This window comes from Enhydra lutris, unplaced genomic scaffold (genome assembly GCF_002288905.1).
Source record: "Enhydra lutris kenyoni isolate GAN:26980312 unplaced genomic scaffold, ASM228890v2 scaffoldscaffold39, whole genome shotgun sequence".
In the NCBI taxonomy this organism is placed as follows: Eukaryota; Metazoa; Chordata; class Mammalia; order Carnivora; family Mustelidae; genus Enhydra; species Enhydra lutris.
In genome coordinates this window covers 12655594-12727217 of record NW_019154123.1, presented here as the reverse complement: position 1 = coordinate 12727217, position 71624 = coordinate 12655594, and the positions used below count along the sequence as shown (strand labels likewise).

The 71624-nt window shown below is 46.1% G+C and overlaps 1 protein-coding gene across 6 annotated transcripts; it reads left to right on the top strand.

Annotated features, from left to right (window-relative positions):
• The first annotated feature begins 28534 nt into the window (after positions 1 to 28534).
• On the top strand, positions 28535 to 71338 carry LOC111154996 (polypeptide N-acetylgalactosaminyltransferase 15). 6 transcript variants are annotated; one of them, XM_022514977.1, is made up of 10 exons: positions 28535 to 29702; positions 42914 to 43080; positions 46951 to 47155; positions 53658 to 53825; positions 56112 to 56229; positions 58252 to 58446; positions 61288 to 61419; positions 61769 to 61873; positions 66926 to 67069; positions 69356 to 71338. In XM_022514977.1, exons 1-10 carry the CDS (start codon positions 29173 to 29175, stop codon positions 69497 to 69499), a joined length of 1908 nt encoding a protein of 635 aa, XP_022370685.1. In that variant the 5' UTR covers positions 28535 to 29172; the 3' UTR covers positions 69500 to 71338. The 6 variants fall into 6 exon arrangements, with proteins under 6 accessions (XP_022370685.1, XP_022370686.1, XP_022370689.1 ...); XM_022514981.1 differs by having other exon boundaries at positions 29639 to 29688; XM_022514979.1 differs by lacking the exons at positions 28535 to 29702; positions 42914 to 43080 and adding an exon at positions 43615 to 43726.
• Positions 71339 to 71624: the final 286 nt, after the last annotated feature.

Sequence of the window (71624 nt, the reverse complement as noted above, 5' to 3'; positions counted from 1 at the left end):
TATATTTGCAATCAATCTTTCCCAAACTGGATTTTAAGTTGTTTGAAGTCAGGCCCATGTATGACATTTAAAAAAAACAAACCAAAACCTTCCAATGTAACTGACTTGATAATCATTCACTGACCCACCTACCAGACTGCATTCCATTTTCAACGGTGCTAACCAATATCCCACGGCGAGGAGAAATCTTGGACAAGTGATTTATTGAAGGAGATCAGAAGAAACTTGTGAAGAAATGAGGGAAGCCTGATAGATGTGTGCATAGATGTGAATTCAGCCGCGGGGTTTAGCCTTAGTCTGATCCCAAAGGTGTATCTGGAGGGAGTGTAAATCACTCCAGGTTTGCCCCTCATGGGGTCAAAGAAGTCAGACTTCTGTGCTCCTTTTCAGGCTACAGGCGGCTCCCCAGGGGGGAAAGGGCCTGCGTCGGTTATTCTGGGAGAAGCTCCTGCTGGCAGCGGGTGAATCTCTGGAGAAGGAGGCAGCTTTGAGCAGCTGGAGTGAGCGGACCTGCTACCTACCGGGGATCTCGGTGGGGTGAGGTTTCTACTCCAGTGCCTGAACTGACCCTCGAGAGGAGAGCAGTCAAGGTTAACTATCAGGAGTATATAGGAGGGGCAAGGGTCAGGCATTTCAGGGCAAACTTACAGAGGGCAGAGAACACAGTAAGTTCAGATAGGACAGAGGTTTGGTAGATGTCTTAGCTCAGGCTGCTAGAACAAAATAACTGTAACCGGAGGGGCTTACAAACAACAGAAATGTATTTCTCACAGTTGTGGAGGCTAGAAGTCAGAGATCAGACCAGTATGGTCAGGTCCTGGTGAGAGCCCTCTTTCGGGGTTGTAGACTGTGGTTTCCTTGTGGTAGTGCCACGCTGTGGAAAGAGGGCAAGAGAGCAATCTGGGGTCCCTTTTATAAGCACACTACTCCTCATTACATCCGAAGGTCCCACCTCCGAAGACGGTTGCAAGGGGGTTAGGATTTTAACATATGAATTAGACTCGGGCACAAACATTCAGTCCACTGCACTCTAAATGGTACAGATAGAACACTGGGTTTAAAAGAGGGGGGGCGGGGCACCTGGGGGGCTCAGTGGGTTATAGCCTCTGCCTTTAGCTCAGGTCATGATCTCAGGGTCCTGGATAGAGCCCCACATCAGGTTCTCTGCTCAGCGGGGAGCCTGCTTCCCCCTCTCTCTGTCTCTGCCTTCCTCTCTGCCCACTTGTGATCTCTGTCAAATAAATAAATAAAATCTTAAAAAAATAAAAAATAAAAAATAATAAAAGAGGAGGGGCATCACCAGCTAAAGTCAGTAGGCGAGGACCCCTTCTCCATCTCTGGTATTTGACGTCTACCCTTCTCCCATCTCAGAGGAGACTAGAGATGCCGTCCTTGGAGAAACTGAGCCAGAGGATGGATGGAAGAGGTAATACACAGAAGGGTGACCCGTGGAAGTTATATGACGTTGAGTGGCTCCAATTCACAAGGCTGTCTCTTTCTCCCCCCAACTCTTCTTAGGCCCAACTCTTTGCAGAGGCATTTGATTGGTTCACCTGCCGTCAACACTGGAGAAGCCCAAATGCAGTCATTCAGACTCTGCCATTGTTTACATAGTCTGTCACTTTCATCGGAGGCAACTAGTTGGTCCTGGCTCTGAATCCATCTTCTTCTAGCCAAGCTGGTTGCTCAGGACTGGCATTCACAAATTCATAAATTGGTGTTTTGTTCTGTTTTTCTCCTTTCTTTCTTTTCTTTTCTTTTTTCTTTTTCTTTCTTTCTTTCTTTCTTTCTTTTTTTTTTTTTACTTATTTATTTCTCAGAGAGTGAGAGCACAAGCCGGGGTAGCAGCAGGCAGAGGGAGAAACAGGTTCCTTGCTGAGCAGAGAGCCCGATGTGGGACTCGATCCAAGGACCCTGGGATCATGACCTGAGCCAAAGGTGGACGTTTAATGGACTGAGCCACCCAGGCGCCCCTCTCCTTCCTTGAGAAGTTATTTCTTTTTGAAAAGATGGACACTGTTGTAATGTTCCCCCTCTGAAACCTCGGTCTTCCACATGTTCTCAAAAATAATAGCTAAGTGTTTTACAATAACACTTGTTCACTCCTTAAGTCTCCTACTTTGCCAGTTTGAATAAACCCACCTTCAAACAAACTTTATGGTGTTGAGTGTAGTCTGACACACACCTTTCCACCCATGAGAGAGGATATTTGTTTTGGTATGTGGGTACAGCTAAATCTTGTATAAACACATTAATGAAATTACGGGATCTGAGAATCTACCCTGAACCCAACTCTTCAGGTGTCAAAAGATTACAAAAGGCTTTTGTTGAGACAGCGTGTTATGTGCACCCAAATGTGGATGGATGATTGATAAATGGAAAACTACAAAATGGCAGCCAGCTCCACAGATGTCTTGCATGAGCAATATATCCTTCCTCACTTTTTTAATAACCAAAATAATTTTTTTTTAGATCCTCAGGAACTGTTCTGATTTTTCATTTCCATCTTGTTGGCATTCCCATGTATTTTTCAGGCCTTTGTATACATGATTCGTTCCATAAACATATGTAAGGGCACCTGTTGCATGAGCAGCCACAGTCACGTGTTGGAAATACCATAATGGATAAGGCCCTTAGAGTCCCGGCTCTCATGTAGCTTGCAATTTAGGAAGAAAAACAGACATTTAGGAAATCATTTAAAAAATATTTCTATATCACAATTGGGATAGTTCTAAGAAATAAAAATATAGCAGTGTTCTGATGACCTGTTGCTGCATGACAAACCATCCCGAAGCCTAGTCTTAAAATAATGGCAATAGATAGCATTATGTTGATGAGCACTCAAAGGGGAGAGCACACCCCTACTGGGACCTAAGCCACAACTACCAGATGGGACACATACATGTGGCCTCTCCATGTGGCCTGGCTTTCCTGCAAGGTGGTGGCTGGGTTTCTAGGCTGTGTGTCCTGATAGATAGCAGGATAGAAGTTCCACCATATCACACCCTACTTATCCAGGCAGTTACAAAAGTTCACCCATTTTCAAGGGGAGGGAATGTAGACTCTCTCTCTCTCTTTTTTAAGATTTTATTTAATTGTCAGAGAGAGAGAGCACAGCAGGGGGGGCAGCAGACTCCCTGCTGAGTAAGGAGCTCGATGCGGGACTTGATCCCAGGACCCAGGGATCATGAGCTGAGCCAACAACATACACTTAACTGACTGAGCCATCCAGGTGCCCCTTAATAGAAGATTTTTTAAGATGAGGGAAATAATGTTTACATACACATGGAAATAATCTAGGAAGAGTCCTACAAAAAGTCCTTATTACAGGACACAATGAAGAATTTCTAAACTGACAGTCTCAAGTAGGCTTAAGCAGATAGGATCTAGTGAATATTGGGAACATAAACTTTATTTATTTTTTAAATAAGTGTTACTTTAAAAAATTTTTTTATTTATTTGTTTGTCAATGAGAGAAAACACAAGCAGGGGGAGCAATAGGCAGAGGGAGAAGCAGGCTTCCCACTGAGCAAGGAGCCTGATGCGGGACTTGGTCCCAGGACCCTGGGATCATGACCTGAGCTGAAGGCAGACCCTTAACCGACTGAGCCACTCAGGCATCCCAGATGTTGCTTCTTGATGGTGAGAGTGTCAATGAGTCTGCAGACATATTTTAGAACCACTACACCTAGAGTGACCATATAACTCACTGTCCAAAGCAAGACATTTTGAGAGTAAAACTGGGTGCTTTTCAAGTATGAATAAAATTGGCCTTGGTAAACCAAGCCAGGTCACCTCTACTACTATGCTCACCGAGCTCTTTTAAATTCTGTTGCCTCTCTGACATACATTGTGTCATTTTATGAGACTGAAGCATACTCTTTACTCATTGAAATTTATACCTTAAAATTTATTTTTTGGTCATTTCTTTCTTCTAAATCATAATTATTAATTACCTTGAGGTTGCTTGTTCATGATGACTCTGGAACTTGATAGTTGCGAATCTTGTCCCGCTCCTTCTCTCCTGCTAATTGGGACAGCTTCTGGCACTGTGGATCTAAGTGCTTAGAATGCCTTTTCTCTCAGATGAGGGAAACCCAAGCAATGGAAGAATTTGCTTCAAGAAATGCTTTTTTAGAAACCTCATTTTTTGGCTAGGTGGTAAAAAAAACAGTGATGACTCATCAGTTGAAATCAAATCCTTCATCCCAAAAAAGTGTTTTTATAAGAAGTGGGTGTTTTTTTTTTTCTTTCCCCAAAGGCAGTCTGCATAATATTTGGTGCTTCTCTTTTCTGAGTAATATATTCCATCTCAGTGGAAATTGACAGTTTCAGACTTGAGCCAATAACGTTTTATTTTCAGAGCTGTGCATGATGCCCCCTTATCCAGGGATCTGTTTTTGCCTTCATCCCTGAGAGGAGTTCGGCCATGGACCATTCCACACTGACACAGTCCCTCTTTCCTCCCTTCCTTTGGCCAATTATAAATCTGGTTTTTTTTTTTTTTTGTTTTTTTTTTTTGCAGACCCTGGAGCAGAATAAAGAACATTTGGAAACAACCCCCTGGTGCAAATAAGCATAGCAAGTTAAGCGTCCCTCGAGATTGAACCACAGTCAACCACTGTCCATCTCTGTCTTGAAATCCCAGGTCTCCACACAGGAGCGTTTATTCACAAATCTCCACCAGAAAACACTTTTTTTCTGTTTTTCCTTCTTGTGACTATCTTTTTTGTGCCATGACTGAAAGAAAACGATGGGATTCTTTTCTGATCCAGGAAAACAAACACCCCCATCCTGTTCAATATCTCCGGGCTAGAAAACAAAACTGCAACATTGGTATCCAATTCTGGTCCAGACTGAAATACACAGGGAACTGTTACCAGTCCTGAGCTATGGCCAGAGCTTCAGGAATTAAGAGGGTATTTAAGAGAGCTGCAAGGGGGAGCGTCAGGTGTAGGAAACCAAAGAAGAAAGAGTTAAAGGAACGGCCAGGAGTGGGATTGGCAGCATCCAACAGCTGCTCGGATGGCAAGCGGGCCTGGAGTGAGGGTGACCAACTGTCCTGGTTTGCCTGGGCTGATGGGGGTCCTAGGATGTGGGACTCTCTGTATTTTAATCCAGAAAGTCCTGGAAATGCGGGGAGTGGAGTTCCCTTCCTTAAACAGAGGCTACCCCCACTGCTCTGCTGCCCGGGGGCTGGGTCTGCTCTGGAACCACAAGAAGGGGTTACGATGATCCTGGGCCAGGGCCTGGAAGCGAAAGAAAAGAGCCAGAGGCACAGCCAGGCTTTTAGGCTTCTGGTCTCAGGGTGTTAAGGGATGTTTGGGGTAAGACAGTGGCAGTGGTGTAAAGGGAACAAGACTCTTTTTTTTTTTTTTCCTTAATCAGCAGAAAAGTTTTATTTCTTTTAAGGGAATGATACTCTTAATGGCTCAAAAGCACCACAGCAGAACGCCACCCTGTAAGGAAAGGATCACTCCATTTTGCAAAATGTCATATGCATCTGTTTTGGCTAATTTAATCTAACTTAAACAACAACAACAACAACAACAAAAACCCAGGTTGCACCTGAGCTTTTAAGGTTCCTCCCAGGCAGCTTTCCAAGAATCCCTGGGAGTTAGGGGCAGTCCAGGCCTCTCGCCAGATCTCAGGACTCCACTCCTGCTCCTCTCATCTGCCGGGACCCTCCCTTTCTGTCTGTCCATCCCCAGTGGCAGAGCTTTCGTTATTCCAAGTTCCCTTTCTTGTGCTCAAGGGCCCTGGGGACCCCACGTGCCTTCGAGCCCAGAGAACTTACATCCCTGTGCTAAAATAACTAGAGGGGCGCTTCCTAGCACCAATCACCTGGACTCTCCTCTCTGGTCACTTGTCTCTTCAAGAAAAACAATATCCCAAAGTCAGAAATATATTTTTTTAATTTTTTAAAAGATTTTATTTATGTATTTGACAGAGAGAGAGATCACAAGTACGCAGAGAGTCAGGGAGAGAGAGAGGAGGAAGCAGGTTCCCCGCTGCGCAGAGAACTTGATGCGGGGCTCGATTCCAGGACCCTAAAACCATGACCTGAGCCGAAGGCAGAGGCTTTAACCCACTGAGCAACCCAGGCACCCCTCGAAGTCAGAAATAAAGCAAAATAGAGGCATGACCCTCATGGTCAAGCCTGCCTCAGGGTCACTTGATTTTCTAGTAACTTTGTTTGACTTACTATTTACTCTTGCTCCAACATGCTAGAGTTCTCCAAGATTAGCTATTAATTTGTTGAAAATCACTGAGATACAAATGGTGTTTATCCAATAGTGCTACAAATGGGTTTTCCTGTAGAGATAAAAATGACTTTGTTTGAGAGAAACTGTAACTCTAAAGGTTAGAGTTTTGCAGCATTGAAGAAAAAGAACTAGTATTATATCTAACTTAGTAAACTTATTTCACAATTTTAAAGAAAATGTGAATTTTCTATGTGAATAGATTTATTCATCTATTTGAGAGAGTAAGAGAGAGAGCTTGTGCATGCACCCAAATTGGGGGAGGGGCAGAGGGAGAGAGAGAGAGAGAGTTTCAAGCAGACTCCACACTGAGTGTAGAGCATGACAGGGGGATTGACCCCAGGACCCTGAGATCACGACCCAAGCCAAAACCACAGATGCTCAAGTGACTGAGGCACTCAGGCACCAACACATTCCACATTTTTTCTTTTACTAACATACATGCATCATCTTATAGATCTTGTATACGTGGTTCTCTTACTAATGAGTTAAAACTTTGGCATGTACTCATAAGTATTTGTATGAGAGTTATGTTTTTTAGCATTTTAAAAATTATGCTTGGGGCCGTTCCCCCCACTGCACCTCCATTTTTGGTTCTCTTTGGACCCAAAACAATGCGGTTTTTCAAGTCATGGGTCCTCTTCATCTTTCTGTTCTTCAGTCACTGACAACACCATGGGCCTCCCTCAAGGTTGTGGTAAGTGGCACTTCTGGGTAAAAAAAAATTTTTAAAGGAATTACTCAGTTGCAGAGTTATAGATAATAACAAAATCTGGACTCTACAATATCTGACAATGGAAAATAAGAAAGTATGGTACATCAACATTAAATACCATGCAGCTATAATCATATAATCATTGTCAAACTATTGTAGCAACACAGAAAATGCGGAGGTGAGCATGAGAGAAGACAGTATACGCAATATAAACTGGAAGTTAAGACAAACATGAAATTATCTGTGAGGAAATGCTATTAGGAAGATTTCTGATTTTTTTTCTCCAAATTTTATTTAAGATGTTTTTTGTCCTTTCAATGAAAAAAAAAGAAAAAAGAAAATTTAAAACCCAAGCAAGCAGAACACTAATATTATGGGATCTTATTGATGTCATTGCCACCGACATGGCCATGAAACCATGGTTTGGAGATTTCACTGAATAACTCTCCAGAAATCTCCCCAAACTTGCCCATTCTATCACTCCTTCACTCCTTCTGAATGCTTAGGAGCTCCAAGGTCACTTTCAACTCAATCGTGCTATGTGACCAGAGCAAGGAAAGGCAAAGCCAAAATCTACCCAACTCACCCAAATCCACCATTGGGGAAGAGCTGCTCAATATGCACCCTTTAGACCCCAAATTGGGACCCAGGACCAATATCCCCTTTGCCCACCCTGCCTTCCCACCACTTGAAACATCTATGCCTGGCCAGAGAGCCCTAGCTGGCCTCGCTGTCCTTCTGAGGACAGGCCTTTCCCTCCCGCCCTCTTGGAGAAAACCACAAAAACAAAACAGGAGCCAGCTATGTTCCAAGGGGAATGTTTTCACCCTGCTCCCATTTCATTGAGCTCTTTGGCCCAGGACACAGGCCATGAGGCATTTGTGAGGCCTCCCAGCGGTACCCATGCAACAGGCCCAACTACCAGCCAGCTCTGAGCTCGTCTGCTGTTGCTTTAGCTTCTCTGGCCACTGATGTTTTTAAGCTGCCTCATCTTGTATTTACAAGCAGACTTTACTGACGTTCCTTTCAAAGCTCCCTCCTCCTGAGTCCTTGCCTCAGTCTCTATTCGTTGAGTCAGAGTCATATTTTGTTTGCTATGTTGGTGTAGTCTTAGCTATTTTTCAAGCACAGACTCCCAAGCATAAGCTTCTAATGGGCAGGAACATATTTTACATTTCTTTATAGCCCAGGAGCTACCATAATGACCTACAAAGAATTAATATCTCAGGGCACCTGGGTGGCTCAGTTAATGAAGCGTCCAACTCTTACTTTTGGTTCAGGTCACCATCTCAGGGTTCTGGGATTAAACCCCACATCAGGCTTCACACTCAGTGGAAAGTCTGCTTGAGGATTTTTGCCTTCTGCCCCTCCTCCCACTTTCTCTCTCTCTTTGTCTTTCTCTCTGTCTCTAAAATAAGTAAATAAATCTTAAAAAAATACATCTCTTGGCAAACTGGAAACAATTCAAATATTTATCAATAGGAGAATGGATAAATAATTTATGGCTTATTTGTACAACAAACTACCTCTCAGTATTCCAAATCCTTACACATGCAACAACCTGGATGAATCTCAAAAGCCTTACACTGAGCAAAAGCACACCCAAAAGAGTGTGTACCGTATGATTCCATGTATATGGAGCTCTAGAACAATCAAGGTCTATTATGGACTAAACGTTTGTGTGCCTCCCGAATTCCTGTGTTGAAACCTTAATTCCCAGTGTGACTCTATTTGGAGATGGAGCCTCTAGGAAATAAACTGAGGTTTGAAGAGGCCATAATGGAGAGGCCTTGATCCAATAAGATTTGTGTCTTCCTAAGAAGGGAGACCAGAGGGCTCATATGCATACAAACAAGAGGTCATGTGAGGACACAGTGGGAAGATGGCCATCACAAACCAGGAAGAAGGCTCTTAACAGGAACCCAATTGGCCAGAACCTTGATTCTTGGACCTCTAGGCTCCAGACCATGAGAAAATAAATTTTGTTGTCTAAGCCACAACCTATGATATTTTATTATGGCAACCCCGAGACGAGAGGGAAATCATGGTTGCCTCTGGGGAAGTTGGCATTGAATGGAAAAGGACACAAGAAGACTTTCTAGGATGAAGGAAATGTTCTACTTTTTGATGGGATGGTGGTCACATGGATATTTACAAATGTATATACAAAAAATATTGAGCTGTTCACTTAAGATATGTGTATTTTATTATATATAAATTATAACTCAACAAAGAAATGAAAAAAATGTCTATTGGTAAGAACGATTATTTCTTCACTATAACTAACACCCTCCAACGGAAAAACCTGGGATGAAGGTTTACCAAACACTCACTATGGGCAGATTCTTGCAATAACCACAGATGTATTGATAGGGTGAGGGGAAACAAGCCTGGTCTCCAGAACTCAGAGAGCCTTTTTTAATTCCAAAAGCAATATCTGGAAGTCCTCAAGTTACAGCCCCTGAGGCAAGTTGTACTAAATGCTAACAGCTCATTAAGACAGTTTCTGACACTCCAAAATTCACCTTAACTCCTCCATACTTCTACTGAGGTGGCTGTTGCCTGGGCCCTTTGAGAACTGGGCAGACCCCGGATCTGCTCATCTGCAGGCAAATACCATGAGGAAAAACAAAAGGGAAATGGGAAAGGTGGTGCAGAAAGTCTTGAGGAGATATTAAACTGTGAGACTCAGACCTTAAACACTCTCTCTACTCCAACAAAAGAATCTGCTAACTATTTGCGCCCACATTTGAGCAGTTGACTTTCCTGGAATGTACAGGGCTAATGGAGTTGTTAGAAACTTGGGGCAAAAATGAGAACTTTTCCCCCAGGTTGTTTCGTCTCCTTTCTCTCCAGAACTTTGACAATGCCATTGAGAGGCCGTCAGAGAGCACTGAAGGAACTTTATAAACCAGGGCAAGATCTACATGTTCCTTCCCAGGGAGAAATGTACTGTTTCCTTCCCAGGTTCTTTGCAATTAAAAAAACAAAAGTTGTTTTCATAAAGTCACTGACATTTAGAAAATGTGTGCCACCTATCTTCCCTTCTGTGTCCTTAAGAGACACTGTTAATTGATCACAGCTCTGTTAATCACTGAGCCCGTTTCTAGAAGTGGTGATGTGCTCCAGCCAACAGGTGCTAGCTAAACAGTCAGTTGTTAAATTTCAGGAATCTTACTAGCTGGTTGTTGAACATACTCATTATTAAATATTAAATTATGTAAATGTATACTTGAGTGAGGTATATTAAAAGAAAAGATAATGGATACTCAAAATCTATCACTTCCTAATTATTTTATTACATTTTATTATTATTATCTATGCACCTGAGGTTATTTACATATATGATATCTGGAAGCACTTTATAGTGACATGCCGTAAAACAGTCTCGGGTGTTGGCCAGGCTTGTGAGTTCCTGAGATCAAGTCTCTCCATTTTATTGTCAGTTTTTTTCATGATGGCGTCCCTGGCAAAGGCGGCAGAAGGCATTTGTTGGGGTAGAATGAAGCCTTTGGGCTGGGGAAACCTTTGGGCTACATAATTTGCAGGACCCAGCATAAAATGAAACTGTGGGATACTTTGCTCAAAATTTATTGAAGATTTCAAAATGGTGACAGTAGACTATTAAACCAAACATGGACCCTTCTGATCACAGGCCCTTTGTGAACACCCATGAAACCAACCTTGATAACAGGTCACCATTTGCTTGTGGGATATTGCATTATCTGAGTGTTTGTAACCCAGGGGCTGCCCATCTGATTTTCAAGGACAAGGCTTCCAGGCAAAATGCAGTGAGTCTTGAAAGCCTGTGCCCTGATTTTGGAGGAGAGCCATGATTCTACGGGGTCCAACAGAACAGATCTCAAGGTTTAGGGAAGTTCCACTTCCTCAAGACCTCAAAGGTTCCAGAGCCCCGGGACACTGCTGAAATCTGGAGAGGACACAGAGAAATCCCAGGGAGATAGGGACAGAGGTGAAGGCAAAGAACCCTGCCATTGGCAGCCCCTCTAGAAAGGAGGCCACAGTTGACCAGATAAACATTCACAGAGAACCACAGCTCTGCTCTGCTTCAGACTCTTCCTCATTGGCCAAGTCACCTCTTTCTACTCTTTGATCCTGTCTTGAGAAGAAGCCAAACCACCAGAATGACCAACTCATCTGTTTGAGCAACAAAAGCCCCATGGTCTGGTTAGCCTGGGAGAACTGAGATGGTAGGTCATGCTACAAACTAAGGTCACAGGAGGAGGCCCCATTCTGAAAAGGCTTAATTAAGTCCCTTCTGTGGGCATCCTCCAAGACTAACTGGCTAAGTTCCAACAATTTAATGCAACAGGTCAACTCCTTTACTATCTCTAGGTACATTTTCCCTCATTGTTCACCAGGATCTTTCATCACTCACAATCAGATATAGCAAGGGCTATGGTTGGTGATTGGTATTAGCTTCCCTGGGTTTTTCCCACCTGAAACAACCCCATCCATGCCCTGGGCAACAGTCCTCATCTCTGGCTATACACGAGGATCCTCTGGGGGACTGGGTTTTAATGTTGTTCAAAGCTCTCAGTCATTCTGATGTGTGCCAAGGTTGAGTTCCTCTGCCCTAGGACCTAGAACACTGAGCACTTAAATGCTCCTATGTCCGAAAAACAGTTTTCTAAGGAAAATTTTGCATCTATTCACAATCTCCTCCAGCCCACCTCCCCACAAGTATGGGGTGGATCTCCATACAGGCATAAGTCCTGGTGTAAACAATTTTTTTTTCAAACCAAAAAGAATATAACGCTTATATTACATTTTCTTGATTGTCAAAGCGTTTGGCATTGGTTTTAACTGACCAACATAGGTATTTTCTCTCTAGGTACTTGCCATTTAAAAATTAAAACTCTGAAAAAATAAAATAAAGACTAAAAGCCTGGACCTCAGGTTTCATGGACAATGACCAGGAGAATCTACTGATTGTCCAGTTAGGATGTTCTTAATCTATGAACACTGTGAATCTGAAGACTAATCATATTTTCTTCTTTACGCTGGCTGCTAGGAAGATCAGAGTGGCTCCGTTTTAGCAATTGCATAGACTGTGGTCTAAGCTTCATGTGCTAACTTTACTTCTGGTTTCATCATACTCTCTAAGCTGACTTTCCCTTCCACCCAGAGTCCTTAGCTATTTATTCCATCCTATTAAATTGAATGTACACACAAGCTGCCACAAATCCTTTCAGAAGAAAGGCCTGAAATATAAATAAATAAAATGCAGATGGTAATAGCTATTTTTAGGAAGCAACAGAGCATAAAAAATGTTGGACAGACTCTATAAAGCAGATCATGCTGATTCTCATGATGCAAGGCTTCCAATGTTCAATCCAAAGCTACCTTTGCAAGATTCAGTCCCCCCCCCCACCCCGCCATGACTCATACAGAAAAAGTACTAATGCCTGAATACCCAACACAATAAATGCCTTTGGTCTTTCTCTGACACTCTCTCCTGGTCTCTCCCAGAGTCCCAGTAAGGAGCAGATGATTACCTTCAACAGCACACTTCTCTTCCCCAATCAGGGACACAATCATCTTGATGGTTGTAAGCTTAACTCTGCACTTGTGAGTGATTTCACTGCTGGATTGGAGTGCTACCACAGTCAGTTCTCCTATTTAATTTAATTGATTTACTTACAGAGCTGTGGGATAGAGGTGTCTTTTGAAATCCATATGCAAATATAATTGAAAACGTAAATCAATATTTTGAGCCAAGAACATGGGCATTTTTAATGGGAATGCAGGGTAGTCTTGTGTCTGAAGTTGTGGTTCTTTGTGGCTGATGACTTGGTTGTAAATGGGGTTATATTTGCAGATGCTAGGAATTTGGTTATTCCCAGAACTCTTGTTCTGAAAGCAGGGAGGCTACATGGAATGTTTAAGAGTTATTCACTTTCCTCCAGCTGCATGACTATTCAGGATAAGTGGCTCAAGTAAAATCTCCATTTTATAATGCACATCCAGTTTCCATCATAGAACATGAGTGGTGAAAAATCTCTGGGGAACATTGTATCCAGCCCTTTCCTTCTGTGAATATATAGAAACATTTCCAGTATTACACATAGAAGGAGTTGCAGAATTTGTACTGGGATCCAATGTCCACCATACCTGTGACCAACCCAGAATCAGGTGCGTAAACATCAATTCTAGCCTCTAAGACAATCTCTCAGAAAGTTCCTCCAGACTTACCTCCAACTTACTGAATACATCCAAGGTACATTCATGACAATGTACTTCTTTCGAGAATTGCAAAAGTGCCTGGAGAGTGAGGGTGGTCTATGCCCCAAACTGTCTGGATATATAGCCTTCTGAACATGAGGCCTACTGGAAGGCTCCAGCAGGCCATGAGAATTCTGTTTGGGAACCCAGCCCTGCCTCCTCTCTAAATTCAAGGAAGGCCTACATTTCTGCCTGTTCCAGTCTTGATTCTTAGCAAACCACTGTTGTCAAGAGTTATCTCCAGCCTCTTTCTCTCAGGGATCATCTCATGTTTATAAAGAGATCATACAAGGTTTTCAAGAGTTTCCTTTAGAGACAGCTCCACTCTTGCAAGTTGGGACACCGTGGGAAGAACATCCACGGAGTAAATCCCAGTCCTCCATCTTGGGAACCATTGTCCTCATTGTCCTCCTACACCTGAATGTCTTATGGCACCCCGCCTTCCCCCTTCCAGGTGCTGTACAGTGTAGGGAGGGTTGGATGCCAAAATAACAACATCTGGATCATGACAGATCTTTGCATGTCTGACTATATATGTATTTTCTAGTCTTTCCCTGAGGGCTCAGACTGAGCTACTCATCAATTCATCCCTTCCCTATCCATTTGGATTTTATACTGTAACTGTTCACAGATTAGCTGTTTCCAACACTTCTCATCTCAAATGGCAGATAAGAACGGAAGAGCTCAGGGTCAGCCTAGCTGTGGAGAAGTCACGAGCTGTAGACATGTGACCCATTGTTTTGATGTTCGAGATTATAGTAACGCTGGCAGGAGTTTATTTCACACATCAACCCTGCTGTCTCCAGCTTTGATCTGGCCTATGGAAGGGAGGCAGAAGCTTTAAAACATGATGATAAACAATGAGGTCACAGGCCAGAACAGCCAAGCCCTCTTGGACTTAGCCAAAAAAAAAAAAAAAAAAAAAAGTCCATATTGGCTACAGAAGCCCTGTGGGTCACTATGAGTCAAAGAATCACAAGAAGAAAAATGGCAGAACAGTGACAAGAAATCATGGAGAGCTTCACCAGCCATGACAAATGGTAGTCCTTGGACATCGAATAAACCTCCAGGCAGGAGAGAGAGATGACGTCACTAGACAGACACGGAGGTAACTTGTGACACACGTGTCAGGGCACACTTCTCGGCATCTCTTGCTCCAGCTAGAATGGCTTAGATTGCGCAGGAGATAAAGATACATTTTCCTGGGCTCATACCCAACAGGTGGGGTTTCATACATCTTCCACCATAGAGGTTGCAAACTGGCAGTCTGTGGGCTGAAGTTGGCTTGCCAATGTGTTTTCTTTGGCCTTGACAGTGTATTTCAAAATTTTTGAACCTATTGCCAACTTTTGCAAATTGGGGATTTCACATTTTTAAAAATATAAATCTCCCACTTTTCTTGAAAAATCAGAAGATTTGGCAAGGATAGGCCTATCTTTCCAGCATGGCAAAAATTGGCCATACTAAGGGACAGCTGTTCTTGTCCAGCAGGGATAAGAACTTGCCAGCTCCTGCAACCCCACCTTGCTTATTTCTCTTGCTTTTGTTACCTGCCTGGCTTCTAAAGCCACTGAAGTTTACAGCCCTGGGCATCCTGTCTGTAGCAGATCCCCCTCTCCCACTGTAGTGGGAGTCCAGGCTGGACTTCAATTGCCAGTGAATATACCTCTTTGCCTGAGGACTTTCATTCCTCTGTCTGTTCCCCAGAAGGTCATCAATTGCTCATTCCCAGTAGTCTCCAAAGTCTCCAACTGATTGGAGCTGGTGGATAAATACCCCAGCTTCCTCCCTCCACTTGGGATCACTCTGACACACAGGTTGTACCCTGGCTCCTGGAACTCCCAAAGGTATTAAGCTCTACCTTAAGCTCTACCCACCGTGGTAACTGCCTAGATGACATGCCCTTTAAAGGCTGCCTTACCTTCTTCATTCTCTTCTCTCTCCACTAGCAGTTTTTCTTTTCTTTACTGCCACCTGAATAAATTCAGTGTACAGTTTACTGCATAATAATAAGAACTTGTAGTTGCTGTGTTTTATGCAGTTGTTGTGAATGCAGAATTAGTGAACGCTGAACCATTGCTTCTGGGGTTGGGTTCCTAGTCTTCTGGTCACAATGTTTTCCTCAACCAATCAATACAGAACCTTGTTTTTTTGTGTTTATGTTCAAAGATATGTTATTCAATATACACTGTTGATTCATAAACATTGAACTCGTAGGTAACAACACATTAACTCTTGCCTGAATGGAGCTTATCAAACACACATATTTTCTCCATAGACCACATCACAACCTTCTTGGGCTTAGGAACACTAGCTAGCACTTCAATACTAGGCTTGGGGGCACCAGTGAAAAAAACAAAAATGGGGAAAATGTAACACTAAATAGAATATAAAAAGGATACTTTTCTACAACATAAGAACTGAAATAAGAAGGCAGAGCATTACCTTGTTTGACTTCAGCTGGGAATGGGCCCATCAGGTAACTCAAACTCTTTGCCACTCTGTGTGTGGCCACAAATAAATGTGAAAGTGCCATAGATGTTGATTTTGAGGTTACAAATATTACAGTAAGGAAGCAAATTCACAAATACAGAGTCCATAAATAATAAATATCAACTATACCCCAGAGTCCGCTTCCAGGGGACCCCAAATAAAGAGAGCACCATAGAAATGCTTTCTTCCTCAATTCAGGAACAACTAAAACCCCGGGGAAGAAATATAAAATGATGGTTTTCAGGCAATGGTCATCAGTACAAGATCCCCAAGAGAGGGGGAAAAATGAGGTAAGCCCTATGATTTCCCCAGAGTATTACCCAGAGACCATTTCCAGGCTATACTGCAGGAAAGAGGAACCCAGGTGGAGCCTGAGGGTCACCTTGAGTTGAAGAGATGGAGCTGGGAGACCAAGAAGGTCGAAGTGTTTAGAGTTGGCAAGGCAGAGTACTGGAGAGTGGAGACCTGTGCTCAGAGAGTGCTCCAGAGGTTTGTAAGGATGTGTGAACCCTCATATGAATTCTGATCAGAGCATGTGTGTAAGGAAACACCAAAGCCACCTAAAGGAACAGAGGGAAGAATCCTCAGACCTTACACAGGGTTGCGAATAGTGTTCCCACCAGTTGAGCGGAAAACCTTATCATTCCTGGGACATCAGGTGGAGTACTCGAAGGGTCTTGCCTTGATAGTGTGGAAAAAACTGGCCCTCAGCTAAAGACTGCTGAGAAGACCAAGCTGTTTCCAACTAAGTGAACTACCTTCCAGAGCAAAGCTCAATAATACTTACAGGAATACAAAAACATCCAACTTCCAACATGATAAGATTCACAACATATGGCATCAAAGAAAAAATTACCTGGCATGCAAAGAACCAGTAAAATATGATCTATAGTAAGGAGAAATATTAATAAAAACAGACCAAGAAATGACACAGATGGTAGTATTAGTAGATAGGAACATTGAAACCATTATTGTAACTATATTTCATATGTTTAAAAGTGGAAGACAGATGGAGTATATTAAGTAGAGACATGGAAGATATAAAAAAAAAGATCCAAAAAGAACTGCTGGTGATAAAACCAGAATGTCTAAGATGAAAAATGAAACAACACACTAGATGGGATTAACAGCAAACTAGATGCTACAGAAGGAAAGATTAGTTAACTTGAAGACAGAGCAATAGAATCTAGAAATAGAAAATGAAATTCAAAAAGGAAAAGAGTAAGAGAAGTCAGAGGCATTGTTAGAGTGTGGCTTCTAATTGAAGGTCATTTAGGTCTGTTCCTGGAACATTATGGTATATGGGCTCTTGTGATCCTTGGGAGGAGACACAATGGGGAAGCTGGACTAGGGGCCAAGTTCCCTAAATACACTGTCAAGGGGAAGGGATGGACAAACCTCCTGTCATGCTCAGTTTAAGGTGGCTTCCAACATGCCCCAGCTTTCTTCTTCCAGGCTTTAGAGATTTGCTGGGAAGTTGTCTGTTATACTTTTAAGGGATGTTCTTCCCAGGAAATGGAAAGAATGGCTATGGAGTTTTCTGTCTCTCCAGTTCCTTCCCTCATTTTTGACCTCATATAAACACAGGAACCTTTTGTCTTAAGACCATCTACTCATTAATGAGAAAGGATAAATGACAAGAGCAACAAAATGAAGATGAGAGAAATGTCCTAAATACCACACTAAGGTCTCATAGCTCTTGTTTCTACGAGATGGTAAAACATAAAAATGGCTATGAATTTGACTTTTTCAATGGACATCTCTGAGCCCATTCTCAGATGATATGGATCTACCACAAATAACTGCTGAGGCCCTGCAGAGATAGCTATTCAAATCTCAGCAACATACCTGTTAAATTTCTTTTGATTATGAAATGTCTCGAACACACTGAAAATAATGTAAATGACTCATATTTACATTCTAAGGCTTTAAAAAGTTGACTTGTGGTCATATTAGCCTCAGAACTTTGGTTTTAATTAGTATTTGGAATTACAGATACAGCTACCCCTGCTACCCCATTCTATTCTATTTTTTCTCCATTCCCAGTAGTGTTCATCTCCTAAAAGTGTTTTATTTTTTAATAATTTCTGTGTTTACTACATATGCTTAATGTGTAGTATCATTTTGATTCTTTAAAAATTTCATGTAGATATTACGTTGTCCTGTTATAACTTAATTTCTCACTTGGTGTGGTGTTTTAGAGATTTGTTTGTGTGGACTTCATTATGTGACATTTGGTTATTTCCTATTTTTTGCCATTACCATGTTTCAGTGAATATTGCTGCACATCTGTTTTTGTAGAAATATACAAAAGATTTTTCCAGAAGTGCAAACAGTGGGCTGTCTAATATGGGCATCCTCGATGTTACTGGATATCGGCAAGATGCTCCTCAAAGGTAGTTTACATTTCCTCTGGTGATGTGAACAGTCCCCATCCCCCACATCCCTGACTGAATTGATATCATCAGCCTTAAAAATTTTACCAGTCTTTATCTGGAATTTCTATTCTGTTCATTGATCTCTTTCTCATTCATTTTCCAATGCTACACTATTTTAAGTATTATAACTTTATAAATTTGCATATCCAGGGAAAGGGATCTCCTTCTTTGTTCTTCATAATTATCCATTCTTGGTTCTTTACCCTTCTGTAGGAATTGTAGGATGGCTTGTGAAGATCTATGGAGCTCAATTAGCACTTCAAATGAAATGAGAGTGAATTTATAGATGAATTTGAGGAAGATTCAGATCTTTATGATATTGAGTCTTTTCACCGAGGATCATGTTATTTCTCTCCAGGTTTACTTTTATTCCTTCAGTAAAGATTATAGTTTGTCCCACAAATTTTGTGAAACTTATTACTAGGTACCTTAAAGCTTTTGTGGCTGAGACACCATTTTTCACTTCTCAGGTAGGCAAAGATTAAAAGGGCTACTAACACTCTATACTGGTAATATTATGGGGATATGGGCATTTTTATATTTTATCGTAAGTGTAAATTAATTCAGCCTCTTTGGATACAAATTGTAATAGCTGTGAAGTTTTTAATGCATATTTTATTTGACCCAGAAATTCCCTTCCAAGAGTTCACAAGTATATGCACATACATATGAGAGTTTGTGTGTCTAAGGGTATTTAAGGCAGGATTATCATAAGAGCAAAAAATTGATAATAGATATGTATATCAGTACAAGACTGGTTAAATTAACCACTGAATAGTTTATCCAGTCAATGAAATACTATATGGCCATTAAATAAAATGAAGCAGCTTTATAAATTCTTACATGAGAAAATCCCCCAAGATTTTTAATTTTTTTTTTCCTCTTCCTGCTTGCTTCAGGTTTAGTTCACTCTTTATTTTGCAGTACCCTAAAGTAATAGGATAGGTTTGATTTGAAGTTTTTCTTCTCTTTCCTTATAGGCATATATGGCTGTAAATTTCCCTCTAAATCTGCTTTAGCTACATGCCAAGAGTTTAGGTATGTTGTACCTCCACTTTCATTTATTTCCAAGTATTTTCTTTTTTTTTAAAGATTTTATTTATTTATTGGACAGAGAGAGAGATCACAAGTAGGCAGAGAGGCAGGCAGAGAGAGAGGAGGAAGCAGGCTCCCCACTGAGCAGAGAGCCCGATGCGGGGCTCGATCCCAGCACCCTGGGATCATGACCTGAGCCGAAGGCAGAGGCTTAACCCACTGAGCCACCCAGGCGCCCCGTATTTCCAAGTATTTTCTAAGTTCCCCTATGATTTCCTCTTTGATCCACTGGTTATTAAGGAATGTATTGTTCAATATCCACATATTTATAAGTTTCTCAAATTTCCTTCTGGTATTGATTGTTCTTGGAGAACAAAAAGTATGTTGGAGAACATACTTTGTAAGACTTCAATCCTTAAATTTATTGAGGCTTGTTCTAAGGTTTAACATGTGGTCTATCATGGAGAATGTTCCATATGCACTTTAGAAGAATGTGTATTGTGCTATTGATAAGTGAAGAACAGAGACACCTCTTAAAATTCCTTTCCTCTCTTCTCCTCCTGTGTTCTCTGAGGTTAGTTCAGAGCATCTCTTCCTCCAACTTGACATCTCTCACTCTCTATGCCTAATCCATCAGGCTTTCCTCATTTTTTTCCTTTCTCCTATCTTACATTTTTATTATATATTTATTACATATAATATATATTATATATTGTATTATATAGCCTCTCTCCTGGTGGCTCTCAGTCTTCTGCCTCTTTCTTCTCTTTCTTCTCCACTTGGCCCATCATTTAGATTCTCCCAGACCAAAACAGAACCTGAGAACTTACCAACACAAGAATTCATTCCTTTTACCAAGTCCTCTCTAGTTCGGTGTCTCTCTATCCATTTTCCTAATGCTGCTGTAGAAAAGGTCCAGGAACGGGGTTGATAAGGAAAAAGCTCTCCATATGATCAGAATCCTCCATATGGTTAAAATGAACTGGTGAAGACAAAAAGTTCCCTCTAGACCCAACTTCTGTGGATCAAGACCCAATGGGAAATTGTATAAATAAAACTTTAATCACCCTTGGCAGGATTACCTTCCTCCTTCAAGGTCATCTGCCATAATCTCCTTCTTAGCTCTGTCTCTATCTCATAGAACAGAAAGCCAGGCTTTGAGAGTGCCAGCCCTGAAGCTGGAATCAATCTGGCTTTAATTCATTATTAACACACTATTAAAAAGCCCTTTTGAAGTCACAGCACCAGCAGGAGCCGAGCACACGAGATCCCAAGAGCTTTCTAAGATCTTACAGCCTATGGGCAGGCGGAGAAGTAATTGCACTTTTGGTGTTCACCAACAGGCTTGCAGAAACATCAGGCCTGTACATTTTATTTTGTCATCACACGGACCCAAATATGAGTTAGTACACATCTCCAGGAGTACTCCCAGCATGGTATGTGGTTATCATACCTTGTGGACCTGTCTAACTGGCCACATTTTGTTCATCTTTTTTTTCCCTTTTCTTTTTTTTTAAAGATTTTATTTATTTATTTGATAGACAGAGATTACAAGTAGTCAGAGAGGCAGGCAGGGAGATAGGAGGAAGCAGGCTTCCCGCTGAGCAGAGAGCCTGATTTGGGGCTTGATCCCAGGACCGTGAGACCATGACCTGAGCCGAAGGCAGAGGCTTAACCCACTGAGCCACCCAGGCGCCCCTTGTTCATCTTTTTATTCTGCATGCTGAGCACCTTGCCTGGCACCTGGTGGATGTTCGGTAATGTCTTTAGAATGAATGGAAACAGCGCAATAGTAAATACACCGAGTAGGGCTTCACAGTGCTTTTTCAAAAGAATCATTACAGATACTCCAAACCTCATCTATCAGTCACAGAACTCATCTCTATCTCCAAAACCCACACACGCCCTGTGCAATTAGTCTTCCAGATCCTCTCAAAAGTTTGGCAGCATCTTTAATCCTTGCAACCCCAGCTCAAGTCAGTGTAATTATCCACAAAGTCTATTTCAAATGTATAGTATAAACATATACGCATGCCCACATGGGCACACGCACCGACAAGCTACAAGTTTTCAAGTACAGAGAGCGCTGAGCTCACCCTACTTTTTGCACTAGGACAGAAAGTAGACCTTTGTTCTCAGAATTAGAAGAACAATGAGGGACAGAGGCATGTAGTTCTCCCAGATCGGATTCAACCTTCAAAGACCCCTGAAACTCGGGGGCAGGATGCCTGAGAAGTTTGCTCTCCGTAATCTCCTCTGTGCCCTAGACCTTCCCCATTCTGACAACTGGCGCCCATCCTCATTGCCTTGGGGAAAAGGGGACACTGAAGAGTGCTGCTTACAAAGAAGTCAGATGCTCGGCTTTCCAGGTTCAATAGACTAAATAGGAACCTCAAGCAAGCAACCGATCAATCAATCAACAAAGAACACCTGAAGACTGGTAACAGAGCCTCCCTGTTCTGTACAAGAGCCAAATGTCCCCTGAGCAGTCTGTTGAGAGTAGATTGTGGTGTTGACAGTGACTGATGTCACCCAGAAGGGGCTCATGAGGCTAGTCTGAAGGTGGTCCGAGAATCTCGGTCCCAGCCCCGGTCCCTCCTTCAGAGGGACAAGAGAGTCAGTGGTAGCTGAAAAGATGGAAGAACTAAGTGGAAACTCTCCTGGAGCGTCCCACAGCATGAAGCTGACACGCACACTGCCTGAATTTGTATGGAGTTATTTTTCCGGTACATCTGTTGCTGGGAGCTGGCAGGAGCTGCCTCAAGTCTTGTTTCTGGGCTCAGCAAGATGCTGATTTGGGTCATGGCCATTGCCTGAGTCTAGGCCTCCCCAGGCAGCCAGAATCAGGAGAGCTGCCTCCCCACCACCCTATCTGGATGGATCCATGGGGAATAAGCTTAGTGTCCATGATCTTCCTCCCAATATGACCCCCACCTGCTATTACTGAGCAACAGAGGTAATTTTCTGAGTACTTGTTTTTAGGAACAAAAGCCATTTTTAGGTGAAAAGCTGTTGCCCTTAAAAAATACATAATCATGGGGCGCCTGGGTGGTTCAGTCAATTAAGCATCTGCTTTCAGCTCAGGTCATGGTCTCAGGGTCCTGGGGTCCTGAGACGGAGCCCTGCCTCAGGCTCCCTGCTCCCTCTCCCTCTGCCCCTCTTCCCACTTGTGCTCTCTGTCCCTCTCAAACAAATAAATAAAATTTAAAAAAAAAATACATAACTGTGACTTGAAAACAAAATAACAGGATCTTTTAAAAAAATTTTTTTTAGTGGAATTGGGTGGTCAGAATGAATTCCAAAATATTGTTAGGATTGTTGGGATTAACTGTGTTTTTTTAAGACAGGCTGTCTTTACAATGTCGGGTATGGCCTTTACCCTGCAACATATTCTAGGCATCATACAGAATACGCTGAAGAATGTTTCACTCTTTTGAGGACTTTAGATCTAAAAGAGTACTGATCACATATTTTGCACAGAGCATAGATCAGCAAACATGTCACAGTCCCACTTACACAAAAAGAACAGAAATAACCTTGCAGAATACTAGAGGAAGGTACCTCTTTCAGTGATTACTGTCCTCCACAACCAGAAAACAAAAGGATAGATCAAGTATTTATGCTGGTGGCATCCCTGTCTTACTTTGGATTCCCCTGACCGCAAACTCTGGGGTAAGAAGTTAGGTATCAGGAGTTTACTTGGGAAGAGAACCAAGAAGTACAAGCGAGGGGGTGGTGAGAACGAGACGAAAAAGGGAGAATGTGGATAAAGGGTAGATTGATGAACGGACTGCCACTGTGGACAGCTGGGACCTCAGTACCGCTAGGAATTCTCTAATGAATTATGTAAACCACATCTCAGAATAGTTGCACTGAGCTTATCCGGTATTTTTCACTGAGTCATTTATCCACCAATCTCCTTTCCTTTATGACTAGAGTTGCTCCTGTAGTTAAGTCCCTAGCACTCCTGCCTTGCTCTGCTCAAAGGGGGAGCGAGTTCCCCGGTGGCAGAGACGCAGGCACCGTGGTGCCCTGTCTGTGGGCACAGCCAACGTCTGTCTGCAGCCGCAGGTGAACTCAGAGCGAGGCTGAGGGACCTAGTACAGCGGCTGCTACAGTCCCTTTGGAAATTATAAATATATATATTAAATGTACCTATTTTTAAACGCAGTAGTCCAGGAGAAGAAAAGTTGAAGGGAGAGCAAAGAGACCTTGGATCCCAGTGAATCCCTGGAAAGTTGCCCTATGTCCCTCCTCCAAGCCAATCCCCAAAGCAGAAAGCGTATGTGGAGGTGAACGACCGAAGCCCCAGAGAGAGAGAGGACCAGTGTCCCCATGCTCAGGTACGGTCCAGGGTAGTGACAAGCCCCCAGAGTCCTCTACAACCAGCATGCTGTGTGAGCAGGAGAAAAGTCTTGCATGGGTTTAGGCTGATGAGTGTGAGGTGGTCTCACAGAGCTCCCTGTGCCCCTCCCCCCAGAAGAGTGGCATGGCTGGGCCTCAAGGAGTGTGGCCCCAGGAACCCTTGCATTTGGGGGCCAGAGCCCTTTCAGGGGACCCTGGCATGGGTAAATAATAACAAGGAAGAGGACAGGTGAGGGCCTAAGACTAGCTTATGTGTGAACCCAGATAAGTGTTTTTATTTTGGGGGCAAATGAGCTCATAAACCCACACCAAGGAGAATGTGGCCTCACACATCTGGGGTTTATACACACAGAACTGAGCTCCCTCGCTGCCATCTCATGCCCAGGAAGATGAGGTCCCGGCCTTGAGAGAAGGACAGAAAGAAGCAAATTGAGCTTGGATTTCTTCTTTGTCATGTTAGGGGAGAGGTATTCTTTATATATTTTTCAAATTTTTATTTGAATTGAAATAGGGCTGACATTAGATATTATATTAGTTTTAGGTGTATAGCATAGGGATTTGGCAATTTTCCTTACAAGGGAGCCCTCCTTCCCTGGCAGACATTAGAAGGATCTGGAGGGCTCGTTAAAACACAGATGCCTGAGCCCACCCTCCATCAACTCTAGCTCAGGAAGTCTGAGAAGGGCCTAAGAAGGGCCTCTGTTCTTAACCACTCTTACATCTGAAGATGACCCTAGAAGCATCATAGATGTTGCTCCTCCCTTAAGGCAGCCCTGTGTGAAAACTCTTCTCCGTCATTGCTTATAGCTGTGGTATTTACACACACGGATACACTCCGATCAGTGATCACGTTCTTTCCCAGTAGGGTCCCCGCACAAGGAAAGCCGAGCCGAAGGGTTTCTGTCAGAGAAGCTGGAGTGAGGTTGTCTACCTCAGGCCTGGTCCTGACAGGCGGTCTGAGGGAAGGGAGAAGGGGGCGCTGACATGGCCTCTCTTTCCCTTCTCCCCTTTCTAAGGCCGAACATTGGTACCCATCCCAGGCTGTTACCTTACTGTCAACGATTCAGTCAGTGCACAATGTCTAGTGTACTAATCCCATCTCTGTGACACGTGTTGCAAGACCAGGCATCGTGCTACGTGTGGGAGAGAGAAAGATGGAGCAACCATTAATAGGGGAGGCCAAAAAGTGAACAGGCATCACCATTTAACATAACAAAATCGCACAGACCACATGCCTGTGGTCAAGCACTTGGGGGGAACTGTTTTCTCTTCTCCTCTTGTTTCTGGCTCTCCCTCCCACCTCAAGTTCATAAGGGAACCGAATAGTGACCAGACATTCACCTGTTAATGACGTCATGAATGCCCTGGGCCAGGTGTCTTGTCGCGTAACTGGGAGTTTATTTACTAGCTGATGTCCGCTGTTCCTTCAGTGAAGGCCTCGGTCTCTGGCTTGTTCAGGCACTTTGACCTGCTGCCACACTGCATTGAAGACTTAACTTTTTTTCTAGGCAAATAGCAGACTTTTCTACACTAAAGGGGCTGTGGCCTTAGAACAGGCAGATAAAAGGCTAAAGGAAGTAAGATGCAGACATCCCGATGTCTAACTGGAGTGTCCATTGTCCCCACTCCCAGGATTACTCCTCTTTGTCTGCAGTTGTGTGACATAAAATATCCCTGTTCTATTGAGGTATAAGCTCAAATTTCGGGAAGGTCAGAAAAATCAACAAATCATCCTGAAAAAATAAAAAAACAATTAACCACCCCCCAACCGAACCCTAAGTTATAGCTTTCTTGGTAGATATACATATCGTTACAAAACTATGAAAAAAAATTCATTTAGAGAAACTCACTTAGAGCCTGTGATTCTCAACTATAGCAGTGAAAATTCAGTGTAAGGATCAACAAAATTCAAATCATCCCCTAACACTTACCCAGCATTAGCAAGAACTGGTCGACCATAGTTTTAGAATATGGTTGGCATTTTCAACAATTCAGTGATCAGAAAAAATTCCAGTTGCACAAAGACAGAAGCTAAGAGCCAGGGTTGTAGACTGAGGAGGACTTGCTGACATCTGGGTGCTGAAGGGAGGCTCTAGCTGGGAGGTGTACAAGCAGCTCGCTCCCGTGAGCCAGGAGCTGGGATGGGGCAGAGGGCATGTGTAGATGGTCCCAGTGGCCTGGGGCCAGAAAGGCTTGCCACTCCCTCAGCTCAGAGTGACTCTGTCCATGGGGGAAGTATGTGGGAATTTTACTTCATTCTTAGCAGACTTCAAGTATCATCAAGTATCATCCCATGATTATGGGCTGTGTGGGATTCTTTTAGGGCTGATCCAAGTCCCGGAGTCTCAGAGGACATGCTGACCTCACTTGACTTGAATCAGAATAGCTATATTGTTGTCTCTACATTCATTCGAGAAATATTTACTGAGTGCCCACTCAGACACACAGTTCTCCGGGGAAACATCAGTGAATGAACGGGTGGAACAGCTCTCCTTGTAGGGCTTACCTTTTATGAGGGTGGGATGGGGATATGGACAACGAAGAACCGAGTTATCTTACTTATCAAGTGTTGGGCAAATCTACAGAGCCTCAGAGAAAGCGAGGCAAGAGGACAGAACGCCATGCGTAGATGGAGGGACTTCTGGTGTGGAAAGGTGGGTCCGGGGACGCTTCACTTGAATAGGCAATATCGGCAGAAACATAAAAGCAAGTAAGTGAGCCTTCTGGGTGGCTTTCTGGGGAAGGAAATGTCAAGCAAATGGTCAGTCAGGTAAAGGCCCTGGGCAGGGGTGGGGGAGGGTTGGCTGAGGAGTTTGAAACCAGTGTTTCTGGAGAGGGTCAGGGAGGGTGTTATGCCCTGAGGCTGGAGACTGAGCATTGCTTGTTCTCTGGAAGTCTCCTGGAATCATCCTGGTTAACCTCGAAATGTCCCAGAAATTCTAAATGATATCTCCCAGAGTGCCTGCCTCTTGAACCTGAAAGTCATATAACTCCTACCCCACTCCACCCCGATGTGGGATTGGGAAGATACGGCCCAATCCAGCCATCCTAACTGCTGTCCATCGGGACACTACGTTGGGCTGTGAAGAACAGTCACGTATAACTATGTCACCTCTGACTCCAAATGTCTTCAGGGAAAATGCTCACACACACACACACACACACACACACACACACACACACACACACTGAGCTCAAGCTCTGGAAGAAGCAACTGAATCAAAAGGAAAAACATTTTTTTCCATGAGATGTTTAAGTTCACATTCTAAGATCAAAATCAAAGTAGAAACAATGAGTAATTCATTTCAGGAATTCCCCAATGGCAGTCCCCCCACCCACCCCACACCCCACTTCTGGTTACCCGGCAGCATAGCAGTTCTGCAGCAAGGAGAAGAAATGCACCTCGCCATGATGGTTGGTCACCCTTAATTGGCTATGCCAGCCAGAAGCCCAGGAACTCTGAGCATGCTGGATTCCCTCCTCTCTCCCATCTATATCACCCCCTTGAATCTCATGGCTTCAGACACCGTCCCTGTGCAGCTTTACCATCAGCAGGCCAGACCTCTCCCCCGGCCCCCAGCTATTGCGTATCCCGCTGCCTACCCGTCACCTCCCCTTAACTACCTACACGACATCTCAAACTTCACATGGCCCAACCAGCCGCTGTCCTACATCTCCTTCTACCAACTCCTGCCCTTCCCCTTGTTGGGTAAGGGTAACTTTGTTCTTCCAACCACCAGACCCAAAACTTGAAATCACCCTGGACTCTTCTTTCTCTTTACACTGGATAGCATATGTCCAGAAGCTGACTGCTCCTCCCCACCTCTGCTTTGGTCCATGTCTTCATTATTTCTCGCTGCAACAGCACCTGAGTTGGTCTCCCTGCTCCTCCCTTCTGTTCCCCCAGTGTGATCCCGAAACGGCAGCCAGAGTGATCTCGTTCAAATCTAAGTCAGTTGTGTCTGTCCTCCGCTCACAACACTCCAAGGGCTCCTATCTCATGCAGAGTAAAGAGGACAAGCCCAAATCCCTACAATACCCTCCGAGGCCCTCCATGACCCCCCCCACCTCTTAACCCCCTTACCATTCTCATCCTGTTTTCCACCACACTCTGCCCTCCTCACTCCGTTCCTGCCACACAGGTTCTCTGCTGCTCCTGGAAAGGCTCAGTACATGTTCGCTGTGGGATCTTTGCCTTTGCTATCCCCTGACCCCGATGCTCGTCCCCACATCGCTGCCTGGACTTCTCCTTCCACAGAAGCGAACTCCTCTGTGAAATCTTCTCTCACCACTCAGTGTCTGTTGTCAACCCCCAGTGCATGCTCCCCAGCCCCTTGCCCTGTTTTATTTTTCTCCTGAGCCCTTACCAGCACCTGGCCCACTGCATTTTTCAATTAATTATCTGTCTGTCTGTCCCACTAGAATGTAAACTCCAGTCTGAAGGACAAATTTTGGTGTTTTATTACTGCTGCACTCCCAGTCCCCGAATAGTTTTGGCACATAGTAGGTGCTCATTAAAATCGATTGGTTGAATGAAGGTTTTATAACTGAAGAACACACCACTCCTTCCCTGATTTCCCCCCTTAGTGACCATATATAGGAGGCATTCGGATGCTCTTGTGAGCAGGAGGAGCTTAAATGTAAGAGCATCTCCCCCCAGCTTCCCTCATTCTCAGAAGGATGAGGACAGCGATCCTCAAGAAGGAGGGAGAGTCCAGCCTAACTTCCCAGATCACTTGTGGGAGGCTGAGGGTGCAAACAGACAGCTAGCTGTTTGCGTCTATGTCCCAGGTTACAGCCTTCCTGAAATCGGGAGGGAACATTCTTGACTGCCCCTGTGGGTGGGGAAAGAAGTCTTCCTATCTGCGAGATTCAAATTGCAACTCCTGGGGCGTTCCTGTTTGGGTTTGGTCCTGGCGGTGACGGTGTTTACTTTGCCCCAGAGTTGTGTTCTGTGGGATTGTGCAAAGTCTGGGAACAGTGAGGGCATTAGGACCAGGAGCGAGGCGCACACTTGGCTCCGGATGTGTCTGGCAGAGGCCTTTAGCTGAGCTCGGAGCTATGTGTGAAAGGAAATCAGGCACTGCCTGCGGCTTCACATCTGTTGATCTGACCTGACTTGAAGTGTCCAAAGGAGGACGACTGTAAGCTCTGATGGAATGAGGACCTACCAGCTCCCCTCAAGACATCGCATAGCAACCTGACCATTCATGCAAGCGCAGGGGTGGGGGGGAAACGAAACACATGAGACCAAACACCTGAGCAGAATGGAATAATTTTTTTCCCCCAAGGAGATAAAGAGGGTAAAAGGGGCAAAACGATTCCATTTGAAGACCCCGTGAATGGGCTTTCAGAAGGCAATTACAGAAATCTACTCAGAGAGGGAGGAACCAGTGTGGGACCTGGGTCCCGTGGCTTCCTGATTGTGAGTACAAGTCAGTCCTGCACATGCTGTTGGCAAATGCCAGATGGAAAAAAAGGAGCAGGTTAAGTGACCAGCGAGAAACTTCCAGGTGGATCTAGGAAGCCAGGTTCTCCTGCAAGCCTGAAGGAACCTGGAACTGGAGGAGGACGCAAACTTGAATATGACCTGTTGCACTTGGCAAGTTCCAGCAACATGCTCCTAAGGAAGCGATGCCGGCATGGACCGTGCAGACTGCCATTCCTGCTGCTCTTGCTGATGCTGGGGTGCGTGCTGCTGATGGTGGCCGTGCTGCTCCCTCCCCTGCACACCCCACACCCTGCGGTCACAGCCCAGGCCACCCAGCGCAGCCCAGATGCTGGGTATCGCCTGGACTTTGGGGAATCCCAGGAATGGGTGCTGGAGGCCGAGGATGAGGGCCAAGAGTACAGCCCCCTGGAGGGCCTGCCCCCCTTTATCTCTCTGAGGGAGGATCAGCTCCTGGTGGCCATGGCCTCACCCAGGGCCAGAAGGAACAAGACCCAGAGCAGGAGAGGTGGCAGCTACCGGCTCATCAAACAGCCAAGCAGAAGGCAGGATGAAGAGGCTCCTCCAGAGAGGGACTGGGCCGCAGAGGAGGAAGATGGGGCAGCATCTGAAGATGAGCTGACCCCACGCAGCCTGGAGGAGGCGTTCAGTGCCCGCATCCCCCTGCAGAGGGCGCTGCCTGAGGTACGGCATCCACTGTAAGTAAGGCCCTGGCTTTCCCTTCCCCCAGCTCCCGAGGCCTTATCTGCAGACTCAGAGACTCCAATGTTCTCCATTCTGCCTCCACTGTCCTTAGGGCAGTAATTCCCAAGATGTGATCCCTGGACTGGGTGGCAGAAGCATCACCTGGGGACTTGTTAGTAATGGGCGGTCTCAGACCACATCCCAGATGCAGGGAGTGAGAAACTCTGGGTAGGTCTGGTGATTTAACCAGCCCTCCAGGTGTGAAAAGGAGGAGCTCTTACTGCTCTTCCCCACTCCGGTGCTAGTCCTTCTGTCTCAGGATTATCAGGTCAAACAGCTTTATCCATTCAACACAGAGTGAGCGTGGGGCAGATGTTCTCCAGCCCACTTTCCACCTCTAACACTCTGCCTCCATGCATTTGGATATTATGGTTGTTGCTATTGTTTGCATTCCTTTTGGGTCAAATTAACAATTGAAACTAACATCTCTGTGACTCCTGCCAGGTGCCTGATTTTAATCTTAGAGCTGTTCATATATTCGTCCTTACAACTCTGTCAGATGAGTGAGAGGATTACCTTCAGGCTGATTTTGTAGGTATGAAAACAAGGCACAGAAAAGTCAAGTAACTTGCCCACAGTCACACAGCCAGCAGTTACCAAAGCAGAGACTGGAATCCAAGAAGCTCCAGTCTCCCTGGACTGCCACCTCATGCCACCCTCCTTTGTTTACTAGACTCGGGACACAGTCCCAGTCCTCAGGGGCTAGACTGCTGTGCTGCGGCAGCCTAGCCTGGCAACCTAGCCTGGCCGCACCCTAGGAGGCAAGCTGGGAAGTGTGACAACATGCAGGCTGGACCCAGGGAGATGCTGAGCTTGCCTTGTGCATCCCCTGTCCTCCCCCACCATCACCATGGCAGGCTGCAGGAGAGGGCTCTGGTCCAGCAGCCAGGGCCAAGGTGGCTCGTTAGCTCTGGGAAGTTCCTTCCCTGAAGCCACTGCACTTCCTAGAGCCCAGCGAGTTTCCCACCAAGCAAACACAAGTTCTGACCCTCACTGGGTGGGCAGGTCTACGTAGAGCTGCAATCAAGAGCGAGGCGATGTGCTCCTCTGAGCCCAGGGGTGGGCAGCGGCAGGGGGGCGGGAAGGCGGTGGCTTCCTGGCAGCCTGACTGGCCAGCATCATCGTCAGGGCATGCAAATACAGGTCCATGCATGAGACAGTGGCTCCTTACTTTGCGTGTGTGCCTGCCTCACTCCTCTTACCCATCCCAACCCTGCTGCTCCAGCTTCAGGTCTTCGCTTAAAAAGCTCTTTTCAGGAAACTTCCAGACCCAGCCAGGACCACCCCGGTGCAATTTTGTGCTCTCAGAAGTTTGAATTCATCACACTCACTACAACCAAAACTAAGTGGTCCCTGACGTTTGCTCAATGCTCGGGTCCCTGCCTTGCAGAGAGAAAGAAATGAGGGCTGAATGAATGAATATATAGTTTTCAAATTCTTTGCATACGTTTTTGCTTTGGCGTAGTGCAAGGAGTGTCTTCATCTTGCCAATAAGAAACATTGCCTTAAACAAGAAGGTCTCTGGTTACCCACAGGTATGTGTGTGTGTTTGTGTGTGTGTGTGTGTGTGTGTGTGTGTGTGTATGTGGACTTTATGGAAATGCGCTGTGCATACGCATATCTGTGGGTGCCTTGTATATGTGTGTTTGTGCATGCGTGTGTTTCGTGTAGTAAGTACATTACATGTCTGTTGTGTTGGACATACATACATATCCTGCGTGTGTCGTGTTATGCTGTGCACAGGTATGAGTTGTGTGGTGTGGAGTCACACATGCACGTGTCCATGTTCTTATGTGTGTGCATGTTGATATATGAAGGGGCATATCTGGTACATTTGTGATTATGTGTGTTTTGCCCATAGTGTGACATGCATTATGCAGGTATGTGTTGTGACTGGGGTTTTGTTTTGTGTGTGTGTTTGTAGCACATGTGTGAATAGACACTGTGTGGTGACTGCGTTACGTGTGCAGATGTGCTTGTGTGGGTGTGCAGGTTGCATGTGTTGCATGTATGTCGTATCAACCTGTTCTCTGAGTTGTACATGTGTATGTACATTATGTACTAGTCATGTGGTGTGAAGTGCATGAGTATTTTGTGTGTGTGTGTGTGTGTGTGATGCAAGTCTGGGTGAATTTTGCAGAGTGTGTGTTGTGCACCTGTAGGTGGCGTGTATGTGGGTGTGGGGTGTACACATGTCTGTTATGAGGTACTGCTTATTTTGCAAGTTTGCAGGTACATGTGTGCATTGAATGTGTTGCATACATGTTGTAAGTGTGTCAGGCGAGTTGTACGTGTGTGTGCAAGTGTGTTGCGTGTGCTATGCTTGGGATGTGAAGAGCATGTGTGTGTTGTTCACATGATGTGGTATGAGTGCGGGTACGGTTTGTGTCACGTGTGCAATGTTCACTGACGCGTGTGTGTGGGAACCTCTTGTGGGCGCCTCTTCAAGCCAGAGTAACCCACTGGTCTCAGTTTGTCTGGGACTTTCCAGACTGGGAAACCCCGCAGTCCAAGGCAAACCCCCTTGCCCAGCTTGCCTTGGTTCTCCCAGGCCCGCCATCAGCTCCGTGTGGAGGTGTGTGGCGCCCTCTGCTGGCTCAGCTCCCCCATGCAGGCTGTGTGGCCGGAGCCTTGGCCCCCAGCCTCTCTGTCCTCTCCCCTCTACCCCTCAGGTGCTGCTGTCTCCCCCTCCTGCCCCTCTCAGGACCCACAAGGGATTCTCTGCAAAGTGAGGCAACCAGGGGGATGGGACCCTCCGCCTCTCCCACTACAAAACCAGGCCCAAATCCAGCTCATAAAAAACCAGCCGTGTATGAAGGTCCTACCCCATGTGAGTCCTGCACTGCTTTTCCACCAGGCCAAGGAGAACTCTGGAAATCCTGTGCCTCTACCTTCGGCTGTAGTGTACCAAGCACCACCCATCCCAGGGCTTCCTGCAAGCCTGTCCTGCTGGCCCCAATTCATGCACCAAAATCTCCAAACCAGTCCTGGCCTTTGCTCATTCCCCACCAAAGCCACAGACTTTATCTGAGGACCTCTAGGTTCACTGCTGAAGGTCATGTTGAAAAGCAGCATGCAAGGAAGTCAATAATAACAAAAGACTGAAACAGGAGGGAAAAATCAGTATAAAAAGTCAAAAGGCAGGCTCTGGAAAGAAAGGCCAAATTACAGTGAACATTTATCTGAGCACTTCCTATGTGCTGGGGATGCTGCTAAGTGGTTTTCATTCATTTAATCTTCATAAAGAACCTAAGCTAGATACTTTATCATTTCCATTTTACAGATATGAAAACTGAGGCACAGAAAAAGAAGGGACTGAGGCCAGGTTATCTGACCAGGTGTGTCTGGTACCAAAGCCATGTTCTTAACCACCACATCGTACCCTCTGGGCAAGTCACTTGGGCTGGAAGCATTTCAAGTTTCTCCACCTGTAAATGAGAGAACTCACATGGGTCCACAGGGTGATAGGGAGGACGGTGTCTGTCACAGCATCATTGGTGGCACTGAGGAGTGGGAAGCCACCTGAGCACGTGATCAGAGGGCGCTGGGGGAGCTGGGTGCCTCCCAGAGGCACTCCGGGGGAGATAGAAGGCACAGACTTGGTGCACAATACTGATGGGAGCGCTTCAAGCATCACGCGGAACGAAGCAAATGAGACGCAGAAAAGAGGTCCGTAGCATGACATCACTGGGGGAATGTGAGCTCTGGGCACACTGACCAGTGCGTTCTTTATAAGAATGGATGAAGCTCCAGGGACTGGCCGTGCTCTGGGGAGGGCAGGGGCTTGGGGCAGTGGAGGGAGTAGAAGTGAATGAATACATGGATGAAGTGAAGAGGCCCAGACCGAAGACCAGGGCAGACTCAGTCCTTCAAAGCTGCTATCAAAGAGGGGGTTGGGAAGGAAGAGGCCTTGCCCATTCAGTCTGTGTGGCAGGACAGCTTTCAAGGCTCCGCCAGGCCCAGCTCTCCTTTGATCATCCTGGCATCCGGCGTAGGGCAACCGATGGCCAGGATCAAAGAGGCTCCCGACTGAGAAAGTGCTTTGGGATCTCCTGGTCCAGGCAGTGAACCTCAAAGCTGAGTGCACTTGGGATCACCTAGAGGTCTTGCTGAAATGCAGATTCCTGGCCTCCCCTCCTGCAGCGCCCGACTCGGTAGGTCAATAGTGGGGCCCAAGTATTTGGTTTCTACACATTTCCTGCGTGATGCTCAAGCTGCTGATCTGCGGACACTCTATACCCAACAGGTTAGACGGAGCCGCACTTCTCAAACATTAAAGTGTATGTAACCTCGCCCCCCAGGCCTCTGGTTAAAATGCACAGTCTAGAGTAGTAGGCCAGGGGTTCGGCCCCAGATGTGACACTTCCATCAGGCTCCTAGCTTGGACTGGGGCTGCTGGTCCACAGACCACGTGTTTGAGCAGCCAGGGGCTGTTGGGTCACGAAAGTACGTACTTGTCAGATTCCCCATATGGCTTGTTAAAAATGCAGATTTTCAGACCCCTTTGCTGGAGACTCTCCACATTTCTGAGTTGGAGTGCAGTGATCTGAATTTTTTTTTAATTTTATTTATTTATTTGAGAGAGAGAGAGACAGTGAGAGATAGCATTAGTGAGGAAAAGGTCAGAGGGAGAAGCAGACTCCTCGTGGAGCTGGGAGCCTGATGCGGGACTCGATCCCGGGACTCCAGGATCATGACCTGAGCTGAAGGCAGTCGCTTAATCAACTGAGCCACCCAGGCGCCCGTGATCTGAATTTTTAAAAGCTGATGTTTGTTCAGGGAATCGCTGATTTGTACAGTGAATGGAGAGGGAGTAGAGTTCTGGAAGCTTCCATGGAGGAGGTGGTACTGGGATTGGAAAATAGAAAGGAGAGGCAGAGAACACAGTCCCTTTCATGACCCAGAGTTCTGTACTTAAATATAAATATCAGCTCAGCCCTACCTTGCTGTGTGCTAACTACTTGCATCAATTTGGAACTTGCATTCCTATTTTGGCCCATGTCTCCCTGGTTTTTATCCCCACAACAGTGACTAACACATATGCCCAAAGAACAGCAGACCTGAGGCTGAATTCCGGCACCAGCTCTTCCTGTGGGACCCGTGTGGTCACTCAACTTCTCCCTGCACAGTTTCCTCTAAAATGTAACTAAAATAACACCGTCCTGTGGGCTGTGGGTTAAATGAGATAAAATGTGTGTTGATTTCCCCCTCGGTATTCAAGTCCAAACAAAAGGTGTCCTTATCATATTTTTTTTTAAGATTTTATTTATTTATTTGACAGAGAGAGAGACAGCGAGAGAGGGAACACAAGCAGGGGGAGTGGGAGAGGGAGAAGCAGGCTCCCCACTGAACAGGGATCCTGATACAGGGCTCAATCCCAGGATCCTGAGATAACGACCTGAGGCAAAGGCAGACAACGACTGAGCCACCCAGGCGCCCTCCTTATCCTATTGTTGAGTGTAGGGCCTGGGAATGAATTGAGAGATGGAGAAGACTAAGAGCAGGCAGCTGTGGACAGCATGTCACTGTCCTATCTCTGATCCAAGAGTTATTTTCTACCCCATGGGCTACTAAATCATCACCGACTTGGTGGCATAGTGGAATTACCTGGTAAGTGTTAAAAATTATTCATACTGGGTCCTGCTCTCAGGGATTCTGACTTAGTTGGTCTGGAGAGCGGCCTGGCCCTCCCCAGGTGACTCTGATGCACAACCAGGGCCAAGAACCAGGGCTGCAAGGCCCCAGGTCCACAGCCAGTGGGGAGACCCTCGCAGGGGTATCCTGTCCTTTGTTCCTTCCCTCCTGCCCAGAGGCTGCTTTGGCAGCAGCTTTGTTGTCAAGGAGAGGGTGGTGTTGCAGTCTACCTTCCTGTCAACCGTTCCCCGGCAGGCAGGGAGAGTAACCCCAGGATGTTGGCTCTGACACCTGGATGGCCAAAGAGAGAGAAGACAGTTGGCAGGCATCAGTAAGTCTGAGTGAGTGGGGTGGGTGGGCACGACCCCAGGGTGGGGGCTGCAAGGTGAGAGCAGAAGGAGCAGGCTGGGGCAGTCACCTTAGGCTGGAGCTCAGCTTACCGGCCCTCCCAACCTGGAAGGGAGGGAAGACAACCCCGTGTGGATAGTAGGAGTGCTGGTTCTGGGCCCTGGCCAGTGGAGTCCAAAAGGCATACACATGTACCAAGCTTTCTGTCCTCAAGCCCAGGGCAGTCACAGCTGGGAGCGGTGCCTCCCCGCCCTGCCCCTCAACTTCCATTCTGGATCTGTCACACTTTAGTGGGCTTATGCTATAGACAGGCTGAAGATAACTTTCTGAGATCAAATGTGTTCATGGGAGTCCATGCAGCAAAGTCTAGCTTTGTGCTTCGGGTTAGGGTGGGGGATTAGATCAGAGGTGGTTAATTCCTCTCTTATCTTTTTAATTCTTAGGAAAACTGCTATTTCCCCTGCAAGTGTGGTCCTCAGGCCTGCAGCATTGAAAATGCAGAATTTCAGGCCCCACTCCTACCAGATGAAAATCTCTATTGTTAACGAGATCCCTAGCGGATTGATATTCATGTCAGAGTTTCAGAAACTCTGATGAGGCCAGTGGTTCACAGCCTTGCCTGTGCATTAGAATCAACTGGAGAGTTTCACAGCTCATCGCGCCCAGGCCCCACCCCAGACCAGCCAGTGAAATACAGCTTGCTGGGACTCTCCTAACTGATGCTAGTGTGCAGCTGCTCTTTGGGGTGCACAGGAGCAGAGACCCTGGTGTTGCTGCTGGTGGTGGGCTCACAGCTATCTGCACAGGGCCTGAGGAGCTAGGACTGCCCAGGGAGGAGGGCCGGGTGTGCAGGAGGAGGATAGGCAAGAGGCTCACAAGCCAGAGCCCCTCTGGGGCCTTCCTGATGTCCTCCAGCAGCTGGTGTCCCCAGAGTGAGCTGGTTGTCTTCCTGGCTACTCGCCTTCTAATGTCTCACCACTAACAACCACTGTCCTGTGCTCAGGCTCTGGTCCAGAGGCCAGCAGCATCAGCACCACCTGAAGGGCAGCCTTGGGGATCCAAATCTGCGTTTCGGGATGGAGATGGGGACAGGGAAGGGGATGACAGGGGGGCGTTGACATCTGAGAGGCCCTGAGCAACCTCTCAGCTTCTGCTGCCCGTCTTTGGCTTACTGCCTGTTCTAGGACCTGCTACCAACTGCTGACCCTCTTTGTATGTCTGAATATCAAACTCCTTGAGATAGAGGGGCTGGAAAGTTCCCTTGGCAATGACTTGGGGAAGGCTATGCCTATTAGGGGGACAATTGCCCCAGGATGCCTTATGGGCCCTGGTCAGTGTCAGTGCCCATCTTTAGTCCAGGTCCGGGAGCAGAATCAGAGTAGAGTCAAGGAGGCCTGGAGCCCCTCAGGAGGAGGCTGTGAGGCTTCTGCGGGCCGCATGAAGAGAAGGGGACTATGTGCTTCTTGTGTGACTTCTCTCCAACTCTGGGGAATGATGGGTAGGCAGCCTCAGGCTCAGCTCTAGGCTCCAGCCTGTCCCATCCACTTCTCTCATTTGTAGGAAATCGTCCATCCCTCAAAGGATCACTCCCAGGCTGTGTCCCAGCCCTTCTGTCTCCAGGCCTGGCCTGGAAATTGGTATTCCCAAGATAAACCCCACCAATTACAGACAAAACGGACTGAGCACTGGGATATTCTCAGAACGGGGGACACTGACTCAGTGGCCTTACCCGCCTGTTTCTATAGATCACCAGTCTACATACTCCTTGCAAGCAAGAGCAGTGCCCACACCTTCATTTGCTGAACAAATATTTATTCAGCGACTATGAAAGGTGAGAAGGTGAGCAAGAGCCAGCCCTAAACCCGAGGGGCTTGGGAGGCCTGAGGGATGCAGGTAAGGCCCCAGATTGTTGCATCGGTGGGCTCCAGGCGGCGACACGGAAACTCATCTGAGTGGGGGACCTCCGCCGATTTGGTGGAAGCTGGAGGTCAGTAACCCCCAAACAGAAAACCCAGCAGAATCCTTTCTACGCTGGCCAGGCACGGAAAGGGTGGGGGTGGTGTTGGTGGCCTAGCGACGCCATCTGGCGCAAAGCTGTGACTCATCCTTCTCAGAATCATCGTCCAAATGCATTTTCTGAGTTCACAGGGGATCCTGGAGCTGCACGCGGCGAGGGTGTGCATCTGTGTGTAAACACAGACCTTGGGCTCCTCTGATCTCGGAGCGTGAAGATATGAAGCTAACATTTATTTAGCAACCCTCTTGGGTCTGGAGGAGTCCTCTGATCCCGGCCACACCCTTGGGCTATAGGAACGCTTCAGCCTCCCTCTGTTGGCTAATTAGGGAATGTAAATGGAGCCAGGAGTCAAAGCCAAGTTGATTTGATTCCGAAGCCCTTGGTCTTTCCTTTCCCGCTGCTGCTGCTTGGAAAGATGGACAAACAAGGGCAGGGTGAGCTTGTGGAAGTGTACTCACTGAGAGCGCGAAATATCCACCAGCTCTATGGTTGAAGGACAAGGAAAGTAACTGCACTAGGAAAGAAGGAGAACAAGCATTTCTTCAGGGATCCTCTTTACAGCCACCTGTCCCATTTGGGGACCACTTTGCAATGCTCAAAACCAGTTTCTAGGCACCACCTCACCGATCCCCCCACCCGGCGAAGCCATGGCAGGGGTAGAGCAGGAAGAACGTGCACCCCCATTTGACAGAAAGAATCAGAAACGTGCAGAGGGGGAGTGACTTGCCTGGGGCCCTTTTGCTTACTTGTTTGCTTACCTACCTACTTCATTCCCTCAGACAATTTAAAAATACATCATAAAATAGAAAATTACTATTAATATAATGTTAATCAAAATAAGGGGAAATCAATTTGGAATACCTCCCTTTCAGCTCTTCGTATGCCCAAGCTCCTTTTCACCCACAGGCCTTAGCAGAGGCTGTGACATCTGCCAGGAACCCTGTTCCCTACCCAAACCCCTTCCTTAAATGGTATCCTGGCCACCCTTCTGGTCCTGGCTTCCATACCACTGCCCAGCTTGCTGGCTCCCTGAGGGTCTCCTTGGAGCACTTGGTGTGGCTGTTAAGTAATTATTTGGTTATCAGCTTCACAGGATATAAACTCCATGACCTCAGAGACTATCTTAGTTTGGGTTTCTCCAAAGCAGAGTCCCAGACAAGGATTCATTTTGCACTCGATGCCAGGGAGCCCTGGTAAGGAACTAGGAATATGGAGCAGAAAATAGACCGATGAAAGGTGTGTTCTCAAGTGTGTGCCTCAGTGGGCAACTAGGGCTCAGCCTGCTGGGGAATTTGGGAGGGGCTGTGGAACAGCCTATCCACGTTTGACCTCCTTAGGGTCAGAGTACTAATACGTCAGCTCCTTTCAGTCACAGGCTGAGGGCGGCTCCCAGGGGAGGGCAGCTCTTCAGATCAGCATGGGGAGAGCATCTCTAGCAGTCAGAGAAAGCCCTGAGGCAGTTAGAAGGCATGGTGTGGTGTACTTTAAGGATACAGCCGAAGGGGCTATGGGTGGGGCGCCTCAGATTCTGCTTTAAGGATCTTATCTGTTTAATTCATCTTTCAGTCCTCACAGACTTCAGGTTGTCAGGAAATATCTGCTAAATGACTGGATGGAAAGAGGGAATGTCAGGATCAAAGAGAAAATTAGGACGAAGGTAGGCAATCCATAGAACCCTCTCAATGACTAAATATCCTGGTTCCTTACTCTGAGCTTCCTGGTGGCCAGACTGAAAAAGGAAACACCATAGATATCATGATCCTTATTGCTCATGAGGAGGCAACTTCCGAAAGGAATTCAGGCAGCCCTTCACACTATCTGGTAGAGTGGTTGTTTAGAGATCGTTATATTTTACAAAGATAAGCATAAATACAATACACATGTAAAGTACATTTTTTCAAAAATAGCTATAAAAGGGCCGCTGTCTGTGGAATGCCTATAATTACGCTTCCATTCTCACAACAGGCCCAGAGGTAAATATTATTCAGTCTTCAGATGAGGAAACTAAGGCTTGTAAATATTGAGTATATTACCCAAAGGGTTAGGAAACAGGGTGAAGATTGAAATCTAAATTTGATTCTGAAGTCTAAGCTCTTTAACCTTTTCTTAAGGACACACATGCATGAACGCAAGCACATACAAGTGTGTTGCGTGCGCACACACACACACACACACACACACACTTGTGCTTTCTCGGTGCTCGAATTCTATGGACTCGGGGTGAGAAAAGACCTGTCCTTTTGGAAGGCATGACTGTGTTCTGCCCTCAGGTGATGGACTTCAGTCCTTAAAATCTGCAGCCACGAGAATGCCATATGCAGGCCTCCCTGTCCCCATGCATCTCTCCTGAGTTGGAAAACAGCCAGCCCCCGAGCCACTGCCCTAGTAATGTTTTTGGTTTCATTTGTACCCATTGAATTTACTGAGACATGATTTATTCTCACAGCCACTGGAGGCCCCAATCCTAGACACTTGGATTTTCCTACTCTCCCAACCTCAAAGGAATTAGGACACGACGGAAATTTTGAACCTGTTTGTGAGCAGGTCTAGAGCAATCCTGAGTGCAGAGTGGAAATTCTCGAAGTCAGATGAGGTGGGGGAGCAAATCGCCACCAGGGCTTGAGGAGAGAGGAAGGTGAGAGCGGAGAGGGCACCAGGGGTGGAATCCCTCAGCAGAGCCTGAGCCCTGGGACCTCTGTTATCCCCCCCAAACCTTACCGGGCGGATTGGGGTTCCACTTTGGACATGTTATGTGAGCAGCCCTGAAAGCAGCCTGGAAAAGTGCACATAAAATTCATGATTTCATTCATCTTGGGGATTCTTCTAAGGACAGTCACCCATGTAGGGACTTCTTCTGAAGTCTGCAGGAATTTCTCTTAAAAACTAGTGTGAGATGTGAAAACTGGCAAAGTTCGAATAAAGCCTGTACTTGAGCTGATAGTACTTGAACTGAGTTAGAGTCCCAATTCTGCTTGTGGGGGATGGTTATGCCATCTATCGTCCCTGGGCAAAGCTGCCTGAAGATAACACAGGAACTCTCTGGACTATTTTTGCAACTTCTTGCAAGTCTTAAACTATTTCAAAATAAAAGTTCTAAATTGTTAAAAAAAAAAAAAAAGTCCTAGAAAGAGCGTCACTTTCCCTAAAGATTCTAGGATATAGCTTCTCTGATGGTGACAATTCTCATGCAGAACAAACCTCCCATTTTCCTTTGGCTACTGGGAAGCTCAAACTTAAAATTCATTCTGGAAACTCCAAGGCCCTTATGGCCTATATGTTTATGCTCTTTCTCTAGAGGTTGAATTTCTATTCTTTCTTTTTCAAGATTTATTTATTCATTTGAGAGAGAGAGAGGGCACTGGCATGGGGAGGGGCAGAAGAGAGGGAGAGGATCTCAAGCAGACTCCTCCTTGAGCTCAGAGCCACACGCAGGGCTTGAGCTCACCACCCTGAGATCATGTCCTGAGCCAAAATCAAGAAACGGCTGCTCAATTGACTGAGCCACCAGGCATCCCTTGACTTTCTATTCTTACTTATATTCCCATCCTCCTGACTTTTCATCCTTACTTTTTTTTTCTTTTAAGATTTTATTTATTTGACACAGAGAGATAGTGAGAGAGAGAGCAAAAGTAGGAGAAACGGTAGGCAGGCAGGCAGAAGGAGAGGAAGGCTCCCCGCTGAGCAAGGAGCCCCATATGGGGCTCGATCCCAGACCTTAGGATCATGACCTGAGCCGAAGGCAGAGGCTTAACTAACTGAGCCACTCGGGTGCCCCCATCCTTACTTTTATATTACCAATATTTTATCGTGCATTGTCTTTGGGAATGACTTCAAATCCTTTATGGAAAGAAATAGTGCATTATAGTGCATTAATATATTAACTGATAAAATAATTGACAGCTGGTTTGTGAGATGTTCGTATGTTTTGTTTTTTTTGTTTGTTTTTAGTTTTTTAAAATCTAGAATTTCTGTTTTACTGTTACCTTAAAGCATTTACCTTGTATTACCCCTCCACCCCCTGATGTAGGATTTTTACGTGGAGTCACGCAGGTGTCCTGCATATTGAGAGGCTCAGCCTTGGTTAGGATTGTACTGGACAGTGCTTTTCCCTCCGGTTGGGCCAGCCTTAGTCCGGCGGTCTGTCGGCAGACAGTTCTACCATCACAATTGCCTTTCGGTATTGGAGTTTGAGGTCCTTGAGCCAACCCCTCCTCAAATGCAAATCGGGAGGGACATTCAGAAGCTACCTAGAAAAAAAAGTGCCTTTTGTGAACAATTGTGAGCGACACACTGCTCCCAGCATCCCATTGTTATTATAAGTCCTTCCACTGTGGTCTCACTCAGAACTCTCCCCAGATGCAATGCAAATACAGAGTTTCTTACTCATCTGCAAAGGAAAGAGGGAACTGGGCAGGATCCTCGCAAAGGTGGTACCTCCCACTCCTACATCTCCAGCAGCAAACCCCCAGAGGGGAAACAACCCAGGAGCTCAAAGCTCTGCTACTTACCAGTACTGGGAGTTTTGATAAGTCTTGACCACTTTCTGACCCTCAGTTTCCTTATCCACAAAATGGGGGTAAGAGCCCAAACCAAAGACTTATTTCAGTGTAAACAAGCAGTAATATGTTTGAGGACCTAGCACAGTATCTGGCATATCGTTGGCACTCACAAATGTTCCCTCCTTCCCTTCTTCAAGAACACTAATAATGCTTAACATTTATGATGTGCCAGGTGCTGTGCTAGATTATACAGATACAAAAATAAAGAAAACTGTGTTTCTGCCCTTAAAGGAAGGACAAGGCATGCTCACAGGACACTCACTATGTCCCTCATCCTCTTTAGGCTCTATGAGGTTGGTGATGTCATTCATTCCCATTTTATAGGTTAGAACAGTCGTTTGCAGGGAAGAGTGCCAGTATCTCTCAACTGCTATGAGAGAGGCCTTGCTCTTGGGATTTGAGGATTGGGAGATAGCAGACAGCGTTACATCATGAGGACATGATGGGTTCGCTTTCCATGGAAATTTCAGGCAAATCCAGAGAGCTCATTGGGGGCAGGGGAGCTATCTGATTAAAGCAGCCCCAGCCAGGGCCAAGGGAGTGTGTTAGAGGACTTCTCTCCTTTTGATCTTCTCTTCCTATGGCTCCCCGCTCCTCTTCTCTGCAGGTGTCTGCAGCAGCACCATGGAGAAAGCCTGCCCACCGCCAGCGTCATCCTCTGTTTCCACGACGAGGCCTGGTCCACCCTCCTGAGGACCGTGCAGAGCATCCTTGACACAGTGCCCAGGGCCTTTCTGAAGGAGATCATCTTGGTGGACGACCTCAGTCAGCAAGGTGGCTATGGGCTCCTCCTGGCTCCTTGGGTGGGCTGAGACCTTGGGAGGGGCGGGAGGGAGTTCCACGCAAAGATTAGGGTTTAGAGCCTGCAGAGTCAAGGTTCCCAGAAGCGTATCTCCAGGTGATGATCAGGTGCAGGTAACTCATTAGTGAAAAGCCCCAGGGGCACCCAGTAAGGCAGTTTCGGGGAGAAGACAGAGAAGACAAAGCAGCCAATCAAGACAAGGAGGTTCTGGTGAGGATCTCAGGAGAGGCACTCCAGCCTGATTCCAGCGGGGTCCCTCCCAGTCCCAGCATCCCCACAGTCCAATATGCTTCTTCCCCAGACACTCAGGAATCACAGCCGGGTGGCCATTCCTAAGGTCTCACTGCCTCCTAGACACTGAGTGAAGCACTTGACATGTATGAGTCCCCAAATCATTCTCGTTTAGCCCGATCTATTCATTTTCCAGCCGAGGAAACTGAGGCCTGGAGAAGAGAATTGACCAGGACTGAGTCATGCCAAGGGCAGCAGAGTCAGGCCCAGAGCCCAGACTTACAGAATCTGCTCAAATGTTTCCACTGATGGGAAACTCACTCCTAGGGACCAGTCCATGGAATGGCTGAGTCACTCAGAGAAGATGGAGCCAGAAGAAGGTTCTAGGTCAGTGCTTCTCAAGCTTGAATGTACATCAGAATCGCCTGGCAGGCTTGTTAAAACACTGATTGCTAGGATCTCCCCAGAGTTTCTGGATCTGGCACTGGACGTGCCAATTTGCCTTTCTTTTTCTTTTTCTTTTTTAAGATATTATTTATTTGACAGAGAGGGAGAGATCATAAGTAGTCAGAGAGGCAGGCAGAGAGAGAGGGGGAAGCAGACTCCCTGCCGAGCAGAGAGCCCGATGCGGGGCTTGATTCCAGAACCCTGAGATCATGACCTGAGCCTAAGGCAGAGGCTTAACCCACTGAGCCACCCAGGTGTCCCTGAATTTGCATTTCTAACAAGGTCTCAGGTGACATGCATGTTGCTGGTCCGTGGATGACACTTTGAGAACCACTGCTCTTCTCAGTCTTTGTTTCTGGCTCAACCAAATGGCCTGTGGAGGTCCCCCCTGGCTCTGTGGGGAGAACAGACAGCTCCAGGGAAAATGAACACTTGCTGAGGTCCAAAAAATACCTTTCTGAGGGGAATGACAGAAGACAAGCTTGAGTAGCCACAGGCCTCTGTTAGGTCTTCTGTAGGTCCTCATGTGGGGAATTTGCCCAGCTCGGGCATGGCAGTGAGTTGGACGAGCCAGAGGCTCTGGAAGTGCATGAGGTTACTGGGGTACATTCGGCTGCATATTAGGCAGGACCACTGAGCGGTTCCTGGGCTGGGCTCGGCTGGCTGGTGGAAGTACCCACAGTCTCTGAACTCTTGGCTGTGCCAGAGTCCTCCCAAGAGCACATCTGTGCTTCCTCCCCCATCAGCTGATGAACTGTGTTATGTCAGTGTCCCTTGGTAGCCTTCCCTTCTCCTTGTGTGTGTAGAAGCAGAGGAGCTGGGCCCTAGGGTAGTCGGGTCCTCCGATGTCCTTGGCATCTTCTTCTTATTTTATTTTATTTTTTATTTTATTATTTTATTTTATTTTTTATTTTATTATTTTATTTTAATTTAATTATTTTAAATCATCTCAACTTTTTAAAAATATTTATTTATTTATTTATTTGAGTAAGAGAGACAATGAAAAGAAGAGCAGGGAGGAGGGGTAGAGGGAGAGGAAGAAGCAGACTCCCTACTGAACAGGGATCCTGAAACAGGGCTCAGCCCCAGGACCCTGAGATCATGACCCAAGCAGAGGCTTAACTGACTGAGCCACCCAGGCGCCCCGCCCTCTGCATCTTCTTCCTTCCAGTTAGCCCTACTTGGGAGTGTGGCTTTTGTTCTCATAATCCAATGAGGTTGCTCTACCTCTGGATATCACATCACATTCCAAGCAGGAAAGGAAGAAATGCAGATAGACAGAGGTCAGCCAAGTTTGTCCTTTAGAAAAAAATCAGTAAAACAATAGTTTTTCCAGAATCTTCTCACCTAGTGTATTTCCACCAGAGTTAGATTATAAGGCTATTAGCAACAGCAAGAGAGTCTTGGTAGGTTGGTGCTTTTAGCTGCTCTGAACAAAATCAAGTTTCTGCTAGTACGGTAGAAGGGGAGAATGAATGTTGGACAAGACAACTAGCAGTTCTCAGTACTGTGGGGTCACCGAGGGGCTGGCTCTCATACAGTCAAGTTCAGAAATTTTAATAGCTTTGCTAACAGAGCTCCTTCTCTAGGGAATGGACTTGGGACTAACAAGCTTACCAGAAAAATAATTATAAAGTAATAAATTGGCATAATATTTTGCCACCAAGAAATCCAACAGCCATTGACTGGGAATCCTTATGTCCAGTGCTCAGGACAGTTTCCTTTATAGAAAAGTCTCCCTAAGGAGCTAGCTGCATGCTACTCAGAAGACAGCTCTCCAGGGAGTCTGGTGGGGTCTTCAGGTAAGGCTGCCTGAGCTTTCCCCAGCTCCCTGGAGATGCAGCTACCAAAGTAGCAAGTCTATGTGCATTCCCATCAACACTGCCTCTGGGCTGGAGAACCAGGGAAACCCTTGTTCTTTGGCACAGTTCTGTTCAACACACATATACTGAATGCCTACCATGCGTCAGCCCTGTGCTAGGGATCAGAGCCCTGGAAATGCAGAAGGTATAATCCTTGCCCTTGAGATCTTAGTTCAGTGGACTAGGGGTGCCCCATTTCCAAGACTTCATGGACTTCTCATTGAATGCATTATTTCTAATGTCTCCACTGGCTTGCTCATCTTGATGTATGCATGTATGTGGGTGCACACACACAGCTTTTCTTATCTTAAACACAAAACCAATAAACCTCTCTCTTCCTTTATCTCCTCTAGAATCATGGTTCCTAAAAGAACGTCAGACTCTTGGTCTCGATTTCTCATGTCCCACTTTCTCTTCGACCCACTGCATTGTCCATCCACCCCTACCACTACAATGAAGCCACTTTGGCCAGCACCCCTGATGATCTACTGGTGGCCATATTTAATGGACCTCTGTCTTTGATCTCCTTGACCACTGTCTTAGGTCAGATTTCTTAGAAGTGGAGCCTGAGATGGGATTCATGGGCTTGTGAATTTTAGGGGATGTACTCTCAGGGAAAGCCTGTAGGAGGGTAGGGGAAGCAGGAAACGCAGAAGAAGGAGCTGAACCAAGATGAGGTTTCAGATGAAGTCCAGCCATAGCCTGATCCCGTGGAGAGCTCTGCAGTGTCGACTGCATCCCAGAGTCTGTCTTGCCTCAAGGCAAGGGAGTGGGCTTTGGTAGCCCTGCGCTGGTTGGTCATTGACCCTTGGCACCTGGGATCAGGGGCGGCATTCTGCAGGACTCACTGGCACTCGCTGGTGAGGCAGTTTGATACCCAAAGGTGTGTCTCCAGAGAAGGGTGCAGACTGGTTAGCAGCAGACCTATAGCTGCTGACTACGTGCAAACCAAACCAAACCTAAAAAGGGACCCCAGGCCATCTGAGTCAGGCACAAACAGTATCTGTGTAACCTCCCTGTTGCATGCATTTAGAGAAGGTTAGCCATTTCTCCCCTCTCCTGGTTTTATGACACCGTCTCTCCTGGCTTTTACTGGAGAGAGTACTGATCCACTGCAAACTAACGAAGCAACTTATATCTTAGCAACAACCACAGTGTCATGTATCTGAGTCTTGAGACCCTGGTGCTCACCATGGCTCCCGAGAGAGAGAGACTGGCTGACAATGATCCTAGGGACAGTCATCATGATCTCATTGGCTGTGGCATCTGTGACCCCACTGACCACAACTCTGTTGATTCCAGGACAACTCAAGTCTTTTCTCAGCGAGTATGTGGCCAGGCTGGAGGGGGTGAAGTTGCTCAGAAGCAACAGGAGGCTGGGGGCCATTGGGGCCCGGATGCTGGGGGCCACCAGGGCCACTGGGGATGTGCTGGTCTTCATGGATTCCCACTGTGAGTGCCACCCGGGCTGGCTGGAGCCCCTCCTCAGCAGAATAGCTGGTGACAGGTAACTTTGTCCCTGGGTTCTGGGGGGCGGAGTTGGGGCTGGGAGAAAGAGTCTACAGTCTCCACCACTCACAGAACATCTAGCCACCACTGAACAAGTCCCCAAGGCTCCCCCATGCTAGAGCAACATGTTTCTTTGTCTTTTTCAGATGTTTGAGTTCGAGCCTTTTTGAAAGCATAGGAGGTACATTGGAAGGGAAGTTAGAGGTCCTCCAGCCTATCTGTCTTGTTTTCTAAAGACCAAAACAGGGGCCTGGAGAAACAGCTTCTTTAAGTGGCAAACACCCCTGGATAGGGTAATGTCTTACCATGGTGATCACTCCCTTCGTTGAAAAATGAGGAATTTTAATCAGGATTATCAGATAAATTGGGAAAATCTTTCTATTTTGCTCATAGGTACTTATTCCTAAACAGAACATGTTAGACTCTGTGATTGCTAAACTTCCATCAAGAACCAGCTTTGGTTTTCGGGATGAGCGGTCTCCAAGGTTCTAACCAAGGCCTCAGGAATGTGAAGTCATTACACACCCCTTAGCCCCACATTTAAAAATTTTTCTTTGACCATTTCTCTATTCTTCCCCCATCATGCTGTCATTCACTCCCCACTTCCCTGTTCTCCTCGTACAGTTCCTAAATATGTCCTGTCAACCATGTTCCTCAATCTGAATATCTCAGTAAGGAAAGCAAAACCTGGTGGCTAGCCCACCTTGGGCTCCCCAACCCAGGCATACCCCTGGGGGTTTGTGGAGGCCTATCACACAGGAGGAGCTCAACAAACAATTGTTTCTGATGATGGCCAGCCAAATAGGGCTGATGCCAGAACCAAGCCTTACGACTTCTATTCTTGCACTCCTCCCCATGGTGAAGGTTCACTCTCTCCTTTGAAGTTGGGGTTGACAACATCTGAGAAAAGCCCTTTCTGGATGAGGGGGTAGAGGAATTAGCATATTCCCCTCGATGAGGGTGGTTTCAAGCAATATGATGTCAATTGCTAATAGTCCAACAATTCCTTTTTAATAAAGAACAGAGTTTAATTGAAATCAGGAAGGATTAGTTTTGACCAGTACTGTGATACAGATTATCACCCACTCCTGTCTATTATTATCTCAGAAGAAAAGGAGATGTGTATAAATCCAGCACCAGGATGAGGACAAGCAAACACACAAACCCAACAAACGCTGACATCTTAGGTTCTGCCCTCAAAATCACAATGACTGTGTATCATTGCCGTGGGAACTAAAGTTGGTCCAGCCTATTCCCCATCTAATTCTCATCCCCGTGTCACTGAAGGATGGCTTTCAGAGGGACCTGTAAGGTCATCTAGATCTATCTCACAATTTCACTGCTGAAAAGAACTGAGTTCCAGGGAGGGCAAAGGAGACTCCTCAGGGTCACACAGTCACTCAACAGCTAGGCTGTTGTCTATGCTTTTTTTATGCAGACATTTAGGAATCCAAGACTTAATATATAGCCTTATGTATGTATAACCCGAATAGACCTTTTCATACAATTCTTTACTGACCCCCCCATGAGATGCCTGAGGCAGGTACTTCTGTTTCTGTTTCACAGAGAGGGATAGTGGGGTTTCACGGGGTGAAGTGATCTACGAGGGCATGCGGAGACTTTGCCACTGTGTCAGGTGTTCTAACTTTGAGTCTATTGCTCTTTTTGTTGTCTGAGTTATTTTAAGAATTGGAGAAGTTGATCAGGGAGTGACATTTACTCATTCCCTCCCTCCACCCTCGTTGTGAGACATGTGTTAAAACATTGATTAGAACGAGCCCCTCACGTCTGCTTCTCACATTGGTGCCATTTTCACAGATCTGGAGATTTCTCACTCTAGGCTGAGAGAGGAAGACTTGGCAATCCCTCAGTGTCCTCAGCTATAAATAAAATGGGGCTCCCTGAGAAACCTTCCACAGTTAAGAGGTGGGTCCATGAAATTTTCATTTCCTGGGCTCCTTCCTTCCCCTCTTTATCCAACTTCTCCCCTCCCCCTCTCCTTCCCTCTTATTCTCTTTCCCTCTCCCCCTGCCTCTCTGCCCCCCAACACGTATTCACGCACACATGGCCTCTGGTCTTAGACCCCATTTTGGCTTGGCTTCCTTTTCACATCCCCTCTCTTCTATAGTTTAACCATCTTTTTGTCATCCCAAACCTCTTTCACAACTTCCTGTGTTCCCTGTTTTCTTTGGGCCCTAGTGTTCGGCTTGCAGGCCTTCATAGGTGAGGGTCTGAAAGAAAAGCTAGCTCTCATGGGTTCTCATCTCTCTCTACATCCAGTGAAGCTCTGAAATCCATGGCCTGGGAGAGTGGCCCTTTCAAGGTCTTCTTTGCTCCTACAGCAGTTTTGCTCAAGTGTTTCCTCTGCCTTCCCATGGTAGCTCACCTCATGGGGAGCAAAGTTGTAGAAGCCATTAGGCCCACTTCTAACAGCTGCTGCTCTTGAAGAGAGGAAAGGGGCCCCAACTGGCTCTGAAGCTCGTGGCAAGAAACATTCTGTCCCCAGGTGAGGACCCATTGTGCAGAAGGCAAGAAATGGTCTTTAAGACCTTTCATTTAAAAGGTAAAGTGAGATGATGAGTAACAGTGTAATAAGCCATAAATCAGCTATTTCAAAGAGTCATAACTTCCTCAGCATCCTGACCAGAGGGTTCAAGTCCTGGTTCCTAGCTCTGGCTCCCTACCCCTGCCCACATAACAGGTCTATAGAGAGCCATATGGCAACTTTGTGTGAACTGGTAAGAGGATTCCCTTCCTCATTACCCTTTACTCTCATTTCTCAGAACATGTGTCATAATACATTCATTTTTTTAGAACAAGTTACTTTAATGATAACTGCCAGAAATTTTAGAATTAAGTATGCAAATTACAGTGTCTATGATATTTGAAGCATTCTCTAAGTTTGGGCAGTGCACAACCCACATAACTGTACATAGCAGCAGACAGAGTTGCTCAAAGAGCATTTTTTAGAGCAGTGTTGGAGGTGCTGATTGGTAGTTGGTTTCCGGGTAAAGTAACAAAGATGAAGATCAGGGGTAGCTGTTATTCCAGCTGCCAGCTGTCAACTGCCTTCTGCTAACTGTCAGCTCTAATAGCCAAGCCATGGAGTGAGAGTCGTGGTGCTAGAAAAATGAAGGTTTCCAGTGGGAAAGGGGCAGTCCTTTGTGAAGTACTGAAAGACAACACCCCCTGAGGGGTGATACCGGCTCCACAGGCTGTCCAAGCTGTTTTCCCCTTGAATTTGATCTGGTCCTGTATCTTAGAGACATCTAGTTCATGAGGTCACATAGTGTTCAGCTAAGGCTGAGGTTGCTCAATGGGAAGAAGCAAGGTAGGACAGGGAACAAACCACCTCCCATCACCCTGCCCTGCAAGGGGTTAAATGATGGAAAGCAGTCTGAGGAATCCCATGTGAATGTGTGTGGGGGGTGGTGAGGAGCAACGGGGGACCAAGCTACCTCCAGACCACAAAGGGAGCAGCCTACTTTTGGTCTCCTGCCCCAGGGAAACTCTCCAGCCCTCATCCTACCTCACACCCTTCAACATGACAGAGTCCTGAAACGGCTGACTCTCGAGTCTTGGGGGCATGCTTGAGAAGCAAGAGCTCTGGGATTAGAGCATTCAGAGACTTTTGCATCTCGATATAAGATACTTTCTGCAACACCAAGAATTTGTGTGAACTTCCAAAACAACTTTAGATATCACAGAGCAGGAGGAACAGGGAGCTGCAGGAGTAACAAAGAGGGATGAGGTAAGCTAGGGCTGACGAGTAGCCTAGGTCCGGTTGGTAAGGTTGAAGCCACAGTTACCTTTTGAACACTTGGCCAGTGGTTTATTAGCTGAGCTTACGTTCTGCAGTCAGCCAGTCTTTGCAGACAGCTCTACGACCCCTGTTTGTCTTTGGAAACCCAGCTGCCTGACTCCCTGGAGCTTAGAAAAGCTTAAGAGAGAATCAACCTTGTACTTGCCTGAGAGTTAGAACTCAATTTGCAAGACAGAATGAAGGTGTAAGCAGACACTTCTAGCTCCTTCCAAGTCAAACAGGGCAGCCTTGCTATTTTGCTTTAAATGTATTCCAAGAACACCAGACACATCTGTAGGTATGGAACCTGAAACTAAATATAAAACTGTTTGGGTTTTTTAAATCACTATTTTTGAGTCACGAGACTGTAGTTACTCCCTAATTCAGCCGTGGGTAAGCAGCTGCTATCCTCTTTGTCTCTATCCAAAAGGCACTCAGAGTGTCTCCTGATTCTTCACTTAGGTGTCTCATTAAAACAGAAGAAAAGGGAGATCTCAGACAGAAAAAGATAACGTTGGATATTTGGGGTGATACGGTTATCAACCATGATCTTTGCATAGGACTCTGAGCTTCCAGCAAAACAGAGCAAATAGAGAAAGCTAGCAGTATTCTAGAGTTCCCATTTTCTGGTCAAAAGTAATGTACAGCTTTGTCAGGAAGGACACAGCTCAAAGATCTAAGACCAGCTAGTTGTATGGATGCTTGGATACAATGTCCTTTCCTATCCCGCTGTGATTACTAAGATGGCACAAATTTGATGGGATTCTTCAGGATTCAGCCACATGGCTTCCCTGGCTCTTGACTCTGAAATTCCACAAAATGCTTTGCCAGTAGCCAAATCCATCCCATCTGCTCAGTTCACTCCCCAGTAAGTGGGGACTTGGGAGAGGGGCGGGGTGTCCTCCTTTTTCCTTTGATCTTGCTTCTCAGTTTTCTCAGATCAATTCAGGATGCCAGAAGTAGAGGGGACCCAGACCGATTAAATTTCCTTTACCTTCCAGAGGGAAGAGTGTGAAAAGGACAGGAAAATCATATTGGGATCTTTGTTCTAAATATAAACCCCATGACTCTTCTGTCAATGTCAGCCACTTAAGGACAGATAATTGAGGCCTAGGACCAGCCTGGCCCTCTCCGTGTAGCCTGGGCTACTCCAGCCTGGCCATCTGTGAGATGGAAGGAATAGAGATGGAAATCGATAGAAGTATAAACAGTGTGGCGGGCATCTCTCTGCCAGGAATCTCTCTTCTCTTCGAATGAGAACTTCCAGCACCCCCTGAGTTCAGGCCTGATCCACTTTATGGCATAGATTTTAACTTATTTTATTTTAGAGAGAGAGAGAGAGAGAGTGTGAGAGCGAGCAGGGAGGAAGCGGAGGGGCACAGGGAAAGGGAGAGAAAGAGAATTTTAAGCAGGCTCCTGGGTCAGCGCAGAGCCCAATGCGGGGCTTGATCTCACGACCGACCCTGAGATCATGACCCGAGCCAAAATCAAGAGTTGGAGGCTTAACTGATGGAGCCACTCAGGCACACCATGGCATAGATTTTAGAAGTAAGAGTCATGAGAGGCCAGAAAAAAATGTGACTGAGATATTGGCTAGGAGGAGATCAGCTCCTGGTATGCCTAAGTGATGACCTGTTCGGTTAAAATGTGAGGTTTCTGACCTGTATCATTTCCCCCCATCACCCTTTCTGAAGTCATACCCCAGGCCGTGCAAGCAAAGCAAAACAAACAACAACAACAGCACAAAAGGGGGTAAAATCCAGTCACCAACAGCATCAGTAAGTGGGTAAGCAGGCAAGCCTCATCTTGGGACTGCGGTTGGCCTGTAGACGCCGTGTGCTCATACAGGTGCCTTTACACCAGGGACGCTGCTGGAGCTTGGCAGTCCTCATTCCTCACGCCCATCAAGTTGTCTGATACAGGGAGGAAGAAGAATTGGACCCTAGAGCAGGGACCCGTGAACCTTCTGAAATTGTGCATCATATTTTGGATATGTGCATGTGATTATTTTTCTGAAAAGGAGTCCATAGTTTTCCCCTGATTCTCAAAGGGATCAAAGGCCCCCAAAAAAGTCAGGAGCCATAGTCTCAGAACGTTACAGCTGAGAAAGGCAGCTATGGGAAGTGGTTCAAATTCCCATTCTACGACTGAAGACACTGAGGCCCAGACACATGAAGCAGAGCTGAGCCTAGAATCCCACTCTCTTGTTCTTTGCTGCTGTCAACAGAGGTTTTTCAAAAAAGAAAGAGGCAGGCATGCTCTTTACTTAAATGGGCCCCTGATTCCTTATGGAAAAAATACTTTCTAGAACAGTGCCGTTTAATGGAAATATGACAAGCCATGTACATAATTTAAATGTTTCTAATAGTCATATTACCAAATAAAAAGAAACAGATGCGATTAATGTTAGTAATATATTTTAGTAAGCCCACTATATCCAAAATGTTACCATTTCAACATGTAATCGATGTCAAAATTACTGAGATTTCTACATCTTTTTTTCAAACTAAGTCTTCTAAATCCAGTGTGTTTTTTGTACTTACACCACATCTCAATTCAGATGGGCCATATTTTAGGTGCCCTCCAGCCCCATGGGGCTCCTGGCTGCCATGTTACACAGTGTGGGTGTAGATTACACGTCTATCCCCCAGCAAGTGAATGGTTTGTATCCCTTATTTGATTCCACGATTCCTTCCAGGAGCCGAGTGGTGTCTCCTGTCATAGATGTAATTGACTGGAAGACCTTCCAGTATTACCCCTCCAAGGACCTGCAGCGTGGGGTGTTGGACTGGAAGCTGGATTTCCACTGGGAGCCTCTGCCGGAGCGAGACAGGAAGGCCCTCCAGTCCCCCATTAGCCCCATCAGGTGAGGCTCTTCACACAGCCTGTTTCTCCTTTGCTTCCTCAGGAAGGACTCGGCAGCCAAACTGCTTGGGATCAAATCCTGGCCCCGCAAGTTTCCCAGCAAGTTACTCAATCTGTGCCTCAGTTTCCTCATCAGTGAATTGGGGATAATAGGGTTGTTGTGAAGATTGAAAGAGTCACTATGCGAAAAGCACGGAGAGAGTACCGGGCACTCAACCCTTGGTGTTATTATTAGTATATTCTTATGGGAATGGGGTCCAGCTTAAGCTCTTTCAGGTGGTTTCTTCAGTGGATGTCTCCATTTGGGGCAGTGAGAGAACCCGAGCTGGAATCTTGACTTAACTCTTCCTCCCCAGGTAACACTGGATTTCCCTAACCTCAGGTGCTCTCTTGCTAAGAAAGAAGGATTCAATCAGGTGAATGCTAAGATACCCTAACTCTCAAAATATATCAAATTTTATGAGTTGTTTGCTTTGGTGTTGGGGCATGTTTGGGTTTTGGACAAGTATTCTATTTAAGAAGATGTTCTAGATATCTTCTTTTGCATAACAAACCACCCAAACTTGGTGCTGTAGAACAACAACAGTTTTATTAAGCTCACAGATTCTGGGGGTTGGGAATTATGAAAGAGAGCACTAGGGTTGGTGGTCTCTGCTGCATGGTATCCAAGATGGCAGGAAATGGCTCAAGATGGCAGTGGGAGTGGGACGCCAATGATACTGGCCATCAGCTGGGACCCCCACGGGAACTTACCCAATCCTTCCAGCAGGCCACTGCACCTGGGGCTTGCTGGATGATGACACTGGGTTCTGAGACAAAGTATTCCAAGATGGCCAAGTGAAACAAGCTGTATCCCCCTCTCCCCTTAAAAAAACAATTTGTTGACGTGAATTTCACATACCACAAATGAGCCATTTAAATACAAACAATCCTGCAGCAAGTAGCCCAAGTTGTGAACCACGACCTCAATCTAGTGCCGAAAACATTTCCATCACTGTAAAGTAGATTCCCATACCTATTAAGTGGTTTTCTCCGCCCCCTCCTCCCCCCAGTGCCTGGCAACCACTGTCTGTCTCTATGTATAGATCTATTCTGGATATGGCATATAAATGGAATCATATGATGTGTGACCTTTCCTGTCTTCTTTTACTCAGTATAATGTTTTAGAGGATGTATCCCCTTCTCTCACCAAGCCTCAGAAGTCACCCAGGGTCACTTCCAGAAAAATTACAGGCCCACCTAGGTTCAAGGGAAGGAGACATAGACCCTACCCCTCACGTCAATGTCACATTGTAAGAAGAACCCATGGGACAAGGAATCCTGTGGTGTTCATCTTGGGCAGTTGACCTCCATTAGCCATGGTCCATCTCCATCATACACGGCCCAATGCCCACCAGTTATCCAGCTGGCTTCTGAATGCCTAGTACAGGGACACAGAATGAAGGCATTAGGCACAAATAGGCCTTACCAAGGGTCTGCCCAAGGGAGTATGATTCTAACAGAAGTTTGATAAGCCACAAGCTTAGAAGTGCAAAAAAAAAAAAAAAATGGTCTTTATTTTCTAATAACTGGACTTAGGTCATGTCTATCTTAACCCCCCTTGCACCTAACAGCAGAAAACTTCCATGCAAGTTAGTCAAATTCCATGACAGCTTAGTGACCTCATATTCAAATCTGTCATCTAGGCTTGTCCCCTCTCCCTGTCTCCCTGAAGTTGATTTTGAGCTCCAGACTTCCGCGGGAGGTACAGCATCGGTGTGGGGAGGGAGTGTCCCACCTTGGGCTCAAGCTATCCAGCATCAGTGTTCACCACGATGCACTTTCACTGGTCATGGCCTCTGGCCAGAGGTTGGCACACCCGGCCCCCAGCGGCCTGCGCCCTCCTCTCAGTATCTGCCCAAGTCCCACCTTGGGATGTGGGAAGAAAAATCCTGTTTCCCTTTGTGCAGGCCTGGTGCTACCTGTCTTAGCGTATATTATGCGAACCAAGACCTTCTTCCCAAAGGTCTCTCTAGAGGCACTCAAGCCAGAGGTCAGGGGAGCCTTGGGTACAGCCCCATGGCCCTCCCTTTAGGAGGTATAAAGGGCCCAGGCAACCGTAGCTCCCTTCTCATAAAATGCTGGGATTTTTGACGTGGTTGCTTGGCTCTGGTCTTGCAGTTAAAAGCATCGAGGTCTATCTGGGCCCATAGCCCACTCTCTTGGCCACTAGAGCTCCTGCAGGATAAGCCTTCCTGATACACTCGGGGGTCTGAACTGCCGTCTGTTCCATTTTCTCTCTGCCCAGGAGCCCCGTGGTGCCCAGCGGGGTTGTGGCCATCGACAGACATTACTTCCAAAACACTGGAGCGTATGACCCTCTCATGTCTCTGCAGGGTGGCGAAAACCTCGAGCTGTCTCTCAAGGTATGTCCTGGACCAAGGGAGGAGCCAGGGGCTACTGTTGAGTAGTGGGTAAGGCCCCAGCTTGGGGGCAGCCATTAGAAATGCTCCTGGTCAGGTCAAAGGCTGCAGGCAAAGTGTAAAATCATGAAATGGGGTATGTCAAATCTCCCCTTCCCATCTGTCTCATGCCCTACCTAGACTGTGCCCCCAGCTTCCCTCATGAAGCCAGCTAGGAAACCTGCCTGTAGGAAAGGGCACGGTATCAGCCAAGAATACTGTCACGCAGGGATTCCCGTACATTCTCTTTGCACGGCCCCGTCATTATTCGCAGCACCCATAGGCCCAAACCAATGCCAGAAAGTTCCGAGCCCTAAGTACAGTGGTCCCTTATCCATGGTTTCATTTGCCCGTGGTCAGCCATGATCAGAAGCAGACGATCGTCCTTCTGAGGTATCGTCAGGTTGGTGGTAGCCGAATGCCAGGTCACAGTGCCTGCCACATTTCTCTCATTCCATCTCATCACAGGGACATTTTATCATTTTGCAGCATCACAAGAAGGGCGGGTACCCTATAAGAAGATATTTTGAAAGGGGCACCTGAGTGGCTCAGTTGGTTGAGCATCTGCCTTCGGCTCAGGTCATGATCTCAGGGTCCTGGATGGAGTCACGCATCAGGCTCCCTGCTCAGAGGAGAGCCTGCATCTCCTTCTCCTGCTGCCCCTGCTTGTGCTCGTGCTTTCTCTAATCTCTATCTCTCTCCTTCACTCTCTGTCAAATAAATAAATAAAATCTTAAAAAAAAAAAAGAGGAAGATATTTTGAGAGAAAGACACCACATTCATGTAACTTTTATTACAGTATATCATTATATTGTTCTATTTTATTTATTAGTTGTTAATCTCCTTCTGTGCCTAATTTATAAATGAAGCTTTATCACGGGTACGTATGTATGTATGTCTAAGAAAAGACATAGTATACAGAGAATCCAGAACTATCGGTGATTTCAGGCATCTACAACGGGTCTTGAACATATCTCCCATGGATAAGAGGGAACTACTGTAGCTCCAAAAAATAAGTATTTGTCCTAAAAATTCAGCACCCATTGGGAACCACACAGCTCCTTGAACCTCGGAATCAGATCAGACCTGACCACCCTCATTTCCCGCTCCATGTCAATTTTAACATGATACTGGCTTTTTCATCACAGCAACCACTGAAAGCCCAACCTAGTAGAGATGTTTATTATACAAAGTGCAGCCATCTAATGTTGAAACCATGAATTACCTCAAGCTTGTCATTTGCAGAACATCCGACAGATGTCACTACATTTCTCTCAAACATTTAAAATACCCCTTTGAGGCCCTTTGAGGTTGCTGGGGCACCCTTGGGGTACCTTGGCATACAGTTTGGGAACCCCATCTTTGGTGTGTTCCAGTTCATATGCTGCCTATGCTAGGAACGTTTTCGTTTTTCCTCTTTATCCCTAAGGATGACATGAAAGGCTTCCTGTCAAATGAATTCCAGGCCTGTGGGGATAGGCAGGAAGGTTAGTGGAGAATAGTGAGAACCTTCTTGAAAAAGGGGAGACTGACTATGTTTAAGGAAAGCTTGCTTTGATCTCCACATAAATGGCTCTGGTGCCTTTGCAACAGAGGACATCACAAGCTTTGAGAAATTCTCTGATCACTAGGGACCCCTTATTCCCTGAGGAAGCAGCTTTGGGGAACAGAGATACTAAGCCACATGTCTAGCAGCTCTAAACGTGTGGGTGTGCTTCAGGGGAAGGACATGTTCAGGTTGCTGTGTGGATGTGGCCCCCTTACTCCACTGGCTCTGTCCCAGGACAGCTGGACCCGTTCTTCCCACCCTGTTTCTCCCCAGCCCAGAACTCCCAGACCCAGAAACTCTGTGGCACCCCGAGGACTAGAATTCTCTTTCCCGTTTCGCACTCCTGATTTCTTGTGCATTTTGCCAGCCCCTGGATCCTTCACTTCCCGTGAACTTGGAATAGTGTTCACATGTTTATTTTTCTCCTTTTCTGGCAGGTATGGCTCTGTGGTGGCTCTGTTGAAATCCTCCCCTGCTCTCGGGTGGGACACATCTACCGGAATCGGGAAACCCACTCCCCCGTTGATCAGGAGGCCACTCTGCGGAACAAGGTTCGCATTGCTGAGGCTTGGCTGGGCTCTTTCAAAGAGACCTTCTACAGGCAGAGCCCAGAGGCCTTCTCCTTGAGCAAGGTAAGGAGAGATCCTGGCAGGGGCTTCTGGGCCTCTCCCTCTAGCCTGGAGGGGAAAATAAAAGCTTTTGGCTTGTGCTTCCCTTAAGTTGCCCCTCTTAAGGGGCTCTTCTACCAGGCAGGGCTGCCCATCTCTCCCAAGCATTTCTTCCAGGAATCAGAGCCTCCCAGCTGGTCTTGGCCTGGAGCCCACCAGGAGAGATGTCGGTGGGATGACATCTATGGGAAGTGGCATAGGACACTGGGAGCAGAGGACAGATTGGGCAGGAAAAAAGCAGTAACAGGTCTCAGAGGGCCCTTTCATCCTGGGCAAAGTGCTCAAGGCTATGAAATTATCCAAGACAAGAAACAAATAAAGTATAAAAATAAACAGAAAAGATCTAAAACAAATCACAGAAAAATTAAAAAAAATTTTTTTTAAGATTTTATTTATTTATTTGTCAGAGAGAGAGAGGGAGAGAGAGCAAGCACAGGCAGACAGAATGGCAGGCAGAGGCAGAGGGAGAAGCAGGCTCCCTGATGAGCAAGGGGCCCGATGTGGGACTCGATCCCAGGACGCTGGGATCATGACCTGAGCCGAAGGCAGCTGCTTAACCAACGGAGCCACCCAGGCGTCCCAGAAAAATTAAAATTTAAACATTTAATTAAATGTCCGTAAGCAGTGCTTTTTCAGCTGCCATTCAGCTCAATTCTTGTGGGCTGACACATACACACTATTCAACATGAGATGCGCGTTCCCACTGATGTTTGCTATGCTGGGAGTAGGGGCTCCAAAGATAAGATTTGGACCCACAAATGTCTTGGACCCATAAATTGTCTTGGGACAATTCCTACAAGCCCCTTGCCAGCCTACACTGTTGGGTGTTCTCTATTCTCTGAGCCACAGATCTCCCCATCTGTTCATCTGATGACTTTCATAAGGACAATGGCACCTCCTACTGGTAAATGAGAAGACCTTTTTTGTTCAACCCTGTTGAGCATTCCTATTAATTCCTGTTTTGGAAATGTCCTGTTGCTGATGTCAGTGTCGAGATGTTAAGAATATCACTGCCTCCCTGAAGGCAGAGGCATTTACTTTACATTTAAACAATTAAAAATTAATTTGGCTCTACAATTTCTATCCTTCCTTCCCCTCTCCCACTCCACCTGCAAAACCCTCACGTGGATTTTGAGATGCAGAAATTCTGGGCACCCAAGAGACAAGGCCAGGGTTTCACTGTTGGAAGAGTTAATATTGTCTTGTTTTTTCTTCTCAGGCAAGGTTGTACAGAAGGACAAGTTCATTGTCAGCATGCCTCCTCATTGGAGGTCAGACAAGGACAGGGTAGATTTGCCAGTTTGTTTCATTACCAGGAAAGGTGAAGGGGATGGGATGTGCATGAAGGAATGTTCCTGCTCTGGGAGCAAAGTCCAGCTCTAAGGTGTGGCTGGCGGGGTCTTAAGCAAACACTCAGAATGCCAAGAAACGATAAAAAAAACTTATACTGATTTCCTAGAGGAAAGAGTAATAGATCTCTTTGTTTAATAGTAGGTACAAATGCTGAGTGAGCAAGACATTCCTGCCTCAGAGAAGTTGTTCTCAAACTTCCTGTGGCTGAAACTCACCGGGAGAGGTGATTAAAATGCAGATTCCTGGAGTGCTGCCCCTACCTACTGAATCATAATGTTGGGCATAGGGCCAAGGAATCTGCATTTTTAACAATCTCCTTGGGCATTTCTGAGCTGGGTGCTCGGGATCGCAATTTAAGGAGAATACTGAGAGCATTTCAGCATGGAGGATTCAGGCCTTACTCCTTCCAACGTTTCCATCTGAAGAGTAAAGAAGGAGGAAGCTGAATCAAACCAAACTCACTTCATACAGTCTGTTAGCCCAGTGTCTAGTTGGCAGCCTAGAGGCCATCAAGCTGGAACTCTGAAATGGACTTCTTATTCCAGGCCTCTCTCCTTTCTTCTCCTCACCCCAGGAAATATTCTCTCTCTCTCTCTCTCTCTCTTATTAAGTAGGCTCCATGCCCTGTATGGAGCCCAAAGTGGGGCTTGAACTTGTGACCCTGAGATTAAGACCCGAGCTGAGATCAAGAGTTGGATGCTTAACCAACTGAGCCACCCGGGTGCCCCCCCCTTTTGTTTTTGTTTTTGATCTTTCTAGCCACTCCTTAGCACCCCTGTCTTCCCTAAACCAGGACTTAGTACCAAATGTATGGGCAGGTTTTCTCAGATCTTATCAATATAGCCAAATAGGTAAATTTATACTAAACTGTTAAGGACTTACCTGATAACCATCCCAGGACGACTGTATTATAAAGGAAAATCTCAAGGAAAGCGGATAGCATCACCCAAAGGAATGATTGATTAATGGAAGAGATTGGGCACTTAGAGGGGAAGAAAAGTAAACTTGCCTTGTCTCCACCGTACCCCACAATTTCCCAGCTTATTTCATCTGAGTGGCCTTTGGGCCATTTCCTGCCTCCATAAGGCTCATTCTAGTGCTGCACCACACCAGCAAAGCCCCACCATTTTGCCAGCTTCCACAGAAAAGTCCTTAGAGTGCCGGCATACTGGTCTCTGTTGACCGAAAATGTGAGGGATTATGGGGAGGGAGTGACCTCACACCCACATTGCTGGTTCCACAACTCTCTTTAGGGGGCATCCATCCTATTCTGTCCCTTTTAAACCTCTTCTTCCAACACATGAGCTTCCCCCTTGTCTGCAGCCCTGGGGATCCATGGCCTTGGTCCCCTCTCTCTGTCCCACTTCCTCAGTCACCTCTGTCCTTCCCCCATGCATGAATGGTGGCGAACAGCAGGCTTCTTCCCCATCTCACTGCCCGTGTCTTTCTCAGACCGAGAAGCCAGACTGCACAGAACGCCTGCAGCTGCAAAGGAGGCTGGGCTGTCGGATGTTCCACTGGTTTCTGGCCAACATCTACCCTGAGCTGTACCCATCGGAGTGCAGGCCCAGGTTCTCTGGAAAGGCAAGGCATGACCTGGGGAAGATGAACAGGAAGGAGAGGGGGTGGGCAGCCTCCTAAGATGAAACTGAACCCTGGCCACACAGTCCCAAAGTCCATGGGGCCCCAGAGGCTTTCGTGCCTGCCCTGAGGGAGGTTGCCATGAAACCTGTCTCAGGGTCCTTCTTCGTGACACGTGTGGCCTGCCTCCTGTCCCTTGGGATTAGAGGCTTCAGCTTGACATTGCTCATTTTGGGTCTGAACCTGACCCCATGAGCTACACTGGGGAGAGAGAGGAGAGGAATGGCGCCTGACAGAGGGTGTCTTTGCAGTGGATGTTGGGGTTCATTTCTGTATGGGTGTCCACTTTCAGCTCCACAACACTGGACTTGGCTTCTGTGTAGATTGCCAGGCGGAAGGGGACATCCTGGGCTGCGCCATGAGGCTAGCTCCTTGCAGTGACAGCCGGCAGCAGCAGGTGGGTAATCAGAATTCTCAGGGTCACAGCAAGGGATGACCTGAGAATGGTCTTCCTGGGATGCTCCTCGCTTCCCTTTGGGGCACCTCCTTTCAGTGGTCCCATGTCCCCCACTCCTCTGACTTGTCTGACTCTGCCCACCCTGCCCCCAGGCACAAGCACAAACATGGGCCATCATCAGAGAAGATATATATCTGGCCTTGAGGGAAACGGAGACTATCTGGCTGATGTTTTTATCGAGCAGATGAGGAAACTGAGTCTCAGAGAGTGACCAGCCTGGGGGTTACAAGCTCAGATGTGCCCAGGGTCAGGCAGGGAAAGGGGGTGAGCACAGTGAGCTGGGTGGAGGCTGCTGGGCCTGAGGAGCTCATGCCCATTTGAAAGCACGTGGTACCTGTCCCCAACAGATGTCTTCTCTTCAGTTTGAAAGTGGGCTCAACATATGAGATCACATCCTTTTTTTTTTTTTAAGATTTATTTATTTATTTATTAATTTATCAGAGAGAGAGAGAGAGAGAGAGAGAGAGAGCAAGCACAGGCTGGGAGAGCAGCAGGCAGAGGCGCAAGGAGAAGCAGGCTTCCCACCGCGCAGGGAGCCTGTTGTGGGACTTGATCCTAGGACCCTGGGATCATGACCTGAGCCAAAGGCAGATGCTTAACCAACTGAGCCACCCAGGTGTCCCACCCCCAAATTTTAAAAGACATTTGAAACCCAGGGTTTATGGAAAATCTCCTCATTTAAATTAAACATCTATAATCAGAGGTCAAAGAAAACCACCACGTGCACATACATTTCCGCCGGGACGTGGGCAGAAACATGTGGACCAGCCAGAGATCTTCAGCCAACTAGGCCCAGAGACGGGGAAAGTGGGTCACCCAAGTGGGTTGTGCAGACACAGAAGCACTGAGGAGGTGAGGGGAGCCCAGAAAGTATTCTCCATTTTCGGTGGTGCCTCAAACCCATGACTCATGGTTACAGGCTTTTCTCAGTCCCCTGATTCTGAGGCCTCCCACGCAGGTGTGCTGTGGCTTTCAGGAATGTAATGTGGCTCTATGGGAGCCAGAGTGCACAAAGGGGGGATTTTTCGGGCACCACAGGAACCTGGTGTGTGTGTGTCTGTGTTTCTGTGTGGGTGTCTCTGCACACGTGTGTGTGCACACGCATGTGTCTGTGTGTCTGTGTGAAGCAGAGAAGGAGGGCTGATTTTGGGGCAGATAGGCCTCATGGCCGCAGGTGACCATCTGCTCCACTTGCCAGAGGAAAGCTTACACACAGATGGAGCCATTGGCTCCTGGGTTCAGCATTGGCCTCATTCAGGACATTTCCCAAGCACAGAGCAATTTAGTCTGTGAAATGCCTCCCACAGGGAGGAAGCCTTTTCCTGCATGCTCAGAAGGAAAGCAGAGGGTACAAATGTCCCTCGGGAGCAGAGGGGTATAACACAGGAGCTCTGCAGGGATGCCCAGGTTGGTAGGGCCCCTCTCCAATGCAGTGCTCTGATACCTTGTTTGGGGAGGGGACAAGAGGCTTCAGTGAAGACAGAAAAAAAGCATGGCTTTCCCCCGAGGCCCCACTCTGCAGCACAGCTGGCCCTGGCAGGACCTGACAAAGATGGGGCTGCCTTGGCAACAGCAGAAGCTTATGGCCCAAAGGGCAGCTGAAGAGAAAGGCTGAACATGCCCAACAGGCACCCTGCCACAGGGAGAGGCCCCTCCCGGAGCCAGAGCTCCTGTTCTTGGATAGAGATGGCTCACTTCAGGGCAGACTGTCTGAAATCAACACTGAGAAATCCAGGTGGCACCTGGTTAAAATCTAGGCCTAGTAAGGGTGGGTCAATCCAGTGGCTTGTCCATTCCCCACCTGTGGTTCTTAACCTTTTTAGGTCATATATGGCGGTCGCCCCATGGGGGCAGATCAACCCTTGACTCCAAATCTGGTTCCGATCTGGAGACTGATGACTCCACACATGCAACAGGAGAGAACGGAAAGCATCATGAGACTTTCTCAGGGAAAGCAGGGCAGGCTCCCAGGCAGGTGGCAATTGGCTTTGGCGCTTATGTGGTCGGGGGATGGGCCAGGTGAGTGTTCCCAGGTCCAGCAGGGCTGACCTGGTTTGAACTTCCTGCCAGCACCAAAGAAGAAAGGACTGGAATTACTTTCTTTTTTTTTTTTAAAGAAAAAAAATTTTTAAAGATTTTATTTATTTGACAGAGATCACAATTAGGCAGAGAGGCAGGCAGAGAGAGAGGAGGTGGGGGCGGGGGTGGGAAGCAGGCTCCCCGCTGAGCAGAGAGCCTGATGTGGGACTCGATCCCAGGACCCTGGGATCATGACCTGAGCTGAAGGCAGAGGCTTAACCCACTGAGTCACCCAGGCACCCCAGGACTGGGATTTCTTATGAGCTTGCCCTGAAGTGCAGGAAGGGGATAAGGCGAAGGGGGTGGAGCTTGAAATCTGAGAGGTCAGACATCACACCTGGAGTCAGAATCTTTATTATAAGTCACATGGTTCCTTTAAGAAGGTGATGAATTCTAAGGACAATTTCCCAGAAAAAAACACATATAAGCACATTTGGACAAAATTTTTTTAAATTATCAGTGTTTATGGATCTCTTGAAGCCCCTTATGGTCCATGGGCTCTACAACCCCTGGTTCGTAACTTCCAGAAGCTAAAGGAAGGAGTCAAAATGAAAAACCATGTCTCTTCCTGCGGTACCCCAGAGGCTGATAAACTTCATGCCCGCTATTGCCTGAGGAGAGAAGAAGGTAACTAAGTCAGGGAAGGCTCTAGATGCTGCAGGGTCATTCCAGCATGCATGTAGGCCTCTTGGTTATTGGAAAGGTCTCTTTGTATCTTATGGTATAGATTCTTCTCAAATTTCTATCACAGAATAACTTCCCAAGGTGTTGGGAAGCCCCAGTGATGCTAGCTGAGGGTTGGTGGGTCCACTCATTTCACAACTTAGATGAACCTAGAAAGCCTAGCTTTCCCCCATATCTCTTTCAGCCTGTGACAGGGGCCTTTGCTTTAAGGCCTCTGTTAAAAATAAACAACAAAGTACAAGTTGATCATTGAACAAATGAGTCAAGTAAGGCCCCAAGAGCCTGGTAGCAAACTCCAGAACATGTCTTGGAGGGTCTGGAGTCCAGCCCTGCAGGGAGGACCCATGAAGCCAGGCTTGGCAGTGTGGGCCCTGGGATCCCAGAGGAAGGCCTGTACCAGGAGGGCACGTGTGGAACCTGGTGCTCAGGATCCATGTGGCCTCTTTCACTTTTGCCCTTTACCAGTGTTCCAGATCATACCAAAATGCATTCACCCCTGGCACAGGGGAGGAGGACTTAGATATAAAGCTAAGTGAGGAAGCCATGTGATGTGGTAGAAACAGCTCACCACTTTCTAGCTGCATGACATCAGAAGCCTTCTTAACACCTCCAAGTCTTGGTTTCCTCTTCTGCATTTGGGTATCATGCAGTCTCCTGCGTGCCACCAGAATGTTCACTTTTGTGGGGGTTCTGATTCTTGGTGGGGAAGAGGGGACTAGCAAGGACTTGATATGTAGCGAAGTCATGAGCTAGATAAGCTGAAAGCCCTTCTCCTCAAAACACTTAGATATGCCATATAAAAATTAAGAAGAAATACATACCTAACTGAATTTGTAACAAAGGGAAATCTCCAGGGGCCAAAAATCAGAAGGCAACCGAAAATGGAGCCATATGGCATTGGCCAAGCTCCCTGCCTGAGGTGAGGGAAACTGGGGAATCCAAAGTCATTAGTTACATGTAAGAGTAGTTAATGAGAGCCTATCTATAGCCTGTGACAGAAGAGAAGTTGGAAATGAGACATCACATAAAGCCAACTTTGACCTTCAAAGAGTAACCTATCTGCCAAAAGCTTGATAGAAAAATCCACCCACTGCCCCAGGAAGATGACAAGGAAACTTGTCTGTCTCCACAGGGTCTTTGTATAGGAGAAAGGAACTTAAAAAAAAAAATTCTTTTAACCACAAATCTGCATCTAATTTGGGTTTAGGGTTCAAATTTATGTGTGGTATGGGAATCCTTAAGCAGGACTGGCTACCTAATTCGTGGGTCCCAGTGCAAAATGAAAATGTGGGGTCCATCATTCAACAATTATTAAGAATTTCAAGATAGTAACAACAGAACACTAAACCAAGTATATTAAACCCCAAACATTGAACTCTTCTAGGCATGAGACCCCACATGAATTCACAGATCACTTTGTCTCTCAGCCACAAAATTAATATAAAAAATCATTCAGGCTGCACCTGGCCAGAACAGAAAATGGTTTTGTTAGGAAAGTGCTCTCCAGCTGGGCCACACAGGCTTCCTACAGTTAAAGCCCCTCTGCAAAGACATGCACATCCAATACTATGAAACATGGGAGGATGGGCCGCCTGGGTGGCTCAGTGGGTTAAGCCACTGCCTTCGCTCAGGTCATGGTCTCAGGGTCCTGGGATCAAGGCCCGCATAAGGTCTCTGCTTGGCAGGGAGCCTGCTTCCCGCCCCCCCCCCCCAGCCCCGCCCCGCCGCCTGCCTCTCTGCCTACTTGTGATTTCTGTCAAATACATAAAATCTTAAAAAAAAAAAAAAATGGGAGGACAAAATGACCATGAGCAAGTCAGCAGATGCAACAGACAGCAGGAGAATTAGTTACAGGCCAGGTCAGATCTTTCCAGAAAGAGATCCCCTTGGGCCCCAAGAGTGTTCCTCATCTGCTCCTCTTCCAGAGCACTCCCACAACACAAGCATTCTTTATGGCCTCATCTGTGATGCAGGAAATAGAATAATGGGAACACATGCCAGAACATATAAATATGAATGCAACAGCAGGTGGCATGTGGAGATTTCAGAGGCTAAGTGTAGTCTAGCATTGTATGTGTAGATTTGACTATGAGATATGGTATTGCTGACCCTTGTAAAATCTAAAGATTACCCCTGGACCTCAGCTCTATGGTGAGCTCTTCTTCCTGCATCTCCAGCTTTGGAGAAGATCTCCTTCTAGCTATGCTAATGACCATTCCCCTGTCCCAGCACCTCAAGCACACCAGCAGGAAGGGGATCCACTTTGGCAGCCCACAGCACCTGTGCTTTGCTGTCAGGCAAGAGCAGGTGATTCTTCAGAACTGCACGGAGGAAGGCCCTGACATCCATCAACAGTACTGGGACTTCCAAGAGGTATGTAATCTGTTAGGGAAGTGTGCAGCAGTGTCTCCAGCTGGGACGGTGTCCCAGGGTCTTCCAAGAGGTCAAGTACTACCATACCAGCCAGTGCCCCTGCTGTTGAACTTAGTGACTTAGCATTAAGTTCTCAGGGGGAAGTAAAGCCAACCTTGCAGCAAAGTTGGTTCACCAGGACCTTAAAGTGTACTGATTTGCCACATCTCTGTAAAGCTCTGACTGTGACCATGGCAGACAGAGGAGATAGTCCCTTTTTGAAGTTTCTTAGTTCAGGTCACCAGTAAGACCACAGAGCGTGTTACAGAAGCAGTCAGCTACCTCAGAGATGCAGTTTTAGGAGCGATAGAATGGCCCTTCTTTCTCTACTTGGTGACAAGTGAACCTAAAACTCGGGACTCACACATGCTCAAAGACATCTTAGAAACCAAGTTAAGGTCCATTATGAATGATCATAAAGGATCATTCTAACCAAGTCCTGTGGATAAGGTATGTTTTTAAAAGAGCATTTTAAAATAATAAGGAAAAGATTAGTGAGTAAGATTCACCCAGTATAATTCAGACATTAAAAACTAAGACTTTAAAATTTAAAGTATTGTCGTTCAGCCATAAAAAGGAATGAAGTACTGTTCATAATAGTACTATTTATAATAGCCAAGAGGTAGAAGCAACCCAAGCATTCAATGATGGATGAATGGATAAACAAAATGTGGTAGACATATAATGGAATACTATTCAACCTTAAAAGGAAAGGAAATTCTGTCCCATGCCACAGCATGGATGAACCTGGAGGACATCACACTAAGTAAAATAAATGTGTCACAAAGGACAAATGCAATACGATTCCACCCACATAAGGTATCAAAAGTAGTCAAATTCATAAAAACAGAAAGTAAAATAGTGGTCACCAGGGGTTGGGGGGGGAGGGGAGAGTTGTTTAATAGGTACAGAGTTTTAGTCTTGAAAGATGAAAAAGTTCTGAATATCTGTTTCACAACAACGTGAATATACTTAACACTACTAAACTTCACTCTTAAAAATGGTTAAGATGGTAACTTTTATATTATCTGTTTTTACCACAATAAAAAGAAAAAAAAAGAAATTAGGTGTATTTATGCTACAACATGGATGACCCTTGAAGATATCATGCAGTGAAAGAAGCCAATCACAAAAGGCCATGTATTCTACGACTTCATTTATAAGATATGTCCGGAATAGATAAATCCATTAATACAGAAAGCAAATTAGTGATTTCCAGGAGCTAGGAGGAGGGAGGGGCAGGAAGTTATTGTTAATGGATAGTGGGTTTCTTTTTACACGGAGGATTGCATACACTCTGTGAGTATACTAAAAGCCATCAAGTTGTATACTTGAAAAGAGGGAATATTGTGATTTGTGAATTTTATCTAAAAACAAAAAACAAAAAACAAACACACAAATGGACATTATCAGCCTTGTTGGTTAAATGTTTAACTTTTCAACAAGAAATCTTTTTTTGTTGTTGTTGAAAAAGGGATGGCTGGATTCAATATCAAATCTGGTGGATTTTGAGCAGGAAGCAGCCATCATCCTCCAAACCTGACTGACTGGCCCTCTGTGTATCCTTGAGCCTTTACTCTCTACTGCAACCTGGTGGCAGAAGTGCTAAATTGCAGGATTCACAAGGGGCAGAGATCAAACCAAAAAAAATTTTTTTAAGATTCTATTTATTTATTTGACAGAGAGAGAGACCACAAGTAGGCAGAGAGGGAGGCAGAGGGAGGCTCCCTGTTGAGCAGAGAGCCCGATGCAGGGCTCAATCCCAAGACCCTGAGATCATGACCTGAGCCAAAGGCAGAGACTTAACCCACTGAGCCACCCAGGCACCCCCAAACTAAATGTTTTCGAAAACAAAAATGTACAAGTACAGTGATAACAGTGAATGTCACCAGTAAGGTATATAGACTAAACATGCTCTACATACTGGCATGCTACCAACCAGAACTCTCCAAAATAGCACAATTATATAATCTCAATAAAGATAATTTAATTAATGACCTCAAGCTTCCAAATGATATTTTTATTTAGGGCTACCTAAATTATATTTTATGTTAACCAACATACTGCAGTTCCTTACCAGACCAGTTCGCACCACCTCTATGAGTCTCATCATGATTAGCACAAAGCTTAGGAATATCCTTTGCCGACTGATTGCTGGGAACTGACTTTTTTTTTTTCTTCTTCTTCTTCTTCTTCTTTCTTTTCTTTTCTTTTCTTTTTCTTTTCCTTTTTTTCCCCTCTTTTCAGAATGGAATGATTGTCCACATTCTTTCTGGGAAATGCATGGAAGCTGTGGTGCAGGAAAACAGTAAAGATTTGTACCTGCGCCAGTGTGATGGAAAAGCCAGCCAGCTGTGGCGATTTGACAATGTCAGCAGTGTGGATAAATGATGAATGCCAGTGTCAGAGGGAATAGAGAAGCTGAGTCATCACAATTCGGCCCCAAGAGAGCTACAAGAGCATGTATATTTCATGAAGCAGATCCTTTTGTGTTTGTACTCCTGGTGATAGTAGAGAAGAAAGCTCTGTGAATGAATATAGAAAGTCTTTCCTTCTTGCACCTTATTGCATTGACTGCTGGCTGTTTTAGAAAAAGAAAAAAGAGGATTCATTGTCTCATTGTCTTCATCACTGGTAGATGGTCATTACATAGTACATAAGATTTTTTTTTTCTGTTGAGCACTTGATAATTGCTTTTATCTCTCATAAAGGAAAGAGGCATGGACAGTCTCAGGTAACACCTCCAAGGATACATAAATCCAATCGATAAATTTTTTTGCAAATAGCCTTACTTTGGATTATCTGTGTAGCCAACAATGAAAATTAAAGTGTGAAGAGGTTGTAAAGGCCTGAAGTTTCCAGAATTTTGGATTAAGCTCATTAGGACAAATTCCATGTTCACTGGCTAAGCCATAGAAGAAGGAAGAGAAGCCACTGAGCAAAGAATTGGGTTGAAGAGAGATGGAAGAGCTTTGACTTAATTTTCCAGCTCAGCCTGGCAGCTGGAAAGAGCCAGCGGACCTGGAATAGGATGTTTTCATATAAATGAGAATTTCCTCCATACTTTCTACCTCCATTAACCCTGCCCTAGCCCTTCTTTACCTTGGTTAACCCCAACCAGAATCTTGTGCAATGTATTTCTCTTTAGTCGTTGGTATTGGAAGGGTCAGCTCAGACTGAGCATTCCCAATAACGAAGTTGAGAAACTCTCCTGATGCCCGGTTATAGGGTTTGCATGGACTGGATCAGAAATAGCAACCTCCACAAAAAGGCAAGCTTGCTAGTAGGGAAATGCCTGCATTTGAGCCAAGATTCATATGAAGGGAACCAGAGTTGGGTATTAATGTCCATTAGGACTGACGTGGCCATTTCTTAGCCTGGGACCCCCATATGTGCCTGCGGGTTGAATGTTCACAGCTGGGCAAGGAACATGAACATGCCTCCAATAGAGCAGATCCAGTGCTAGCAAGACCTGAATGGCTCTCCTTGCTGTGACCTGGCCTACCTAGTTCGGACATAAGGAGCTGTTGAGTGGGCTTGGTTCTGCTGTTAGGAAGACACTATTTATGCCTATTTCTCCTCCGAGGAGAGTTCACTCTCCCTAGGGTCAGCTTAGAAACCTCCCTTCAAAGATCTTGATCTCCTCTGGGCTATCTCAGAAGTCAGTGTGTTTCAAATAAGAAAAACTAGGTAGGACGTGAGGGTTACTAAACAATGCCTATTATAATTATGTATTCTTTTTCCATCAGCTTAAGTCAATGGCCCACTGCATTTCTCCTTCCTCAGAATGCACTCCAGACTTGTGCTGTCCACAGTAGCCATTAGCCGCATGTGGCTATTTAAATGTAAATTCATTAAAAATAAAAAAATTAGACTCAGTTCTTCAGTTGTACTGGTCACATGTCTAGGGCTTAATAGCTGCCCATGCCTAGTGACTACTGTACTGGAGAGCACAGACATAGAACATTCTATCACAGCAGATAGTTCTATTGGATAGTGCTGATCTGGATAGACTGATCATCCCGTTGAGAGAAGAGATTTTAGCCACTGTCTTCTTCCTTCAGACATGTTTATATTTAAAACAAATTCCTCTAACATCCTGAGGCTGAGATGGAGCTAAAAATTCTCAGACAGCAACCTTGTAAATGGTATTAATAGTTGCAAACTAAAAATTAAACAAGACCTCTATTTTTTTAAATAAACTTAATTATTGGCATTGTGAGTATTTGAAGTTGCTGGAATAAATTAATATAATTAAATAAAAAGCTGAATTCAATTGTCTAAGTTGTGTTTGACAGTAATTATCAAAAGGACCCAGATGGCTTATTGCTTAATTGGTTGAATAAAGCAAGAATGTAGGGTTCCTTGCTTCCTTAACCATCCCCATGATTTATTACTTTATTATAGAAATGGCTGTCAACTCAGTCCCTAGCTGGTACTTACAAATCCTTAATTTAAACAAAACAGATGTCTCCATTTAGTTCAAAAAGGCATTCAACCTTCTCCTCATAGTATA

Bases quoted from the DNA above. Each gene is read 5' to 3' on its own strand.
- LOC111154996 (XM_022514977.1), top strand. From the start codon at position 29,173: ATGCTCCTAAGGAAGCGATGCCGGCATGGACCGTGCAGACTGCCATTC. The intron at 53,826-56,111 runs GTGAGGCTCTTC...CTCTCTGCCCAG, and splicing joins TCCCCCATTAGCCCCATCAG to GAGCCCCGTGGTGCCCAGCG. The intron at 67,070-69,355 runs GTATGTAATCTG...CCCTCTTTTCAG, and splicing joins AGTACTGGGACTTCCAAGAG to AATGGAATGATTGTCCACAT.